Here is a 72,089-nt window from a genome sequence, read left to right as displayed (position 1 = left end):
CAAAGAAATTGCCTTTCATAAGTAATAATGTTTTCCAATTTTGCCTAGCCTAAGACTTGTAAAACTTTTGATAAAGTTTATTATAATATATTAAAATAATATAATATTAGGCATGCTAGTATAGCACATGATATATATATAAAACGTATCAGGTAACCAATATAATATTATGTTAAGCAAATATATTTACAGTGAAAAGCAAAGATACTATACTATTGTAGCTTATAAAAACAGGTAAATGCAGGACTTCCATTAGAGTTTGAAAAGCAGAGAATTAATTCTCACATAACTTAACCTATGTTGACCTGAAACCTCACACTGAACTGTTCATTTCCACTGGCCCCAAAGCAGGTAAAAGAAACGCCATTCCTGCCAAGCTATTCCCTCACTGGTAATGTTATTTAAACATTCTTTCTTTCTATGTTATCCTTTGTGGATGGGTGACTACCTTGCCACAAGGGATATTGTGACAGTAGTGAGTTGAATATCATATTGAGTCAAAGTACCAAAACATAAAAAAGCATTTTATAACTCTTTGTAAAAAATGGACCATCATTATTTTTTTTAAAAAAATCTATTACCCTTACCACTATCAACAAAACCAAGGAGGAAGGATGAAAATTCATTCAGTCTGCTCTTTCCTCCAAGTCCATTTGCTTTTAATAAATTTGCATGGTTCCCACACACATTTCTCATAAAAATATTCTCTTATTTTAGCAATTTCCAAGAGATTTTGGCCCCAACAATTTTCCAGTTTTCAAATATACTAACAGGAGTTTTTCATTTGACATGTACATGAATATGTGACTAGGCCTTTGGTGATTGGGAATGATTTATAAGAAGCATGCTTAATTAATATTCATCTGTAACATCCTAGGAGTCATAGAGTTGAATATGTGCAGCAAGATGGCATGCATCTCTGTCTCCCCCTTTAAGGTGCCTACACATGAGAATCTATGCCAGGATGCACGTCCGAGTGCAGCAATTGCCTCTCAACATCAGCTTTTAGGTAGAGTTTTCTTTCCTGGCTAGTTTCCAATGATCTCCTTGAAGAAATTACATCTTGTTTTCAATATCCAGGGCTTTTCCTCTTAGAATGAGACTACAGCTTAAGCAAAACTGCACTGATGAAGGTCATTTCAGTTCTGATTCTTAATCTCTAAAATCAAAGAGTGTGAGAGGCACCTGGGTGGTGCAGTTGGTTAAGCCGCCAACTCTTGATCTCAGCTCAGGTCATGATCTCACAGTTTGTGAGATAAAGCCCCACATACAGCTCTGTGCTGATGGTGGGGAACCTGCTTGGGATTCTGTCTCTCCTTCTCTCTGTGTCCCTCCCCCACTTGTGTGCTTTCTCTCTCTCTCTCTCTCTCTCTCTCTCTCTCTCTCTCTCTCTCTCCCCTTCTCTATGTCTTTCAAAAAGTAAAAATAAACATTAAAAAAATTAAAAAATAAAATAAAATCAGAGACCATAACATCTCATTATTAGCCAGTTGGCTCTCCCTCACTGGCCGCACATGCAGCTGTGTTTTAAGAACATTTTAAGAACAGTGCTCTCTGGAGATTGCCGGCTTACCTTTTCTCCACACTGCTTACCGAAAACATAATTTCTAACACTTACTATCTATCTTGTTTCATCATTAACCTTGGGAATATCTTTATAGCTACATAGGAAAAATTGTGGCATAAAGTTAGTTTTTGGTTAATCAAAAGAACAAGTTCTAGATTCTAGTGGTTATATACATAGTATGACATATTCTGCCTTATAGAATATTATTAAGTGAGTGGGGAAAGATGAGATATTTAGTAAGTGACAGTGAGACTATTGGGTAGTTATTTGAAAAATAAATTCATATATATATGTATGTATATATCAGTGAGATTGGGATGCAGTAAGTGACCAAAAACAACAAAGGTATAATTTGTGATCACATTATGTTCCCAGTATGTGCGGCCTGGGACTCTTCACTGCCTTCAGTCCATGAGCCAGGTTGACCAGGCAACCACCGTTAGAACATAGCTGGCTGCTGTGACGAGGAAGAGGTAAGAAGGGTCTTACTGGTGATTCAGTGTTCCAACCCCAAATTGAAAATCATCACTTCCATGAACAATTCATTGACTGGAACCAATTGCATGGCCCAGAACTAGCAGGGCCTCATCCACAATGGAATCAAAACATGCACTATCATCATGTGCCTTGAAGGCAGGAACTGGATATATTTGTTAAATCAGATATTTGGGCCACTATGCCTCCTTCAAGTAAAATGAACTCATTTCCTCCCCATTAAAGAGGAACAGAAAATATCACTTAATAATGGCATTCAGCTCAGAGTCCAGGCTCTCCAACCTGTGATGGGTGGGAGTTCTGACATCAGAGTTGAGGTGTAGGAATCTGCACTGGGTTGGAATGTGGCTTCTCTTTATCTGGAGACTTATGACCTAAAAAAAAAAAAATGTTTCCTAACTTCTATAGAAGAATTCTTCAATTGTGGACCAGCATGATCAAATATTTGAAATGTAAATTCTCAGACCCCACCCCAGACCTGCTAAATCAGAAATGCTAGAGGTGAGCCTAGTTGCTTATGCTTAATCCCCAGGTGATCCTGATAAAAGGTTGCTAAGCACTGTCCTATATGGTGCACAGCTATAAAACAGGAATAGAATAACCACAATAAAGGCGAAAGAATGAGAGACTTCAGTGGGCATTTGTCTATGGCAATTCTGAAGTCCTCTCTTGCTTTTTAATAAAACACATTTTGGTTCTTAAGATTCACAATTAAAACACACATATAATTTCAATTATTTGGACAATTTTAGAAGTCAAAATGTATATTTATGTCCCCCAAATGCAACTGAACATTTTAAACAAAATTATGTGGGTAAAAGTCTTGCATTACGTTCTGATTACAATTTGTAAAAGGGCAGAAACACATGCAGATGTTTTGAAAAGTGTGCTGAGGGTCTTCAGGGATGTGACCTTGTTAGCGAGTACAAAGTAATTATATGTTAACCACGTTTTAAATTGATCATTAGAAAATGATGTGTCTTTTGTTTTGAGACAGAGAGAGTGCGCACGCGCAAACACAAGTGGAGAAGGAGCAGAGAAAGAGGGAGAGGGAGACAATCCCAAGCAGGCTGTATGCTGTCAATGTGGACCCCTACATGGGGGGCTCGAACCAACGAACAGGGAGATCATGACCTGAGCCAAAAGCAAGAGTGGGACGCTTAACCGACTGAGCCACCCAGGCACCACCATCAGGAAATGATGTTTTAAGTAAGCATTTTATATCCTGACATGTAGTTTAGACTTTCACGTAGATGTTCTACTTTATTTTGTCTCTGTTTTTAGGACATTGGTTGAGGATTGAATGTTGGCATTTAATGTATTATATTTTTCCCCATTTATATAATGAAGTAGGTTTCCAATTTTTATTTTCATGTAGAATTTCTGATTTTCAAGAATGGATTCCTAAATAGTTAAGGGGAAGTATTTCTTTACTTTCTTCCCCTGTGCTGTTCTGTCTCTCTTTTGACCTCACTGGGAATATGTTGGTTTTAAAATGTGACTACCAGTTCTTAGACACACAATTCATTAAGAGTCGGGGTTTCTGTCTCCTTCCCTTTGATCTGGGTGGACTTGAGACTGCTTTGACCAAAAGACGACTTCTGATGCTGGCTGATAAAAAGCCATGTAGCTTATGCATTGTTTGCTAGAACATTCACTCTTGGAGTGCTAAGCCATTGTCATATAAGAAGTTCAAGCACCCTAGGCTATCATCATGTTGAGGAAGTTCTAGCAACCTGAAGAAGCTTCATGTAGTAGATGTTCCAGATGACAGTCTCAGCTGATCCTAGCCTTTGAAACATCCCAGCCACGGTGCTAGATATGTGAGTGATCAGCCTTTTGATGATTCTAGCCTCTATCCATTCATGTCATACCATCTGAGGCCCCACATCACAGAACAGAGTAAAGCCATCCTTGCTTGCTTTGTCCAAATTCCTTACACTCAGAATACATGAGCATAACAAAATGGATCTTGCTTTATGTCATAATTTGGAATAGTTTGTCATGCAGCATTGGCTATTTGGAACAGTATATCTTGGGTATATTAGCCACATGTTTTTATTCTTTTCCCCAAGCTGTCTTGTTCCTTTAAAAGGATTTATTGAGCATCATATTCTTATTTGGGTCTTGCTTTCAAATGGCATCACTTAGTTGTGTTAACAAGGAGTGTGAGAACTGTGTCCTAGATTTGATCCTTGCACAAAACCAAATTTGAAATGGCCTTTATCACTCATACATCTTTTAAATTTTATATTTTATTGACAGGGTTTGGGAACCACTAGCCTCTTCAAGCTTTTCAAATCCCAACATCTCTGAGCTCTTTCTTTGAAGAATCTTTTGCGTTTCTCCATTGGAGAACCCAGCCAAGACTTTGTGAGCTGATTTATTTTTCTTGTAATAATTCACCCAATGAAGTCAATAGCAGCCAACTCATGACGTATATTTTTCTTCCCAATTCCTTCCCTTAATGATACATGTTCATTAAGTACATAGTCTATCTCCAAGTTATTGCAAATGACATGAATAATAATGGTTTTGCCACTGCATGACATGCATTTTTACCTTTTTTTTCCCCTCAACAGTTATCCTATCGCATATCCCCTAACCAAATACTTAACATTTTTCCTTTTTTTGTTACTCCTTTTCTAATACTATGTTTTAAGTTTGTCAGAGTGTGTTGGATTCTACTGCAACAATAAAAATTCAAAATTTCAGGGTCTTAAAACAACAGAAGTTCATTCTTGCTCACACTACATAGCCATTTTGGTCTGGCTAGAGGTTATGTTCTATGATATTCACATTTGGAAACTCAGTCTGATGAAACAGCCACTATTTGGAATATTAGTAGTTATTGTGGCAGAGGAAAAGGTAGCCCCAGATGGTCTCAGTTGGCAATTAAATTCTCAGTTGACAAACTATACTTCCACCTGTGATTCCCTGGCCAGAACAGATCTTATGGCCCAACTGTACCACAAGCAATTCAGGACATGCAATCCCAAGATGGGCTTAGGAGACAAAGAGACCTATTTGCCAAAGAGTAGTAATGACAGCTTCAGTGCACAAAGATCAGTTCCAGATGGAAGAAAATACAGGAAAATGCTTTTATGACCCTTAGAGAGCTTTCTAAATAAGACAAAAGAGCCCACAACTAATGAAAAATTTGATTACATTATAAAATTTAAATTTTGTGCAATAAAAGATTCATAATTAAAGAAAAAAAAACACAGACTCCAGCTTTTTGAAAATACTGTGCATTAGGTTTACTAAAAAAAGTCTTTCACAAAACACCTACAGATGTGAAAAAAATATTGAAAGCATATTTTACAATGTGTTGCTGAAATGGCAAAAAGGTAACGTATATTCTCAAGACGCCAAATAAGTAAATGAATAAACATATCCAAAAAAACACAAAATAAAAAACTTAAAGCTAAGCAAAAGCCCAACAGACTGGTAAATGACACTGAACCTGAGGGTTGTCCAAAGGACATCTGTGAAACCCTGTCCACTGAGAGTCTGCGTGTGTGGGGTGAGGAGACAAAGCCATGGAGATTCCTGTATGAAGAAAGGAACTAAACAGGCCACCCCCTCAGTGAAGATAGTGGTGATGGGCATGAGTATGGGCGACATCCCTTCCTGCAAGGAGAGACCCAGAGGAAAATGATCTGTTTACACATCCTAGACCTGGGAAATTAGGAAAAACAAAACTGAAATTAATAATTCATGACTATCAGTTAGTAGTCAAGTGAGTTGTCACCCACATTCGTACTGAGTGATCTAAAACATGTCAATACAATTATCCTGCTGAAGATAATTTATAGCCATTTTAAATATAACACATATTTCTAAATGCATTAAAATGTTCATAAAATAGTAAGGAATAAACTGACTAAAAATTGGGTGAGAGCAAGAGCCCAGAGAAGAAAGCATAGAGACTTGTCCCCCAAGGGTATGTGTTGATCCCAGTATTGGATCTCTATTTTAAGGGCCTCATGGACACTGGGAAACAGAGGACAAGCCATACCGCTTTAAATGTGGATGGGGCAGGGGAGAAATGCAAGTAAACTCTCCACACCCCTCATCTCCATTTTCAGAACACCCGTAGGTGACTGCTTACAAAGTCAGCCCTACTGCACAGCATGAAAGAGGGAAGCTTTCCAGAAGTTTGTAATGATTGCATACCCTTTCATCTCAGCTTAAAGCCAGGACCTCAAAGGGCAACACATTTAGTGGGTGAACCAGAAAAAAAAAATCCACCTAGCTCAAGGCAACTTGCCTGTCTAGGACTTGGCTCTAACTAAACAAGGCGGGAAAAATAAAGACGGATAATAAGAGAAGGAGGAGAAGGAGGAAGAAGAGGAGGAAGAGAAAGAGGAGAGGGAGAATGGGAGGGAGAGGAAGGGGGGAGGGGAGGAGGAGGAGAAAGGAGACAATGACAAAGGAAACTAAGTAAAAGGTGACACAGAGAAAGAGAAGAGAGGAAAGGTGTGGAGAGAGAGTAAAGAAGAAAAAAGGAATGGAGAATATCTAACCACATGCTATCACACAGCTTTGAGGCTGACATTAGCATTTTTCCTGTGTGAAAAAAGTCAAGAGCTTAGTAACAATGTACTTCTATATGTATACTTACAAAGGATCTGTCTCCAAATTTTATAAAGAAATTCTGTCACTCGGTCACAATAACAAATCTAATATAAAAAATTGCCAAAGAGACAAGCAAGCATTTCACAAAGTGGGAAAATAAAAGGTCAATAAATGAGCTCATAAAATATTATCAAACTCATTAGTAAGCAGGAGAATGCAAAGTACCACCACCATGAAATAACTTTTACCCTTGTGAGAAGCACTCTCTCCAGCTGCCTTGATAGGTTGGCGTCTTGCTGGCATTGGTGCCTAAGACACTGTAAACACAGCCCCTCCTAGTGCCTAGAGAAAGGGGAGAGACTGAGATTCCACCAACCCTACACCTCATTGAAGATGAAAAGCCTCTAAAAGGGATAAAAACAGGAAATAAGATATTTTCCAAGCAATAGTGTAAATGACACCTTAAGGCAAATGAGAGTGAAGATCAAGGTAAGGATATGGAGTTCTCTACCAGTTCAGGCTCGAACTGTCCTTGAGATGAAGACAGAACAGTTCCCCATGGGTCGGAAAGTATCTAAGTGTTGTGGAGATGGCGAGGCATTATTCTGCTGAACATTTTATTGGAGCATTAGGAAGGGCTGGAAGTGAATTAAGATTTCATTGAGTCTAGTATAGTATAAGAAAAAAAATCTCTATTCTTTGGCCACTGTGAAGGAGAGTGCTCAAATCCAGCAGGTGCCATCAAGCTGCAATTTACAGTTCTGATCCCAGACTGGGGGCTGAGGAGGGAGGTGTCATGTGGGCAAGTGCAGCCTGTAGAAGCTTGAACAAGGCCTGAACTTGTTTGGTCACCTTCCACTCTCAGCATCTCACTGCACAGAGGCCTAGAGAGGAGTGCGTGTCTCCAAAAGAATGTGAAGTATTTAAACAATGCAATTATCACAAATTAAGAAAAGCTTTCTAAGCTCCAACTGCTTCTTTCCCCCAAGAGATTAATTAAGCAACATGAGGACTATATTTTAATTTATTCATGAAGATGGTTCTCCAAAATGAGCTGTTGGCCTGCCATTGTACAGGATGAGAGTAGATTTTTTTCAACCCTAAAAAAAAAAAATCTTCCTTTACTCTCCATCTTGCCAAAGTGGTGGTTATCAAACAATATTATTCCTAAGAATCACTTGGAAGGCTTGTTAAGGAACAATAGCTATAGAATTTCTGATTCAGCAGGACTGGAATGGGGCCTGAGAATTTGCATTTCTTTTTTTATGTTTGTGTATTTATTTATTGAGAGACAGGGAGAGAGAGAGTGCAAGCAGGGGAGGGGCAGAGAGAGAGAGAGGGAGAGAGAGAACGCCAAGTAGGCTCCATACTGTCAGCACAGAGCCAAATGTGGGACTCCATCCCACCAACCATGAGATCATGACCTGAGCCAAAACCGAGAGTCAGAAGCTGACTGAGCTGACTGACTGAGCCATGCAGGCACTCTGAGAATTTGCATTTCTAACAAGTTCCCAGGGGGAGGCTAACACTGTTGGTCCTGCTGGTTCAGGGCTACACTTTGAGAAGGACCGGGCCTTCTCTTCCTTAGTTTCACCAGAACTTGGTCTGCTTAAGGTTCACTCTAGAATATTAAGTTGCCTATTCGCCAAAATTACATTAGTTGCAAGGTGCTTACAGTTTTACTCTTTAATTTATTTATTGTTTAATTTACATCCAAGTTAGTTAGCATACGGTGCAACAATGATTTCAGGAGTATATTCCTTAATACCCCTTACCCATTTAGACCATCCTCCCTCCCACAACCCCTCCAGCAACCCTCTGTTTGTTTTCTACGTTTTTTTCAATATATGAAGTTTATTGTCAAATTGGTTTCCATACAACACCCAGTGCTCATCCCAAAAGGTGCCCTCCTCAATACCCATCACCACCCTCCCCTCCCTCCCACCCCCCATCAACCCTCAGTTTGTTCTCAGTTTTTAACAGTCTCTTATGCTTTGGCTCTCTCCCACTCTAACCTCTTTTTTTTTTTTCTTCCCCTCCCCCATGGGTTTCTGTTAAGTTTCTCAGGATCCACATAAGAGTGAAAACATATGGTATCTGTCTTTCTCTGTATGGCTTATTTCACTTAGCATCACACTCTCCAGTTCCATCCATGTTGCTACAAAAGGCCATATTTCATTCTTTCTCATTGCCACGTAGTACTCCATTGTGTACATAAACCACAATTTCTTTATCCATTCATCAGTTGATGGACATTTAGGCTCTTTCCATAATTTGGCTATTGTTGAGAGTGCTGCTATAAACATTGGGGTACAAGTGCCCCTATGCATCAGTACTCTTGTATCCCTTGGGTAAATTCCTAGCAGTGCTATTCCTAGGTCATAGGGTAGGTCTATTTTTAATTTTTTGAGGAACCTCCACACTGTTTTCCAGAGTGGCTGCACCAATTTGCATTCCCACCAACAGTGCAAGAGGGTTCCTGTTTCTCCACATCCTCTCCAGCATCTATAGTCTCCTGATTTGTTCATTTTGGCCACTCTGACTGGCGTGAGGTGATATCTGAGTGTGGTTTTGATTTGTATTTCCCTGATGAGGAGCGACATTGAGCATCTTTTCATGTGTCTGTTGGCCATCTGGATGTCTTCTTTAAAGAAGTATCTATTCATGTTTTCTGCCCATTTCTTCACTGGATTATTTGTTTTTCGGGTGTGGAGTTTGGTGAGCTCTTTATAGATTTTGGATACTAGCCCTTTGTCCAATATGTCATTTGCAAATATCTTTTCCCATTCCGTTGGTTGCCTTTTAGTTTTGTTGGTTGTTTCCTTTGCTGTGCAGAAACTTTTTATCTTCATAAGGTGTTCTCTATGTTTAAGAGTCTTTTATGTTTTGTTCCCCTCCCTGTTTTTATATTATTTTTGCTACCTTTCCCTTATGTTCATCTGTTTTGTATCTTAAATTCCTCATGTGAGTGAAGTCATATGATATTTGTCTTTCTCTGACTAATTTCGCTTAGCATAGTACCCTCTAGTTCGATCCGCATAGTTGTAAATGGCAAGATGCAATCTTTTTGATTGCTGAGTATACTCCATTGTGTGTGTATATGTATATATCTATCTATCTATCTATCTATCTATATATATATAGATATATATATCATATTATCCATTCATCCATCAATGGACATTTGGGCTCTTTCCATCCTTTGGTTATTGTTGATAGTGCTGCTATAAACATCGGGGAGCATGTGCCCTATCAAAACAGCACACTTGTATCCCTTTGATAAATACCTGGTGGTGTAATTGTTGGGTCATAGGGTAGGTCTATTTTTAATTTTTTGAGGAACCTCCATACTGTTTTCCAGAAGGCTGCACCAATTTGCATTCCCACAAGCAATGCAAAAGAGATCCTTTCTCCACATCCTCACCAACATCTGTTGTTGCCTGAGTTGTTCATTTTAGCCATCCTGGAAGCTGTGAGGTGGTATTTCATTGTTGTTTTGATTTTTATTTCCCTAATGATGAGTGATATTGAGCATTTTTTCATGTGTTGGTTGTCCATCTGGATGTCTTCTTTGGAGAAGTGTCTATTCATGTCTTTTGCCCATTTATTCACTAGATTATTTGTTTTTTGGTTGTTGAATTTGATAAGTTCTTTATAGATTTTGGATACTAACCCTTTATCTGATATGTCGTTTGCAAATATCTTCTCCCATTCCATCAGTTGCCTTTTAGATTTGCTGATTGTTTCCTTCGCTGTGCAGAAGTTTTTATTTTGATGAGGTCCAAATAGTTTATTTTTGCTTTTGTTTCCCTTGCCTCTGGAGACATGTTGAGTAAGAAGTTGCTGCAGCCAAGGTCAAAGGGGTATTTGCCTGCTTTCTCCTCGAGGATTTTGATGGCTTCCTGTCTTACATTTAGGTCTTTCATCCATTTTGAGTTTATTTTTGTGTATGGTGTAAGAAATTGGTCCAGATTCATTTTTCTGCATGTTTCTGTCCAGTTTTCCCAGCACCATTTGCTGAAGAGACTGTCTTTATTCCATTGGATATTCTTTCCTGCTTTGTCAAAGATTAGTTGGCTGTACATTTGTGGGTCCATTTCTAATTTCTCTATTCTGTTCCATTGATCTGAGTGTCTGTTTTTGTGCCAGTACCATACTGTCTTGATGATTACAGCTTTGTGAGATGTCTTGAAGTCTGGGAGTGTGATGCCTCCAGCTTTGGTTTTCTTTTTCAAGATTGCTTTGGCTATTCAGGGTCTTTTCTAGTTCCAAACACATTTTAGATTTGTTTGTTCTACTCTGTGAAGAATGCTGGTGTTATTTTTATAGGGATTGCATTGCATATGTAGATTGCTTTGGGTAGTATTGACATTTTAGCAATGTTTATTCTTCAAATCCAGGAGCATGGAATATTTTTCCATTTTTTTGTGTCTTCTTCTATTTCTTTCATAAGTTTTCTATAGATTTCATTGTATATATTTCTCACCTCTTTGGTTATATTTATTTCTAGGTATTTTAAGGTTTTTGGTGCAGTTATAAATGGGATCAGTTCTCTGATTTTTCTTTCTGTTGCTTCGTTATTGCTGTATAGGAATGCAACCAATGTCTGTGCATTGATTTTGTATCCTGCAACTTTGCTGAATTCATGGATCAGTTCTAGCAGTTTTTTTGTGGAATCTTTTGGGTTTTCTGAGCATCATGTCATCTGCAAAGACTGAAAATTTGACTTCCTCCTGGCTGATTTGGATGCCTTTTATTCCTTTGTGTTGTCTGATTGCTGAGGCTAAGACTTCCAATACTATGTTGAATAACAGTGGTGAGAGTTGACATCTCTGTCATGTTTCTGACCTTAGGGGGAAAGTTTTTTTTCCCATTGAGGATGATATTAACAGTGGGTCTTTCATATGTGGCTTTTACGATCTTGAGGTATGATCCTTCTATTCCTACTTTCTTGAGGGTTTTTATCAATAAAGGATGCTATATTTTGTCAAATGCTTTCTCTGCATCTTTTGAGAGGATCACGTGGTTCTTGTCCTTTCTTTTATTGATGTGATGTATCACATTAATTGTTTTGCGGACATTGAATTAGCCCTGCATCCCAGGTATAAATCCCACTTGGTTGTGGTGAATAATTCTTTTAATGTATTGTTGGATCCACTTGGCTAGTACCTTGTTGAGGATTTTTGCAACCATGTTCATCAGGGAAATTGGTCTATAGTTCTCCTTTTTAGTGGAGTCTTTGTCTGGTTTTGGAACCAAGGTAATGCTGGCTTCATAGAAAGAGTTTGGTAGTTTTCCTTCCATTTCTATTTTTTGGAACAACTTCAAGAAAATAGGTGTTAACTCTTCCTTAAATGTTTGGTAGAATTCCCCTGGAAAGCCATCCAGCCCTCGACTCTTGTTTTTTGGTAGATTTTTGATTACTAATTCTATTTCCTTACTGGTTATGGGTCTGTTCAAATTTTCTATTTCTTCCTGTTTCAGTTTTGGTAGTTTATATGTTTCTAGGAATTTGTCCATTTCTTCCAGATTGCCCATTTTATCGGTATATAATTGCTCATAATATTCTCGTATTATTGTTTGTATTTCTGCTGTGTTGGTTGTGATCTCTCCTCTTTCATTCTTGATTTTATTTATTTGGGTCCTCACCTTTTTCTTTTTGATCAACTTGGCTAAGGGTTTATCAATTTTGTTAATTCTTTCAAAGGACCAGCTCCTGGATTCATTGATGTGTTTTACTGTTTTTTTTGGTTTCGATAGCATTGATTTCTGCTCTAATCTTTATTATTTCCTATCTTCTGCTTGTATGGGGTTTTATTTGCTGTTCTTTTTCCCGCTCTTTGAGGTATAAGGTTAGGTTGTGTATCTGAGACCTTTCTTCCTTTTTTAGGAAGGCCTGGATTGCTATATACTTTCCTCTTATGACCGCCTTTGCTGCATCCCACAGATTTTGGGCTGTGGTGTTATCATTTTCATTGGCTTTCATGTACTTTGTAATTTCCTCTTTAATTTCTTGGTTAGCCTATTCATTCTTTAGTAGGATGTTCTTTAGTCTCCAAGTATTTGTTATCTTTCCAAATTTTTTCTTGTGGTTGATTTCGAGTTTCATAGCGTTGTGGTCTGAAAATATGCACAGTATGATCACGATCTTTTTGTACTTGTTGAGGGCTGATTTGTGTCCCAGTATGTGATCTATTCTGGAGAACGTTCCATGTGCACTGGATAAGAATGTGTATTCTGCTGATTTAGGATGAAATGTTATGAATATATCTGTTAAGTACCTCCAGTCCAGTGTGTCATTCAACACCGTTGTTTCCTTGTTGATTTTCTGTTTAGATGATCTGTCCATTGTTGTAAGTGGGGTGTTGAAATCCCCTACTATTATGGTATTATTATCAATGAGTTTCTTTATGCTTGTGGTTAATTAATTTATATATTTGGGTGCTTTCATGTTTAGAGCATAAATGTTTACAATTGTTAGGTCTTCTTGGTGGATAGACCCCTTAATTATGATATAATGCCCTTCTTCATCTCTTGTTACAGTCTTTATTTTAAAATCTAGATTGTCTGATATAAATATGGCTACTCTGGCTTTCTTTTGTGACTATTAACATGATAGATGATTCTCCATCCCATTATTTTCAATCTGAAGGTGACTTCAGGTCTAAAATGGGTCTCTTGTAAACAGCATATAGAGGCATCTTGTTTTCTTATCCATTCTGTTACCCTATGTCTTTTTATTGGAGTGTTCAGCCCATTGATATTTAGAGTGGGTACTGAAAGTTATGAATATATTGCCATTATGTCACCTGTAGAATTGGAGTTTCTGGTAGTGTTTTTTCGTCCTTTCTAGTCTTTGATGCTTTTGGATATTGGGGGTTTTGGGGGTTTTGGGGGTTTTTTTTGGTTTTTGTTTTTGTTTTTGTTTTTTTTTTTTTTTCATCTTTTCTCCCCTCAGAGAGTCCCTCTTAAAATTTCTTGCAGGACTGGTTTAGTGGTCACAAACTCCTTTAATTTTTGTTTGTCTGGGAAACTTTATCTCTCCTTCCATTTTAAATAACAGCTTTGCTGGATAAAGAATTCTGGGCAGCATATTTTTCTGATTCAGCCCATTGAATATATCCTGCGATTCCTTTCTGACCTGCCAAGTTTCTGTGGATAAGTATACTTCAAACCTGATTTATCTTCCCTTGTCGGTTAAGGACTTCTTTTCCCTTGCTGCATTCATGATTCTTTCCTTGCCTGAGTATTTTGTGATTTTGACTATGATATGCCTTATTAATGGTCAGTTTTAGTTGAATCTAATGGGAATCATTTGTGCTGCCTGGATTTTGATGTCTGTGTGTTTCCCCAGATTAGGAAAGTTTTCTACTATGATTTGGTCACATAAATTTTCTACCATTTTTTCTCTCTCTTCATCTTCTGGGACCCCTATGATTCTGATGTTGTTCCTTTTTAATGAGTCACTGAGTGCTCTAATTTTTATTTCATCTCTTTGCCTTAGTCTCCCTCTTCTTTTCTGCTTCATTATTCTCCATAAGTTTGTCCTCTATATTGCTGATTTGCTGCTGTGCCTTATCCATCCTTGCCACTGTGGCATGCATTTGAGATTGCAGCTCAGTTATAGCAATTTTTATTTCATCCTGACTAGCTTTTACTTCTTTCATCTGTGCAGAAAGGGATTTTAATATATTTTCAATCCCAGCTAGTATTCTTTTTATAGTGATTCTAAATTCCAGTTCAGACATCTGCTTATATCTGTGTTGATTACATCCCTGGCTGTCATTTCCTCCTGTTCTTTCTTTTGAGGTGAATTCTTTCATTTCATCATTTTGGAGGAATAAAAGGAATTAATAAGGTAAAAAAATTAAAAACAACACAAAGAAATCAAATAAAGGGTACCAGATCCTAGGTGTGTTTCGGTCTGGTTGTTGAAAGAACCTTGATAGATTAGAGAAAAAAGGGAAAGATAAGAAAGGAAATAAAAGATAAAAGAAAAAAGGGAAAAAAGGAAAATGTTTGAAAATTTGAAAAAATAGAATAAAATGAAATGATGAAAGTAAAATATAATTTTAAAATTTTACAATAAAGTAAAAAATGTAGTAGAACAAAATTAAGGAAAAATCTTTTTAATAAAAATGGAAGATAATAGATTTTTCACTTTCTGTATTCAAGAATAAGAAAAGAAAAAGAAAAAAAATTGAATAAAAGGACCAGTGAACAGAATGAAGTACGATTGAAATTACATCTGTTTTCCCATAGATGTCAAGCTATGAAGCACTTTATAGTCCATAAACTAAGCAGGTGGAGAGACTGTCAAGAGCATTGTAGGCCCAGTTGGGTGGGGTTTAGTGCAATGGTTCCATTCTCCACTAGATGGTGCTGCTTAGCTTACTGGGGTGGATTGCTGGGGCACTTGTAGGCAAGTATGCGCATGCTCCGGAGGGGTGAAAATGGCATTACCCAGCTACCAAGCAGTGTTTCAGGGTTTATGGAAAATCACAGCACACATCTGGTGCCAGCTATCACCCTTGACATCCTTGTTCCAACACCAGCGAATATGGTTGTTCCCTGGGGTGTGCTGGAACCTATGATTGTGAGGTGGCCACACAGCCTCTACCAAATGTCCTCCCAGCAGGGGAACTGCCTCTCCCCATATGGCCCAAGGACCACTTGGACCTCATTCTCTCCTGTGGATTCACCCTTCCCACCAGAGCACCACCAGGTATGAGCTAGGGACTTTCAGACTCTGCACTCCCCCTGTTTATAGAGTCTTAATGGAATTTAAACCCTCCACTTTCTCTTTTCTCCCTTTTTTTGTTCAGTCCTTGTAGCTGTTTCCACTTTTCCACTTTCTCTCCAGCTGCTTTGGGTTGGGGGTTGCTTTTCCCATACTCTCCCCCACCCCCCACCCTGTCTCTGTTCTCTTTCTGCAAGCAAAAACAGCTCCCTGCCCTCTGCGGCTTCTCTTTCCCCCAGTTCACCTCTCCCCACTGCATACCTGCCGAGTTCTATGGTTCAGGTTGTGCAGATTGTTGTGTTAATCCTCCAATCAGTTTCCTAGGTGTGCAAGATGGTTTAGTGTTGATCTGGCTGCATTTCAGGGATGAGAGATGCAAAAAAAAAAAAAAAAAAAAAAAAAGCAAGGTGCTTACAGTTTTAACAATTATTAAAATTGTAATGAAAATGTGTTTTAATCTGCAAATTTTGAATTAATTCTTAGCAGAATTAAGATTCCTTAGTCAACTTCCTCAGTAACTTCAGTAACTATAAAATTGAGTTATGTTTTGTAGGACTCTCTTATCATATTAACAGATGTTTACATTCCAATAGCAATTAAAAAATTTTTTAATGTTTATTTTTGAGAGAGAGAGACAGAGCATAAGAGGGGAGGGATAGAGAGAGAGAGGGAAACACAGAATCTGAAACAGGCTCCAGGCTCTGAGCTGTCAGCACAGAGCCCAACACAAGGTTCCAATTTGGGAACAGCAAGATCATGACCTAGGCCAAAGACAGATGCTTAACCAACTGAGCCACCCAGGCATCCCGTTCCAATAACAATTTTAATGTCATTTTACCTATTGCCACACTGATGCAAAAAGTACTTTGGGAATGAACCTATGTTCAATTCAATGCCCAACCCTGACAGCTTAAAGCTTTTAATTAAATTAAGGGGTAGGAAAGTGAGCCCACAGGGTGGTTTAGCAACCAACTCATACTGTGGGCAACTGAAGGCTGCAACAGAGAATACACACCAAGGAGGGATATTTATGGGTATTTATGTACCAGCTCCCTTGAGTCTTTGATTGAAGACTTGATGGAGGGCTGTCCCTTAGAGCATTGACTCCATAGCACTGTGGTATGACAAGTGGATAGAAAAGTAGGGTCCAAGTCTAAGAGAACATTCTTGTGCAGAGACAGGCAGTTGGAATGCAGCTGCTGAATGGCTGGTGAGCAGCTTAAAGTGGAGACTCCTGGACTGAAACCCAGGTCTGACTGATGTCAAAGCCATTTTTTCTAATTCAAATCTTCCCCCAAGTATTCCATGATTGAGTGAAATTTTAGATGGAGACCACAAGGTCTTTGGAATGGCACCTCTCTACATATTCCCCAGAGTGAGACAAGACTCTTTAAAATTAGCTGTAGGAATGCCTGGTGGCTCAGTTTATTGAGCATCCAGCTTTTGATTTCAGCTCGGTTGTAATCTCAAGTGTAATCTCAAGTGTGATCTCAACGTTCATGGGATGGAGCCCCCTGTTGGGCTCTGTGCTGACAGTGTGGAGCCTGTTTGGGATTCTCTCTCTCCCTCCCTCCCTCTCTCTCTCTCTCTCTGCCCCTCCCCCACTCACACGTGCATACTCTTTCTCTCTCAAAAGAAATAAATAAACATCAAAGAATCAGCTGTTAAATGTGGGCTTACTGTTCCTTGCTAAAGCCAAATTTTTGTAATCAGCTGAAATCGTATTACATAGAGACCCTATTTTTACAGATCCTCCATTCTATAAGCTCTTTGTCACATGATATGTTCATGGTCCAAATGTGGAAGAAAACTGAGCCAGCAGCCCATTCTAGGTTCCAAGCAAAGTGCAAACATACATATTGTGTGAAAGAAGCAGCCTTAGTTAGAACTGAGCCAAGAGGGGTCATGCAAGTACTTCTCTAGATCCTTCAGTTTTGATATAACAGCTAATCCCCTTCTGCTCCTCCCCAGGCCCTCCTCATGGCTTAGATGTGGCTGTTCTTTGGCAGACAGCTGTTACATGAAATTGCAAAATCTAAGCACATATTTGCTCACTTAATGTAAGCAACAGAGAAATAAATCTGAACTTTGGAAAAAGTCTATTAATAATTAACAGATAGTGAAATTATCAAGATATAGAATGCTATGCAGGAAAAAAAATCCCAAATCTTGGGTTTGGAATAAACTGTGAAAATGTTTACCCGGTTAGTTTGTATCAGTGATTATGAACAACATGCTAAATCAGTACTTCAGAAGTCTGTATATGACTATTACAGGTCTGGGGCAAATGATCAAGAAACATTGGCTGATAATGTTGCAGCATTTTCCAGGTAAGAAAATTTATTTATTTTTAAATCATGTTTTTTGTAATTACACGAAGACATTCTACCAAAATAAGACCTCAGGTTTTAATGTTGATGATGTGAAATTATCTGTCTAGATAGATGCTTAGTAGAGAGGGAACAATTCTTGGGCCTGTGAGAAATTTTGGGCTATCAAACTGTTTAAAAATATCCCAAGCCTGGGAATCTCAAACCATTGACTGAAAAAGCCAACCCTAATTGTCCTCACATGGAATTATGTGGATAATTAATTTGACTACGTATAGAAATAGTGATGCATTCTAAAGACTCTATTTTCTTTTTCTCTGAGTTGGACAGTGAGGGTCTATGAGCATGGTGTAGGAAGTGGTTAGCACTAGGTTCAAGATAGCCATCTTATCTGGTTAAACCAGATCGGATTTTGCCTCAAATGTTCCCATCCTGCTGGCTTTCCCTTATCATTCATTTTGATTATTGTTGTCTCAACTTTCACTTTAGATTTCAATTTGTCTATATAACATTAATCTTTCAACGTTGCTGTTTCATCCATCATCCAAAGTGCTTCACCTACCTCTGTTTCCAAATTAGTTTTCCCTTGCCTTTCATATTTCAAAGCACAAGATGGTAGGTGTCACGGTTTATGTTTTCTGTTTGTAATAAAAACAATAAACAAAATAACTTTAAAGGAGTGTTTTTCTCTCAGCAGTTACAAAACGGTTTATTTGCTGGAGTAGGGGAGGAGAACCCCCCATACACTATACTCTCTCAGGCTCATCCATCTTACATTATAGCCTTTAGTAAAGCTAGTGAATATTGTGGGTGTTCATTGATGGTGATAAATTAAAGAAAAAGGGTAGAAAATATCCAGAAGAAAGAATCTGCTTTCCTGCTTGGCTTCTTCTGTCTAGAGGAAAATCTCTCAAAAATCACTTTTCTATGTGTAAATTAGGAAAAATGAGATGATTCTAACCAAGGTGGTCCCTGGCAAACAGCACCGATGTACTCTCAGGAGTCTGAGAATGAGGTGAAGGATGGGGCCTCCCCCAAACTTCTCTAAGCCTTGACTTTGTCTCAGTCCTTCCCTGGAACCCACATGAGCTCCACCAATGCTGGAAGAGCCACAGAAAGGGAAAATTTGGCTAAGAGTGGAGGGGCTTAAAATTCTGTATGATCTTTTTCAATCATTTAACATTCTGGGTCTCTCCAAACTTTTCTGTTCCTGGAAGATGTCCCTTCCTGGGCCCAATAGCAGCTCCGTTCACCGGGTAATACGGCTTACCTCCTTGTAATTTCCTGAAAACAACACTTTAACCCAAAAAGGTTATTTTAACCAAGGAAATTTCAGGCCCTTGACAGGTGTATGGAGTTGGTGTCTCCTTGCATTTCTTATGTCATAATGCTCAGGTGACCATCTATTTCCTCAAACCCCCTTTAACACCCTTCCGCTCATGCTACTTAATTAATGGACTCATGCTTATTAGGAATCTCTATAGGCTAGGTTCTCTACTACATGCTGAGGATAGAGCAATGAGCCAGACAAAGCTCCTGTTCATAGGTGCTTACATTCCAATGGATGCACATTGACCTTTGACTTCCATAATGCTGGTGGGTTGAATTGATGCAAAATGTACCCCGAACAACTGGCCAAATAGAGGCCTTAAAGAGAGAGCAAAGGGGTGCAGCACATACAGGCACCTCTGCAACCCTAGAAATTCTGGAAACTTTGTCAGACATAGAAGGCATTGTTGACTTCCAAGTTGTGGACTGGAAGAGTGCCTCATGCTTGTGTGGGTTTCATGGTACTCCAGTAAGTATTCCCACCCTGTGCATGTACTCAGTAACTTCAGGACAGAGCATAGATAATGAGAAAGTGTTTGCAATGCAATCCTTTCCATGAACCTTGATCTTTCCTTTTTGTTCAGCTTGAAAAGGAAAAAAACATGGATTAATCAACTTTCTCTGGAGGTTGGCTGATGCTATTTTATGATCAACCATTTGAAGAGTTTTTATATTGCAACAAACGTTAGCGGCCATTGCTTATCTAACACCTCAATTCCTCTTTTCTTGTGTAACTTTCTGGGTGACCCTTCATTCCTCACCTTGTATCATTGAGCTGATCACATGGAACTAAGAATAGATTTTCTGCCAGAGTTGTGGTGGCTTTGGGTTGACGGGATGAAGGAAATCAATCTGAACTCTCTCATTCTGATTCAAATGAAGACTGCAAAACAACCAAACCTCAGATAACCTGTTGTGACACAGTGTCAGGGCATTTTAAAGACATTTATGAAATGTGTACACTTTCCCTCCCACAAGCACAACAAAAGGTCATTCACAGTGACAGCTGTTATCTCTCTGTGCTCAGCTCTGACAATCACATTTTGGAGTTTTGGGGATATGGCTCACTTATGTGACCTAGCAGTTGCTTGTAAACGTTTCTGGGTTAAGACTTACGACTCTAATGTTATCATGGCTAAAAACTGATAAAATAAAATAAAATACAAAAAGACACATGAAGTCAAATAGATGGAACCATACTGAAGAACAAAGTTACCTATTGTAAACATTTCGAGAACAGTAGGTGTTAGCTTGCAACATTTTGCATGATTGGAATCATCATGACCTGATTGGAGTTAACTTAAACACACACACACACACACACACACACACACACACACACACAGTATGTTGTTTCTCTTACACATTAACTCAGTGTATCCTTCTCAACCATGGTCTGCACTTTGTGGCTTCTGGTGAAATCATCACTAGTGGAAACTTAATTCTATAATTTGGGTGTCTAGAAGTCCTGATGAAGTTAGAAAATGAAGCTCCTTTCTTTTCTGTTGTGTCACTTACTGACACTGAAAATGGGGTGATTTTCTTTTAGATAACAGGTGATAAAGTGATGTCATTATTCCTTTATTGCAGTGCCTCACAGGTTGATAGTGATCCAATTAAATGTTTTAAAGATGTCACAATATTAAGAATTAAGGGTAAAAAATAAGATTACAGGGGCGCCAGGGTGGCTCAGTCGGATAAGCGTCGGACTCTCAATTTCGGGTTGGGTCATGATCTCAATGTTCGAGTTTGAGCCCCAAGTTGGGCTCTGTGCCGACTGTGAAGAGCCTGCTAGGGATCCTCTCTCTTTGCCCCTCCCCTGCTCTCCCTCTCTCTGTGTCTCTCTATAAAAAACTTAAAAAATGTTTTAAAAATAAGATTACAAAAATTGTGCTGTTTTGTATACGTATTTACATACATTTTATTTGCTTTAAATAGTTTAGAGTAAACAATTAATGTGAAGAAATTGGACTGCAGTATAATCATCTTACAGGACTTATGAAACATTAATTCACTGTGTTCAGTTGATGGGATTCAGTAACAGCACTTGGCTTTACAGCTGGGTGGTAAGTGTCTTCCTTCAAATACAGTATCCCATCTTGGGGAGTGTGTATATCACCAGATTTTTTTGTAAATTAAATGTGAGGCTTTTGTTGGATGTGAAGTGTGGGTCAAAAGTTCTGTGAAAAGATCCCCACCTTTACCCCCTACTTCCTTTACTCGGTCATCTTATTTTCCATCCTTCGAAAGAGGTTTATTATTTGATTGGTTCAATTGTTTTGTCCATCTTCATATCCTTTTTCCAAAGTGGAGGTCTCACAAGAGCACAGTCCAAGGTTATATTCAGCTACTATTTGATGTAAGACTGTGAAAAAAAAAATCACTTCTATTGGGGGTGGAGTCAGGTGGGACTCGGAAAGCTATTGGAACTACTTGACAAGGTTAGTTGTAATTGTTCTTTGGAAAATATCAAAAAATGGAAAACTTTTTAGAGAACATACACTTCCCACTCCATTGATCTTATATAATTTTGCCTGAAACTTGCATTTTGTGCATTGGTTGGTGAGTCTCCGTAATGTCACCGTCAGAACAGAAAATAATGTGTGTGGGAAAGCCAAGAACACAGTTATTAAAGGGACTGCGCCACCACGTGGACAAGCATAAATAAAGCTACTGTCTGGAGATAGAAGGGTTGAGCCTTGCCTTCTACATAGGAATTAACATTTAACAATGTCCTTTCTCACACACACACACACACACACACACACACACACACGATGCCCAGCAGCTCTGTGTGTGCTCTTCATAAAAGCTTTCATTGTTTCCTCAGCTCTAAGTAAATATTAATGCCTTCCAAGGCCAACAGCTGCTATTAAAATCGTTTTCTCTCATTCTCATAATACACTTAGAGATGATTGGTAATAAAAACTCTCTTCAAGGCTTCTGCCTTTCCCCCTTCAAAATGGAGATCAAAGAAGCATGCTGTGAGGGTCAGTCCAAAAGAAAAGACTTCCAGCAGCAAAGCATGTGGTGTGACAGAAAATAATGACAATTATGATGTTCAAAGGAATTGCAGAGAAATCACACAGTAAAACTTCTTTATTATGCTTTTCAAGGGCTGGATGTTTTTACTTTATTATGTGGGGAAGGGTTAGATTACAGACCCAAAGCAACATGAAGGCAGAATTTCTTCTTCCACTACAGGAAGTAGGCTCCAGTTAAGACCTTGGAGGTTCAATTTATTTTGGTTACTACATTTCTAAATCACACTTCAGTATATTAACTAAAAATCTTGTTCTCTCTGGAAGCAAAGTAAAATCTAGGTATAAAAGGTGAGGGCTGGTTAGGTATGTATGTATGTGTTACACACATTTTTGTTTCTTAGTGCTCATTAGAAAGACGGCTGTATTTTCTTCAGTTCTAATGAGTTACTAATGAGAAAAATAATCCTGAACAAATAGGACATATAAATTTCGCTGAGAGGAAAGAGAACTTGTTCTCCTGTAAATTTTACTAGTAAAGTTTGTGGTTCTTGGTTTATTGATAGTTTTCATTACAACACAAAAGAATTGCAGGAAAAGTCATTTAAGATCGTGTTCAGGAGTCAAAAATTCTTCAAGCCAAAAGTCCAGTTTCTGCCAAATACCCTTTTAGAAGAAAATGCACAATTAAACTAAAAAGAATTATCTTCCCTCATCACCATACTTCAGTGGATACTGACTTCCATTTAAGAATTTTGAGGAAACCACATTATAATTTTATTTTTTAAGTTTTTTTAATGTTTATTTAATTTGGAGAGAGAGAGAGAAAGAGAGACAGTGTGAGTGGAGGAGGGGCAGATAGAGAAGGAGACACAGAATCCAAAGCAGGCTCCAGGCTCTGAGCTGTCAGCACAGAGCCTGACCTGGGTCTCAAACTCACCAACCATGAGATCATGACCTGAGCCAGCATCAGATGCTTAACAGACTGAGGCACCCAGGCACTGCACCACATTAAAATTTAAAAGTAATTACCTGAAGTTACTGTCTGTAATTTGAAAAGAAAAACAAAAAACAAAAAGGACAAACTGTACATAATATATCTTTTTTTTAATTTTTAATTTTTTTTGAGAGAGAGCAAGTGCACAAGTTGGGGAGAGAGGCAGCAGGGGAGGGAGAGAGAGAGGGAGAGAGAGAGAGAGAGAGAGTGTGTGTGTGTGTGTGTGTGTGTGTGTGTGTGTGTGTGTGAATCCTAAGCAGGTTCCACTCTCAGTGAGGAGCCTGACTCAGGGCTCAATCCCACAACCTTGGGATCATGACCTGAGCCAAAATCAAAAGTGAGATCCTCAACCAACTGAGCCACTCGGGTACCCCTCTTCTTAAATTATAATCTAATCCATGTTTTTGTATACCATCTTCAAAATGACCTGGAGGAAGTGAAATGAAAGCTATGTTCACACAAAAACATTTACATAAATGTTTACAGCAGCTTTATTTAAAATTGCTTCAAACTGATATTTGCAAATGACATATCGGACAAAGGGCTAGTATCCAAAATCTATAAAGAGCTCACCAAACTCCACACCCGAAAAACAAATAATCCAGTGAAGAAATGGGCAGAAAACATGAATAGATACTTCTCTAAAGAAGACATCCAGATGGCCAACAGGCACATGAAAAGATGTTCAACGTTGCTCCTTATCAGGGACATACAAATCAAAACCACACTCAGATATCACCTCACGCCAGTCAGAGTGGCCAAAATGAACAAATCAGGAGACTATAGATGCTGGAGAGGATGTGGAGAAACGGGAACCCTCTTGCACTGTTGGTGGGAATGCAAATTGGTGCAGCCGCTCTGGAAAGCAGTGTGGAGGTTCCTCAGAAAATTAAAAATAGACCTACCCTATGACCCAGCAATAGCACTGCTAGGAATTTACCCAAGGGATGCAGGAGTACTGATGCATAGGGGCACTTGTACCCCAATGTTTATAGCAGCACTCTCAACAATAGCCAAATTATGGAAAGAGCCTAAATGTCCATCAACTGATGAATGGATAAAGAAATTGTGGTTTATATACACAATGGAATACTACGTGGCAATGAGAAAGAATGAAATATGGCCTTTTGTAGCAACATGGATGGAACTGGAGAGTGTGATGCTAAGTGAAATAAGCCATACAGAGAAAGACAGATACCATATGGTTTGACTCTTATGTGGATCCTGAGAAACTTAACAGAAACCCATGGGGGAGGGGAAGGAAAAAAAAAAAAAAGAGGTTAGAGTGGGAGAGAGCCAAAGCATTAGAGACTGTTAAAAACTGAGAACAAACTGAGGGTTGATGGGGGGTGGGAGGGAGGGGAGGGTGGGTGATGGGTATTGAGGAGGGCACCTTTTGGGATGAGCACTGGGTGTTGTATGGAAACCAATTTGGCAATAAATTTCATATATTGAAAAAAAAATAAAAAAAAATAAAATTGCTTCAAACTGGAAATGTTCCCAATATTTCTTAGCTGGGGAATGGGCAAACAGACTGTGGTACTTCTGTACAGAAGAATACTGTTCATCAACCAAAAGGAACAAATTATAGATGCACATGGCAACATGGATGAATCTCAAATGCACTGTGCTAAGTGAAAGAAGGCAGACTCAAGAGGCTACATACTTTATGATTCCATTTATATGTTCTTGCGAAGTAAAACTATATGGACAGAAAAAATATCGGTGGTTGTGAGGGGGTTGGTGGGAGACAGAGTTTCACTGTTAAGGGAAATGGGGAAATTTTTAAAGATGGTGAACTGTTCTTGATTGTCTTGGCACTTATACGACTGCATGCATTTGACAAACCTTCCCAAACTGGACACTCACGTGGGTGAATCCTACATATGTTAACTACACCTCACTAAGAAGGATAGCTTGTGAAATTCATTATTATCTTATTGCTAACATGCTATCTTAACAAGCATTGAAATTGCCCCTTTTCCTTCAATTTTGTTATTTGCTGGGTGGGAAAAATACAAGAATATTTTCTCTTTTTAAACTAAAATGTAATGTCAAAGCTTTGGTTATGATTTTAAAATTCTGAAACTCTTTTTTAAAAATTCTAGATGGAAGCTGTATCCGCGGATGCTCCGGAATGTTGCTGAAATAGACCTGTCGACTTCTGTTTTGGGACAGAGGGTCAGCATGCCAATATGCGTTGGGGCTACTGCCATGCAGTGCATGGCTCACGTGGACGGGGAGCTTGCAACTGTGCGAGGTAGGAAGAAAGTCCTCATTCAAAAGGACAGAAGAGCACTAACATTTAGTGACTCTTTTCTGTGTATGCATCAAGCAAGCACTTCCGTAGATATGTTTATACTCACAAAAACTAAGCTCATTGACTCTGCCATTAATATACCTGTTTTTGCACCTTCTGCTCCTCTATTTTCTAGCTGTATGACTCTGGGCAAGATACTTGTGCCTCAGTTTTATCAGCTGCAAAATAGGGATAAAAATAGTACCCACCTCCTCAAGTTACTGTCAGGATTAAATGAATTTGCACAAACAAAGCACTTAAAATAGTGCCTTGCACAGAGTGGTGGTTCAATAGCTTTTAGTTATATTATGTGTATTAATACCCGTATTTCAGAAAATGGAGGTCTGAGAAATTGACTTGGCTCACCCATGGTCATACAGCAACATAGTGGCAGAGATGGGATTCAACCTCATGGCTACCTTATTTCAAAGCCCTTCCTGCTTCCCCAAACCATGTGAATCTCACAGGGAAACAGCAAATGCAGTGACCTGGTTGGTTGCATTTTCTGCCATGGCTTTGGACCATGATTCTGTTTTACGAATGGGTTAGATTCCCAATAGAGCATTTCTAACTGCCTTAGGAGAGAGATGAGAAATTCAAATATGATGTAAAGAAATTCCTTCTTAGGGCTAATTTATTAACTTTCAGTCCCCTAGCAACCATGAACATTTGAAAAGGTATATACAGTGATAAATCTACCCACCCCCCCCCCCCAACTTCAAAACCTCCTATAAAACTCCTATCTGACTTCTTTTGATACTAAGCAGGTCAGGAAATTCAGGCCCAAGGAGCGGGAACTAAATACTATTTTAAAGCATTTCAGTTCTAAGTATTACCGATCTTATGGATTTACTTCCCTTCTTGAAATGTCTACCATAGAATTCTGCTAGGGACATCAGCATGACAGAGTGAGATTTTGCTGGACAGACTTAGGTTAGAGTCTAGAACTTTTTTTTTTTTTAATTCTAGGACCACACACAGAGAAGTGGCCTTAGGACCCAGCCATTTGTCTATGAGAAACCTGAAATATGGGCAGGGAGAAGGAGAAGGGAGGAGGAGAAGAAAACCAGTATCTGTCTATTTACAGTTGGAATAAGAAAGGCCTTTCCTTTCTTATGGCTTTCAAAGGCCATAGACAACAACCATTAAAACAAAAGCCAACAAATCAACACAAGAACCCAGAAACTTCTATGCTGTCAAAGTTCTACAAAAATTGATAAAACAAGTGGCAAACAAAACAAATTGAAATTATGAGGCTGCAAAGCGTTAATGACATTTCTGTGTGAAAAGCCCCTATACTTGAATAATGAAATAACATCTAACCCCAAATAGATGAAGAGATATAAGTGGAAAAGGACAAATAGGAGATTCATAAATGGACACATAAAAATGGCCAATAAACATATGAAAAGTATTCAATTTCCCCAATTATCAAATGCATATAAATTATAACTATATGTTTTATTTTCTGAATATCAAATTACCATTTTCAGGTTATACAGTGTGATGCGGTTGTTTTCAAATATTGATAAGAAGAGTGTAAGGTGGAATCATATTTCTAGAAAATTGTTTGACAATTGTTTATCAAAATTTTAAAGTATGAATTCCATGTGATGCTGTAAGTCCTCTTCTAGGCATTGCAAGGAAATAATTATGACTTTGAAGAATAACATCTCTGCATGGATTCTCCTGCCTTTGTTATTTTTAATAGGAGAAAAGTTAGAAAAAAGAAAAACCCAAATGTCCCCATATTTGGAGATTGGTTGTAAAACAAAATAGGGTGCATTAAAAATGAAATCAATTTTTTTAGTGATATGAGAGAAAGAGTGTGGTGGTATGGAAAAATGTTGTGGCATGTTTTTTAAAAAGCAGTTACAAACAATAGTCAGAAAGATAAATATATGATTTCACTCATATGTGGAATTTTAGAAACAAAACAGATGAACAAATATTAAAGAATCCATCCTCAGAGCAGCCCAAAGAATAGTACTATATTAAGCCCATTTTACACCTGGGAAACTGAGACATGCAGCAGATGAATAACTTGCCCAGAATCACACAACTCATAAATGGTAGAAACAGGATTCAGACCTAGACAGCTTGGCTGAAGAGTCGTGGCTCCTTACCTCCCTGTACTGCTTTTAATTTCCAGAAAATCCCATAAAATGTCATGAGAAGAAGCCCATTTATCTGTCAGTTACAATTCCCTAAAGATAACTGATTTATCATGTTATGCACATGCAAACAGCCCCCCCCCCCCCAGGGGAGTGAGATACATGATAAACATTGGGACAGGGTGGAACAGTAAGAACGAAGAGGATGTTGTGACACTGAGGACACAGAGGAACTGGCAATGACATGTTACACACAATGCCCTTGAGAATCTAAGACCCTGGATCAGGTTGCTGTGAGGGCAGTGATATCACAGTTTAGATCTAGATTTGTAGTAGAAATCTCCTGTAAGGATTTTGACATTCCTAAGGTTTTTTTCTATGGTCCAATTACCATCTATCGATTGATGATTTATTTAATATTTAAATTAACCCTGGGGGTGCCTAGGTAGCTCAGTCTGTTAAGTGTCCACCTATGGCTCAGGTCATGATCTCACGGTTGGTAAGTTTGAGCCCAGTGTAGGGTTCTGCGCTGACAGCTCAGAGCCTGGATCCTGTTTCAGATTCTGTGTCTTCCTCTCTCTCTCTGCTCCTCCCCTGCTTGTGCTCTCTCTTTCTCAGAAATATGCAAATAAACTTTTAAAAAGTGTAAAAAATTAAAAATAAAAATGTATCCTTAAATTAACCCTGAAAGACGATGGTGATCCCCCCATAACCAAGAGTACTCCTTGGTTGGTATGTTTGGGTTGTGAGATGGATAGGTTACTTGGAAGGAAAGAAAGTATATGTACCTGGAGCAGATGCTTTTGGTGTTCAGGTTATATCCCCTTGTTACTTATCATTTCTATAAGAACTTGCAACTTTTTTCCTGTATTTTCTCTGGCAACAGGAGCTGATAGATGGGTGGGTTGGGGGTTACCTTCCCATTAACACACCCTTCCTTGACTGCCTTCCCTTCCTTCTTTCACTTTCCTATTCTTCAACTCACCTTGTGATTATTCCCAAATAAAAGACTTGCACTCATATCTTTGCCTCATTGTTGGCTCCTGGAAGAATGCAAATCAAGGTGAGGACCATTCAAATCTCCAGGGAATGATCAGGCTTGAATAATTAGAATGGACATCCAGAAAGTTCTCAAAGCTGCCACAGTACCACAATCTTGCCTTCTCAATTGGCTCTCTAGACTTCACAGCACCTTGCTTAAAGGGTCTTTTGGGCTTTCTTTTCACCACTGTGGAGCACATCCCCAGTATAACTGGGCTTGAGAATGGAGCTCTATTTTCTTATACAGCTTTGTGGTTGTAGAGTGACCAATGGAGCTACTCTTTCTTTGTTTTCAAAATGGCAGTGAATATAAAGTTACCAAATAAAATGCAGGGAACCAGTTGCATTTGAATTTCAGATAAACAGCAAGTCATTTGTAACTGGGTCATCCTATATGTTTATTTGCTGTATCTGACAACCTTAGTTGAATAAGAGCTCTTACTTCTAGGGGTCCTTTGAAAATTACCTGAGAATAATGCTAGGAAAAGCTTCCCAAAATGGGGTGCACTTTTTATTTGCCCCTCAGAGTCCCAAAAATGTCTTCCAAATATTAAAAAACTTACTTTCAGAAAAGTATACTCCCGGGGTGCCTGGGTGGCTCAGTCAGTTAAGTGTCCAACTCCTCATTTGGGCTCAGGCCATGATCTCAGGATTTTTGAGTTTGAGCCCCACGTCGGACTCTGTGCTGACAGCGTGGAGCCTGGTTGGGATTCTGTCTCCCTCTCTCTCTGTGCCTCCCAAGCTTGCTCTCTCTCTCTCAAAATAAATAAAAATTAAAAAAAAAAAACTTAAATAAAAGTATACTCCATTTACACTTTAGTGGGAATGAAAGTTGCTCTTTTTACTTTGCTAAAGATATTTTTAATTTAAGCTTTATGCAGGGACCTCAAAAATGACTTTAAGGGTCAGATTGGTAACATAAATACCCAGAGAGGGATGAAGTTAGGAAAACAACAATGCAGGCTCGATGGTGGAGACTTCAGCAAACCTGAGATTGCAGGTTCCATAGAGGGGGGCAGCCACATTTTAGTGCTAGCTAACTACTGTCCCAAGGGATTGAGGATGTTGGGCTGCCAAATCTCCAAAAACTTTAAGAGAAGCCAAAACCCTTCATTTTTATGTGTAATCTCCTGGTTTTTAAATGTTGGCAAATAAATCAAAAATTCTCTAAAACACTGTTTGGGGCAGTAATGTGTGGGCCAAAGCAAATACTTTTGCGGGCTACAACTGTCCCCTGGGCTGTCAGTCTGGGACATCTGATTTATGTGGAATTCACCACTAACTAGTTTCACTTCTGTAGCAGGCCATTTTCACTCTCTAGGAGGATTACGTTTCGTCACTGATAAAGTCAGCTGCTCAAGCAAGATCAGTGGTTTGCTTATCATGTCCCAAAGAGGTTGGGATTATTCCCAAGAGTCTTGGGGAAGTGAGGTGTGTCACCAACCACAGAGCTACTTGTGTTGCATGTTGGGGTTCAAAAAGACAGTTAAAAAAAAGAGTTCTGCTGTGAAGGCAAGAATGCAGACAAAATCTCTACAATGAGAAAACTCAAAAACCCAAACCAGAAAATTCCTAACAGGAAGATGATTTTACCATTTTTTTTCAGATTAGAAATGAATGGTTCTGTCCTTCTTTAAGATTTCATGAACTAGAGAAACCATTCAAGGTAGAGAACTGTCCTTCTGAAATCCCACCCTTATCCTCTACCTTCTTCCTCCTGTGCCAGCTCTGGAGAGTGTGGACGGTGGAGTGAGCATTTATATGTGATTGCTTTTCATTTCTCATAGCTGCATTCTTGGGATAGAGGAAAGCAAGTAGACCTATATATTTCCGGCTCTTGCTGAAAACACAAATAGATGTTTAATAAATGCCACAGAAATTAACTGTTGTGAAAAATGATGATAGCCAACATTTATTTGGCAATTCATGTATGTCAGGCAATTTGCATTTATTAACTTATCTATGTCTTACCCATCCTAAAACATGAGTGTAAAACTCTAAAGATCTTCTTTTTTAAATGTTTATTTATTTATTTTGAGAGAAAGAAAAAGAGTGTGAGCAGGGGAGGGGCAGAGAGACAGGGCAGAACCCAAGTAGGCTCCACACCGTCAGCACAGAGACCGATTTGGGACTCAAACTCACCGACCACAAGATCATGACCAGAGCTGAAATCAAGAGTCAGACGCTTAACTGACTGAGCCATCCAGGAGTCCCAAAACTCTAAGGATCTTTTTCCAATTCCTGTGGTTGTGGACACTGAGGCTTGCAGAGGTTAAATACCTTGTTCAGGGATATTAATCACTTTCTCAATGCTGTGTATAAGATCCTGATCAGTGACTGATATTTCCAAGTATCATTAACTACAGCAAGAAGCCTAAGGCAAACTCTATGTTATAGTCTCAGAATATTAACTGCAATTATGTTTTGCAAATATGTTAATTATGCAAATATTAACTGCATTCTATGTTTTTATAGTTTTATCCCTTTGATTTTGAGAGGATGGACTAAGCCACCGAATATGAAACTTATTAGGAAATATGAGCCTTGAGCAAAACTCAGGAGCATAAATAAAGGGGCTTGAATTTTAAGCAAAAATTAAAACTCCTAAAAATCTTTTAAGATGGAAGGAAACTAACCAAGAAACACTGAGTGGAGAGCAGTTTGTCATGCATTGTGTTATGAATAAGGGATTTATTGCAGTAGATGATTTAGTTAACATTTTAATAATTGACAATTGTTATAATATTTAAGGAGCCATATAAACACCTCTACTCATAAACAGCGCATCCATCTGAAACCCTATTAGATTGGTTTTTGATTTACGTTTTATTCCTCTTATGAGCTTCAGGGATGATTACAGAATCATTTCTACAAATACTTAAAGTAGTGAAGGAAATATCAATGATAAATATAAATGCTAGTGTAATATAAAACAGGTAGTCTCATTAGGTGAAATTTCCATCTTGCAAGAGAAGTAAAACATCTCTGACTTCTCACAGAGCAAATTAACAAAATGCTTACTATGCCACAGAGGCTTTTAGGACATTATCATAGAAATATCTCTGGTTTTATGCACAGTGGCTGTAATGAAATTTTATTTCAGCCTCCATGGAACTACATTAGCTCCTTTGCTTCATTTAAACATGAGAAATAAGAGGAAGGAGGAGATTGAGTTACTAATTCATCCCTTTGCTTCTGACTGTTATATGTCCACGCGCCACATGAGGGAGTGCCAGGACCTCAAATAGAGAGAAATTGAAACCACCTAAGGCGTTCTAGGAATGCTCAGTATATTACAAATTCTTAGTAAAGTGTCAAAAAAAAAAAAAAAAAGAAAAAAAGATTTTAAAAGAAATTCCTGCCCCTGGATGCAATTAGAGGCTACCACACAGGATTTGATAGGCCATAAAACCATTAAATCTAAACACTTTCTTTTTGAGCCTAAAAGGCTAGAACATTCCAAAGTGAAGTTTTGGGACTTGGCTATGACTTGACCACCTATTAAGACGCAGGTGGAAGAGATGGCAGAGTAGCACAAAGAGCCATACAGACCCCAAAAAACTGAATTAGGGCATAGGTGAGAGCTTTAGCTGTTGGATTTTCTGGATTTTCCGAGATTAAGTGATCGATTTTGACATTGAGTGAAAGACCATTCAGCAAGAAAAATTGTCATTTCCTTTGCTCCAGACCCAAATGATATATTTTTGAAAGCTTTATTGATTTATATATTTATGTGTTGTACTAGGTGACCGAGCAGATATACATTTCAGCATACCTATGAGGAAAGTATCCCATTATTCTTAATTTTACCTAAATACAGGAAAGCGTGAGATATCTTTATGGAGCTTTTTTTTTTTTCCCCCTGAAGTGAGTGAGTGCCTTTTATGCACCAGATACTGGACTTCACAGCCCCATCATTAATCCTCACAATAGACCTGTGATGTAATTATCATTTATCATTCCCCTCATTTGACAGTGGAGGAGAAGGACGCCCTTGACCAAAGTCTAGGGCTGGCCCATGATCAAGATGGGGCTTGAACAGCAATCTGCCCTCTAGAGTCTGATCCAGTTATTTGTCTTAATCCATTAACAAAACTAAGGAGGAATAAGAAGAAAGGACAGTTCACTAAAACTTTGTCCAAATTATATCATTAAACATTTGGAAGAGAATACCTCTTTGCTTCATTGTAGTAAAAATCAACCAATTCTCACCTTTATTTTCAACCTATTTCAGCTCAATTTTATGTTTTGGACATTCTTTTCCCACAATCAAAATTCAGTGGACATGCCTATTCCGCACACACAACTCACACACAACACATAAGCATAGACACACACACATATATACACATATACATATATATACATTCACACATATTAAAAGATTATGGACCTTTTTTATATATATACATAGGTATACAAAAATATATAAAATGTATATATGTGCATAGATATATCAACACTTTATATCTAAAAATTTTCCAAGAAGTGGTAGATTCGGGGTTGAAACCACTTTGCAGTAGGACAAACTTCAATCAAAAACAGCTAGTAAAAAATTAGCCTCCCACTACATTAAAGACCAACATCAAGTGGTATGATTTTTAGTATCTCGCACCAGAATTTAAGCTATTGGGCAGCTTTCTTGAGAACATGAGATTGCTTCTTCTCAAATTATAAGTGTGCCTGATGACATTAAAGCATGATAATCCAGAAGTCAGAGGCTCACGTGTGTGTTTCAACACCGAGGTTGTTATACTGAGGGAGGTTAATTGAGGTCAAGTGCAGGCTTGATCTGCCTTGAAACCATCATAAAAGGCATCTCACTATGGTGTGGTCTCCATGTGATCTGTCAGTTATATGCCAGGACCTGACAACTTAATAAAATGACAGAATAATAACCTGGGGATCATTACAGTAAAGTTAATGTTTTAGTCTAATGCAGAGTTCTACCCCAGAGACACAGTGGAAGCAAGAAAGGGAGGGCACAGATGTCATTGGGACTAGTTATTTCTTGGAAATCTTTCAATGCAGACAAAAAGAGCTCTCAAAGTTAGTGACAGTGTGATCACTCAAGGTTAAACTGCTCCGGATTTAGACAATGGACCATCTTGAAAGCCCTGGAAAGGTGAAATCTGGTTTTCTGGCCTTTCTTGGCAGTGTTGAAATTGCTTAAGTTCCCTAAATCATAAATTAAGATTTGTTTGACCACTTCTAAGTATTTCACAGATAATTATAGTGGAAGTTTCAAAACATTATTTTTCTAAGTAATCTCAAATTGTAATTTTAGACGTGCAGACAATAAATAATTTTTACTCCATCTTTAACAACTCTGTAAATGGCAGTTCCTGTGTGAAGAAAGGTGGGCACACCCAGTGGATGTTAGGGTGCACATTTATGCAAACACCTTAGTGTGTCAGACCCTGAGTTTTGAACCACACAACTGCTTGGTACTTTGTCATTGCATATTTTCCCCATTGCACAATGACTTCCTGTGCAGAGGACAGAATGCATTTTCTCAACATTTTCAGCACAGCTGTCTTGGTGACTAAGTTTTGCAGGAGCTTTTTAATCAAATGCACCTAAAAATAACTTTAGTCACTTTAATCATGTTATCCTTTTTTCCTTTAAAAACACAATTTTGGAAACATAACTCACCTTTCCCATAAAAGAGAGCTATTTTCAAAGAAATAATTTGGACCCAAAGTAGCACATTGCTTAACCATTCTGCTCTAATCTGGAAATATGATTGACCCACATGAATTAATGTTTCAAATAATAGACGTTTACTGCCACTGGTAACTACTAGTTTACAATTTCCTCTGTGGTGGTGGTGGTGGTAGCTGTGGATGAACATCATCCTCAAATGTATTATAATTCCCCTCCCTGTCAAGCCTAGCATGATAAGCTTTAGTTTTACTTGGTGATGCAGCATCTTATCTATATGTGTAAGATTGTTGGACAAGACATTAAACATTTGGAAGCTATTTTATAATTGGTGAACTATCTCATCTTTCAGTAACTTCCCTCTCTCTTATCTTCTGCAATTTTATTTTTATTTTGTTGTTAATATTTGTTTCTAACCCCAAATCTAGGAAGCTGGGCAAGTCCTAGATAAGCAAGGTTCTAAGATACGTCTGATGATGGGGCACCTGGTGCCTCAGCTGGTTGAGTATCCACTCTTGATTCTGGCTCAGGTCATGATCCCAGGGTCATGGGATGGAGCCCCTAGTTGGACTTCATGCTGAGCATGGAGCCTGCTTAAGATTCTCTCTCTCTCTCTCTCTCTCTCTCTCTCTCTCTCTCTCCCTCTCCCTCCCTCCCCCTGCACCTCTCCTCTGCTTGAGTGCTCTCCCTCACATGCTCTCTCTCTCTCTCTCTCTCTCGGTATATGTGTATATATCTATATATATATATATATATATAGATATATACACACATACGTATATGTATATATATCTATATATATATCTATATATACATATACGTATGTATATATATATAGATATATATATACGTGTATATATGTATATGTATACATATATATGTGTGTATATATATACATATATATGTGTTTATATATGTGTATATATGAGTCTCTTGGCACATTATGTATATATATGTATATATTATGTATATATATGAGTCTCTTGGCACATTTAACCATTACCATATATATATATATATATATATATATATATATATATATATATATGGTATACCACCATGGTGTATATACATACATACATATATGGTGTGTATATATATATATATATATGGTATATATGGTATATGGTATTTGATATATATGGTGTATATATGGTGTGTGTGTGTGTGTGTGTTATATATATATATATATATATATATATATATATATATATGGTAATGGTTAAATGTGCCAAGAGGCTGTTAGTATAATGCAATTTATTCCTTGACTTTAAAACTAGTAAGGGATGGGGCACCTGGGTGGCTCAGTCGGTTAAGCGGCTGACTTCGGCTCAGGTCATGATCTCACGGTCCGTGAGTTCGAGCCCCGCGTCGGGCTCTGTGCTGACAGCTCAGAGCCTGGAGCCTGTTTCAGATTCTGTGTCTCCCTCTCTCTGACCCTCCCCCGTTCATGCTCTGTCTCTCTCTCTCTCAAAAATAAATAAACGTTAAAAAAAAATTAAAAAAAAAAAACTAGTAAGGGATGAATGTATAAGAAATAAGAAAATGTGGCAGATTTACCTGTGCCCTCCTCAAAGGGACAACAATGTAGAAGACAGACAGATTCATTGGCAAGATGTTTCTGGCAACTGGCAAGCTGGGAGCCAGACACTACCCACCCTACCACCACTGGTCAGTTTGCTGTAAGTCCTAGCTTTACTTATGCCATCAGTTATATCCAACTAACTTGAATGAGTCCTTGAGAAAGAAAACATCCACCTCATTGTTCTAAAAGTATAGTCCACAAAACAAAAGCATTAGCATCACTCAGGAGCTTGTTAAAAATGTTAGATTTCACATCCCACACCAGAACTACTAAGCCAGAATCTGAATTTTATCAACATCATCACATGATTTCTATGTATATCTGAACTTGAGAAGCACCGGACAGAGCCTAGAATGAAAGTCTTTGGTGGCTCCCAGCCAATGATGTAGTTTAAATCCTCAAAGATGAAACAGTGTTGGATGTAGCATGAATATCATTCCCACCTGAAGACCCTATAAGATCTTCTGAAAGCCTGTTGATATCAGGGTGACTCGAAACCAAGGAGAGGAATGTGTACAAAGTGGTTTTTGATTAAAGAATTTGGACAGGTAGGCTTAGTGTCCCCTAAAATTTAAGTCCACAGTAGGCTTCCTGTCTTCTCTCCTCTACATCCAGATTTCCTAGATAAGAAATGAACATTTTTATTAAGGCTTGCTTGATGGAAAGCAAAACACTGCCAAGATGTACAAGCTCAATTGCATTTCTTAGCCATACAGGGGATTCTGCCAGTTCATGCCACTTTGCAAAGCTACTTACTTGTTCTAGCCTAATTAAATCACTGTACATTGGAGCTTAGGGTTTGTATCAACTCCAGAAGTGGTTGCATTGATATCTAAGATGAGTTGATGTAAATAAACCTCAGTGGTTGATTATAGGTTCCATAGTGTAGGAAATTGAGTTAGATCTACTGAATGGCAGTTTGGGGAGGCAGAACTACATTTGACTAAGGTCAAATCTTATACCAGATTATTGAAGACCCTTGTAGCATTTCCCCAGACTAGGGCATGTGATTTCACTCTAATAAGAAATTTGTTGTGGGTGGGTTCTAGGATAACTTTTATTCTGTTAACCAGAACGCACAAATGTTTTTCACTGTCCCATAGCCAGTGTGGGAGGGACGGGATTGTGGGTGACAGTAAACAATGATATTAAATGCATTTATTTCCATATTATTATACTTATGGTTTTATTGCAAATAATGCAAAGAAAAAAATATAGTGAGAATTTCTTCCAGGTATTGCTGTTGTTGTCTTACTAAGGAAATGCTGACAGCCTCTCAGATCTACTCTGCAGACTCTCCTCAGAAATCTGTAGACAGATAAGGGATAGAGGTGGGGAGTGGGGAAAGGCATGTTTTTGTTGCACCTCTCATATTATTTTCTGTTGTCTTGTCCCTGGCTTTTCAAAGGAATGTACACCCTGGGAATGTAGGAAGTATCTGCTTTGATATTCTTTTCTTATATCAGCCCTATCATGGAGTTCCTTGGCCTGGAAAAGATTCCTCTCTCCTTTGAGAGCTTTCTTGTTTAAGGGAGTGAGCATTTGACACTCTCTTTGCAAAGAGGAATGGGTGTCTTGATCATCAAAACCAATGCTGGGAAAAGCTGGGTATAGAGAAGATGATGAGTAATGATAAGAAATCCAGGTCCTTGTCAAAATTCTGAGTTTATAAGGCTATCTAGGACTTCTTTTCCCATGTAGTGTTAGGCATTCTCTCACTTAACCCTTTAAAATCGCATGGCTTCAGAGTTTACACAGAAAGTGTTCACAAACCTTGCCTCAGTGTTGACTGTCTAGCAGTGTTATGAAGCAGACAAGATAGCAGCTGTGGTTACAGATATTTTGCAGATGAAGGGTGCCTCATGGATGGTCAGCCTGGGACAGTAGCCCAGGCTTTCTGACTCTCAACCCATTATAGCTTGTTGTTTTTTCAAGAAATACATATTATTACCTAGGTCATTTCCAGGGCTTTATCTTCAATGCTTTATAATTTTTTAAATGTTTATTTTGAGAGAGAGAGAAAGAGAGAGACAGAGCATGAGTGGGGAAGAGGCAGAGAGAGAGAGAGACAGAGATAGAGAGACAAAGAGACAGAGAGACAGAGGAGACCCAAAACTTGAAGTGGGCTCCAGGTTCCATGCTGTCAGCACAGAGCCTGACATGGGGCTCGAACCCACAAACTGGGGGATCATGACCTGATCCATAGTTGGACACTTAACCGACTGAGCTACTCAAGTGTCCCTATCTTTGATGCTTTAATGTCTACAACCTTACTAATGTCTCTTTTAGTGATATGTGTGTGTGTATCTCATATGCATTTTTTAAAAAATTTTTTTAACGTTTATTTATTTTTGAGACAGAGAGAGACAGAGCATGAACGGGGGAGGGTTAGAAAGAGGGAGACACAGAATCTGAAACAGGCACCAGGCTCTGAGCTGTCAGCACAGAGCCCGACGCGGGGCTCGAACTCACAGACCACGAGATCATGACCTGAGCCGAAGTTGGCCGCTTGACAGACTGAGCCACCCAGGTGCCCCTCATATGCATTTTTTATAACAATGGCATAATGTACTACTGCTGTCTCTAAATAAAGAAGAGGAAAAAATTAAAATACGAATACATCTAGGCATTAAAGCTTTAGGTTTTTATTCTTGAAAATATATCTTAGGGATGATAAAAGAGGGAGTGGGTGAAAGTAAGGAAACAGAGTCGTGGGATGTCATATGGGATCAGTGTTTACTTGATTGTGTATCCTCCTGGATATTGTATCTCTAGGATATGCTGGCTATAATGAAAGCCAAGATTTTTAGACTTGGATCAACATTAGGGACTTTCATCTTGGGCAAGGGCCAGGCCTTGTCTTTACCACCTCAGATGTGATCTCCATTTTGCTAGGAGTTATGAAAATGCAACATACGCTGGAGTCTTCTGTTGCTACACCACAAGCTGGACACACAGCTCCACGCAAGTGAACCACTGTCCCTTGTAAAATGAAATCTAACAGTTGCTGCTTTTGAGAGCAGGTCAGAGTTTCATTGCAGAAAATTAATATGGAGTGAAAACGGGCTTCAAAAACATTTATGCACTGGACTAGGATAACTCTAATTAGAATTTTATAACAAAGTCTGACTATGCCAAGTGATTTATAAAATTAAAAAGCTTGTAGTTTTTGTCCTCAAAGAGCAATGTGGGCTAGAAGGGTATTTTCTTTATCAGGCAAAAATGACATTTGAAACATTTAGCAACCAGTACAACGAAAGACTTTAACCAATTAGAAGAGATGCTCAGATGCTGGTTTCTAGTGCTCTAACAGCATTCTGGATGCCCAGCAGCCCTGCCAGGCATTAACATTTGAATTTGTGGGTTGTAGGGGTGGGGGTCCAGGGATTCCTTGAGGAGAGAAGAGAATGATGCCACAATGAAGGGACTCAAGAAGGAGGGTCATTTCCTTCAGAGCCATGGTTATTTGCCAGTTAGAATGGAAGTGTTTCAATATTTTAACAGGAAAAGTTGTGATTGTCTCTCTGAATGGTCCTTGCAAAATCCCAGGGTGCTCTATCTCATTCAACATAAAACTGTGTTGAAAACCATAGATGTAATTCATCCATAATTGTCTTTTTTTTTATCACAGCATATGATCACAGGTGAATGGGGATCACAGTGGGCAGTAATATATGTTCCAAGGATCATGAAGCCTTCTAAGTTTTGCTCCTGTTCTCTCCTGGGAGTAATATATAGCCTCAACTCGTAGTATGTCAGCACAGTCTCTGAAATTCTCTCTGCATCCAGCATTTTCTCCTGAAGTAAATTCGTTAAATCACCAAATATTTATTAAATGCCTACAGCTTGAAACATTGGTAACTTAGAAGTTTAAAGGTCCCTGATTCTCAAAATTTCAGCCCCATATGATTTAATCATTGAAAAATAAACATTGAGCACCAATAGCTTCAGGAACCATTAGTATCAAAGCAGTAGACTCAGGAAATAGATTACATGAACTAACCTTGCTTTTCTCTGGACATACCCATCCAAGGGGACTAGACAAAAGGTTTATGAAGGTCAACACCTCTTGCACGTTTGATGGCTTAACAATTTTAATGGTCTTTGTGGAGTGTCTGTAGATATTTCTTATGAATTCAAGATCTTTTTGAGGATTCTTGATCTTTATTGACAGAGGAGCCGCTCACCGACATGATGCCTTTGTATACACTACAAAAAGGTGTCCTATCATTTGATGGTCCTCTTAGCTGAACCCCTTTGTATAGCCACACTCTGTACTGCAGTATGTGGTAGGCCCTACACCCTGGTTTCCATTTCCATGCCTTCCCAGAGCTGTTGGCATGGTAGCATCCTTCAGGGATATGGCAAACCTACTCCCTTGGGGATGATGGCTCTGAAGGATTGGGAGAACGCATTTATCTATGCTTGATACCAGAGAGTCTTTTGGGCATCTAAGAATTCTATCTAGAAAGATCATTGCCCTGCAGAAGTAGTCAGACATGCTGGGTCCTCATCCCACTCAGCTCTCCATTTCTGTGCGACCTTAGAGCACATCCTCTTCAGGGCATATTTTCTCTATGATAAATTGATGGTTAGGGGATTCTGACCCAGTCAGCGTTCCCTGGTGTTCCTTCCAAACAGCAGTAGATGACCTGGAGCTATTTTCCATATTTATAAATCTTAATGAAAATCATACAATGGTCTAGATGTGCATATGTGTTATTACTTAATAAGATGTGGGTTGTGACAATATTTTGCAACTCATGAGCCTCTTGAGAGCAATTCTCAAGGCACACTTGGAGGGAACAAATTAGCTGCCCACAGACAAGATAATCTCCAGTTTAGGTCTTCTTTATCTGAACTGTCACCTGAACCACAAGAATGCAGCACCTACCATAGGAAAAGTAACATTTGTCCAGAACAAAATCCATTTTATTACCGTGTGAATTTAGAATTTTACTACCAAATGATAATGCTACTACTTAAATTTCAAAGTGTGGTACAGGGGACTGGCAGCATCAGCACCTTTGGGAACTGGTTGGAAAGGCAAATTCTCAGGCCCCATCTCAGACCTACTGAACTAGAAATTCTGGGGGAATGTTTGCACACTATGTTTTCACAAACACTGAAGGGAGATTTGAAAATGCATGGAAGCATTTTAGCTTCTCAAAGTCGTATCTTAAACAGCACATCACTTGATCTCAACATCACCCAAGGAGTGTCACTTGGACAACTACTTTTACTGCCATTTGATATATGTCAGGCACACAGATAAGTTGAATGACCCAGGGCCATATGATTAGTTTACATATGGTTAGAGACATATTGTCTCTTGCCATGTTTGGTATTTGGCGTACAAACATTGTATCAGTTTCTCCTCCACTAAAGATGACCCCAATTCTACTGCCCTTTACCCTTTTTTCGTTGAAAAGCTTATCCCCCATGTTCTTCCCAGTTCTCTAAGACTATTGGTTTGGTGAATCTATCTAATTTATTACTTATTTTTCACTTTCACTGTGCTCATTTCTTGATATCTTGCTCAAAAGGTTGTGAGGGAGCTGCTATGTACTTGGGATGTCTAGCATACATATTTTATAATATTAAAAAGTACAACATAAACGGGAGAATGCACCCTTAACAAAATGTTTGAAGATAAAAGTTAAAAAGTTAAAAACAAAGAAAAAAATTAAACTCTCCAACCTCTCATTAACAATTAGTTTGTTTAGGTTTATAAACCAATAATCACACTGGTACAAATGTGGAATTATATGTGTCATTTTGTAGACGTTCAAAAATATATCTTGAAATTCTTTCTGTATCCACAAATAATATTATTCTTTAATAACTGTAATAGAAACAGAATATGTACATAGAAAGAGAGGCAAAGGTAGGGGGATTTATTTGTGGACCCTGGCAAGTCTAAAACCTAAAGGGTAAGCTGTCAGGTTGGAGACCTAGAGAAGAGTTCATGTTGCAGTTTGGGTCTGAAGGCAGTCTGCTAACAGAATCCTCAGGGAAAGCCTTCAATTGATTGGATGATCCCTATTCACCTTATGGAGAGTAATCTACCTTACTTAAAATCTACCTGTTTGAACGTTAGTCTCCTTAAAACATACCTTCACAGCAACAACCAGATGTATTTGAGCAAATCCTGGAAACCATCACTTAGCCAAGTTGACACACAAAATTAAACACCACAAACATATTGCCTTTAATGGGTGTGTACCTTTCATTTTATATATGTACTGCAGTGTATCCAATCCCCTAAGGTTGGAGATTCAGGTTGTTCCAAATTTTTTCATCCCTACCCATAGTACATCTTTGGCTATTTGACTCATTTTTCTCTTCAAGATCAATTCGGAGTGTAGAAAGGAAAGCATATTTCTAATTATTTAAAGAATTGACTTCTTATTGCCAAATTGCTCTTATAGATGTTTCCACCCCCTTGAGCCACAGCCTGAAGGCTTTGGAGTGAGGAAGAATGCTGGGCTTGCCTTTATCTTCTTTCTTCCTCAGCCTGCAGGTCACTGGGAACCGGGATGATGCTGAGTTCCTGGTCCACTTCCTCAATTGAAGAAGTGGCAGAGGCCAGTCCCGAGGCACTCCGCTGGCTGCAACTGTACATCTACAAGGACCGTGAGGTCACCAAGCAGCTAGTGCAGCGGGCAGAACAAAGGGGCTACAAGGCCATATTTCTGACAGTGGACACTCCTTACCTCGGGAACCGCTTTGACGATGTGCGTAATAGGTTCAAGCTGCCACCTCAACTCAGGTAACCATGGGTCTTTCATCACCTCGGCTCCTGAACTGATCTTCTAATTCTCTTCATTTTTGTCATGTACCAGCTCCAAAGGTTTTTTCCCACGTCTATTAAGATAAAAAGAAAGCTTTTTCCAGTGTCTATTAAGACTAAGTAGCTAAAAGAATGGAGACAAAAGAAACCACATGTTTGATTCCCTATCTCCTACTCTATTCAGCAATGTTCCTCTTTCATTGTGGTTTATCAATGGGTCAAGATTCATTCATTCATTCACTCACTCACTCATCTAGGCAAAACCAATTTATCTAGTAATCTAAAATTAAACTGTGGTGGTTTTATCAGGTCATTTAGCCTGTCAGCAAGGAATTGTCCTTTTCCCTGTAATATTTTAGGACTGGACTTATATTGTGTCAAAGCTAGGAACTCCTGGAGTTTATTGAGAAAGAACCCTCGTCTCTTTAACCTGGAGGCCTTTTTTCCCCTTTGTTTTTTCCTTACCCTAGTTCCCGCCAAAATCTGCTCTTAGGTTTTTCATATCAATATGTGACTGATAGCTTTTAGGGATAAAGCTATCTGAAAAGGAATCAAAATATTCATTTTAATGGAGGACATTTTGATGATGGGATTTCAAGGCATCCATCCATCAGAGTATGTGAAAAGATAAAGGATCCTTCCTAGGATCCTAGACCTCATTTTACAATGGGCCATTGCTTACTCTGTATATGAAGTGAACACTTCTAAAAGATCCAAATCCAAAAGATTCTAAATCAAATCAGCATTCCATATAAGGACAAGAAGATTGTTAAAAGGTAGGAATTCCATATATGGTATAGAGTAACATGTATCTCAACCACCACGTAAGTCCATGTATAGTCTTATCTGAGTGTCACAGAACTATTATATAGCTCTGCTGTGTCTATATCTATTTGAGTATAAACTACCATGCATAAAATTTTGCCATCATTGAACGATATGTAAATTAACTGTGTGGTGCTATCTCTGTGATACTTCTAGGCAGATTTAGGATATTGTTTGTGTATGTGGTACCTTCAATAACCCAATGACAGAAAGAGAAAGTACTCTCCTTGACAGAGCTGTCAATAAACCTGTTCCGTGTATCCCAGACACTGGGTTACCCAAACACTCTGTCTTTCTAAGAGAACAGAAACAAAAACAAAAGTCCTGACATATTCCCACTTCTTGCCAAATCCATCAGAAGTAGACGGCTTCAAATTTCCCTAATATGAAATCTGTATTCACCTTACTTCTCTATTTTGATTACCTTATTTATTAGACTTTCTAAAATAATTAGTTTCCCGCTATTCAGGCTTCTGACAGGAAACATTCTACGTTATTTTCCCTTTGGCCATTTGAAAGAGAATTTGGTATTCCTTTTTCTCCTCCCCTCACAACGACTACTACTGACAACAATAATAAATAATACATTAGGGTGTTATACACCCTACTGTATACACTTGTTAATTAATTCTGGCTGATATCACTTGCTTCTTTGGTGCCAGGGCCACTCTGTCAGGAGCAGGAGGGTTGATTTGCTTTCTCCCCCTTGTCCTTTGCTCCTGGGCTCCTGCCCAGATGACTAGAAGGACCAAGAGACAAAGGCCCTTTTCAGCTGTCCATGTGCTCAGGAGTGGCCACGACTCCCGGCTTGTCACATCTCCCATCTGAAGATGATCAAATAATGAGCAACACATCCAGGTTACAGGGAACACAGGAAACACCCCACAGCCTGGTGCCCCGGACCCCTGGAGTGCACACTGGCCTTGTTTGTTCTCCTGGGCTTCGGGGCAGGCCAGCGCTCTCTGGTCCGCTCCTCAGCAGCTCACATTCAGCAGTCGAAGGCAGAGTGCACTAATGGGAGGCCCAGGCTTCCGCCTGAGGCCACATACAACCAAAAAGCTCATCTGTTACAGCCTGATATGAAATCAGGTTTTTTTCCGCAACTGACCTGACTCATAGAAGGTGAAGCCGGGCTTTTCAGAAGTGAGGTTTGGCAGGCGGGGGAGGCAGGAAATCCAGAGAAGAATGAGTCTGTAAAGCAGTGGCTCCTTCCAGCCCTAGCTACTTCCTCTGCTGGGGAGGAGAGGGGGAAGGGTAAACAGGGTGGGGGAGGATCCCGACTCTTGGCATGTGAGACCAGCCAGAGTTCAGGAGTTTGGTAGTTTCTGCTTGGTCTATATGCAAAACACATGTATGTGTGTATTATGAATGGCATGGAGCTTCCTGAAACTGAGGGAGAATAAGGGGAAGTCTCATCTGCTCTTGGAAGAAACAAAGAATGGGGCCAGTTCACTAGATTGATTGCTCAGGCTTTGAGGCAGGGGCCTTCTCCTCTCTCTACCCCCTGGAGATGGTTCATTTACCCTGAGTAAAGATTTGGCTCTTTAGTGCAGCACCAAGGCAGTTGAAAGAAAAAAAAAGAAATTTCCAGCCATTGACTAAGATCAAGGTAAATCATGACACCTATTCTTTTGGTGATTTGATTATAGCCAGATAGCCCTAAAAGGACTTATTAATCACACCAGCCAGAACATATCACAGGGAAGAAGATCAGATTGCCATTATCTTCCCAGGTCTGTCATGATAAAAGTGGCCTGCAGGGCTTCCCAGGAGCAGGACCCCGTTATCTCTTTTCCCTTATCACCTGGCACCCTCACCTCCATTCACTCTTCCCAGCTGTATGGGCTTGCCTACTGTTCTTTCAACATGCCAGGCTTGCTGGTTGGTGCCTTACAGCCTCAGAAATGACTCCTCTCTCCACCTTATATGTCTTTCCTCAAATCCATGCACAACTAACTTCCTCACTTCTTTTATACTTTGACATCAAGGATGGATCTACATGTCTTTCTAGTGGAAAACCCAAATAAAAACAAACAGTAGAAATCAGAATGGAGATACAGTATGTTTGGGAATCCTGGGTGGGGTTGAGGGGAGAGAAAGATTTGCAAAGGAGAACTTGATACAGGGCCAACAGCCTCTAAATTCTTTGGTTAGGAAAATATTCAAAATGTAACTGTGTTAAACAAAATAATAACCTCCCAAAGACATTCATGTCCTAATCCCTGGAACCTGTGAATATGTTAAGTTACATGGCAAAATGGCTTTTGCGCTTGTGATTAAGTTAAGGACCTTGAGATGGGAAGATTATCCTAGATTATTCCAGTAGGCTTAATGTAATTAAAAGTGTCCTTAGGGAAGCAGGAGTGTCAAAAGTCAGAGGAGATATGATGATAGAAGCAGAAATTGGAAGGGTATCATCAGAAGTCAGGGCATGTAGGTGTCTACAAGCTGGAAAAGGAAAGGAAAAGATTTTTCTCTAGGACCTCTGGAAGGAAAACAGCCTTATCAACACCTTGAGTTTAGTCCAGTGAGATACATTTTGGACTTCTGACCTCCATAAATGTAGTATAATAAGTCTGTGTTATTTTAAAATCCTCATCTGTGTCATTTTAAAGGTTTGCAGTCATTTGCTATAGCGGCAACAGGAAACAAATACAATAACAATGCTCTGCTGATTTCCTCTACCAGGTACCTTCTCAGCAAGGCCAAGTCGGATTATGATATCTAAACTTTCAGTTAAACCTCTACCAGCTCACATCCCTCTTATTCTGCTTTACTTTTTTTTTTTAAATTTTACATAGCACTTATGTTCTAACATACTCCGTAAATTACTTATCGATTATGTTTGTTGTTTGTTTTCTGTCGCCCCTTGCTAGAATGTCAACCCTACGTGGCCAGGTATTTTTGATTGTCTTACTTACTGGTATCTCCTAAACATCTAAAACATATAGCAGGTGCTCAGTAAGTAATGTTGAATCCATCAATGAAAATGTACTAGATTACATGAGATTTACCCAATGAAACATGACTACTAAGACATTGAACAAGAATTAGAGCTCAAACTTAAAATCCATGCCCTGAACATTTCATCTAAGTGCCCAGAACAATGAGGAAGAAATTAGCCGGGTTATGTTCTTGATATAAATGTTTTCCTAACCAGCATTAAAAGTTAGTGGCCCATGTACAAATTTCTATATGTATTATGAATCTCTCTCCCTTTCATATTGTGTAGATATCATGGGCTCTACTCGTTATTGTTTTATATTTTGTTTCCCACCATGGAGACACAAAGCTTTGTCTTTCATGTCACACCATCAGTACTTACAGTAAATAATATTCTCAGGCATTCAAGGCACAATGAGTTTCTTACAAAGCCAGTTCTTTCCTTTGCTTTTGGGTCATTAAACAGGGTGGGATTTGGAGAATTAAGTCCCAAGTAATTGTGTTATTACTTTGACGTTGCTCCTCTCCTTCCTTGAGAAATGGAACACTTTGGTTATCAGCAGCCACTTTAAGTGTTTCTTGTGTATATGTCATAATTCAAATAAAAATAGTATTCATGGAGGTTTCCTTCAGAAGCACTGGTAAAACACTCCATCGTGGGTCTCTGTCAAGATATCTGAAAACTTTTTCTTGGCTTCTGGCTTTGAACAACGTTTTAGAGTAACAACAAGGCTTCATTGTGCACTGAATTTTCTGTAAGGCAACATTCATTCAAGTGTTGATCTGCATTTCACCATCCAAGAATAACAACAGTTATTTATATAATTTTATCCATGTTTCTGTTTTTTCCTATCCATTTCACCCTTCCACCCGCCTCTGCTGAAACACTGTAGCTTGTTTGGGATGGGGGTGGGGTGCTATGCAGAGTATATATACATACAGATGTTTTTCTTCTTTTCCCCCCTGGTCTTGCTGTGGAACAGACAGACCTAACCTTTTTCTTATTAACAATATTATTTAAAAGTTCGGAATTTAATATCACTTAATACCATTTCTAGGTAATATTCTGGAATAGGTCTTCATAATAAGGGTATGTTTATAGACCAAAAGCTTAGCTTAATTCAAATGAAGATGAGCACAGAATACCAAAGGCTGTGATAAAATGTACAACCCTAAATGGTTTGATAAAAAGAAATGCCTAGCTAGGTATTTCAGCTAAAATCCAAACCAAATCTCAACAAATAGATGGGTACCAGTAAGACTCTCATGAAGTTGGAATTTTCTATGATCCTTAATGGTCAACTGAGTCAATGGTCTATAGGACAAGCTGTTCAATCCTTATTGAGAAAATGTTGCCAATGGCTTGAATAGAGTTAGGTGGGATATGAATGTTCATGTCCTTATGAGAATGTATGCCACTCAAGCCACACAAGGAGCTATTTTAGCTGAAAGTATACTAAAAACATTAAGCCTAGTTTGTATTAAAAGAAGTCTTATGATTCTTTTGAAAAAATTAAAAATAGTGTGCCTATGTACTTTTAGGTTTATATAAAAATTGTTAGAGTCGTTGCTTCAAAATCCTTTATATGTTCAATGGCAGAACTAGTAGAAAGAAAGAAAGTGTTATGACTAAGCCAGAGAATAATATACAGCTGTATTTTATCCAAATTGGAGATTGACTAGCAAGGTAATTTATAATGTGCAGAAAAGCAAGGTGAATCCAGGTCACTGTCATCATTCAAAGATACCCTTTCGGAGAGATGAAGTTTACAATTGGATTTGGGTCTGTAGGCAGCTAAGTCACAGGGGGTGATGCCATTGTATATCCAGATGGTCATCTACCCAGTTAGTGATCAAAGGTACAGGCAGAAAAAACTTTGTCCCTGGTTTAGGGAACTGCCAAACTGTAGTGAGGATATCAGGATATTAAGCCAAGAGAAAAGACTTCAGGTATAGAATGAGCCAGTAGCAGAGTCTTACAAGTATGTCAGAGAAATCCTGGTCTAAATTGGTTCAATAAAATTAGACACAGGGAGAAGCAGCAACTCAGTGAGGTTGTGTGTCAATTTGGGTTCCCCTAGGGGGAGACTGTGAGCCAGTGATTTAAATGCAAATAGTTTCTTTGGAAGATGAAGTGAATACTGAGTGGGGAAGTGGTGTCAGGGAAAGGAGGCAATGAACAAAGGGCCTGTTACCAAGACAACTCCAACTGCAGGCAAGTGAAGCTCAATCCTGATTGGAAATTCTGGGATATGTAGAACCTATCTCAGGTTTAGCCTGCTTAGGGGTGAAGGAGCTGGGGTATTTATATGCCAACATTCCTGACACTTCAGATCTCCTGTGTGTGTGGTTACTAGGGCTTCAGGAGCAGAAGAAAGTCACATGTATTAGATTCTCCAGAGAAGCAGAATCAGTAGGACGGACACACACACACACACACACACACACACACATTATGAGGGATCCACTCACATTATTATGGAGTCTGAAAAGTCCCACAATCTGCTGTCTATGAGCTGGAGGCTCATAGACTGGTATACTTCCAGTCCAAACCAGAAGACCTGAGAACCAGGGGAGCCAAAGGTGTAAGTCCCAATGTGAATCTAAAGGCCCAAGAATCAGGGGATGATAGTGTAAGTTCTGGTCCAAATCTGAAGGCTTGACAACCAGATGTTTCAACGTCCAAGGGTAGGAGATGATGGATGTTCCAGCTCAAGCACAGAGAACACATTTGTCCTTCTTCCACTTTTTTGTTGTATTCAGGACCTGAACAGATTGGATGATGCCCACCCACATCGATGAGATGAGAGTTATCATCTTTGCTCAGTCTACTGATTTAAGTACTAATTTCACCCAGAAACATCCACACAGACACACCCAGAAATAACATTTTACCAGCTATCTAGGTATCCTTTAGCCCAATCAAATTGGCACATAAATTAGTGGTCGTACCACAGGCAAAGAAATGAAGATCTTGGTAATTGGAAAGCTCATGCCCTGCCAGGATTGTCTGAAAGATTGGTAAGTTTGAGTCGGTAGGCAGACAGCCTCAGAGGAAACAACTAAATGGAGGAGGAAAAGGCAAGAGCTGAGAACCCACATGCTGGGAAACACTTCCCACCACTCCCTGTGTCCACCATCACCACCAACAACATAATAGGAGGGCAGGAGAAAGAGTCTATAATGTTTGTCACACTTAGTCTGGAATCTTACCTCAAAACATGGGAAATATGCATGCAAGCAACCTATAGATGGTTGAAGAACATCTAATTGATTTGAAAGGCTGACATTTCATTTTTCATTGAATGAGTCTTTGTAAAATTATCTCTAACTCTGGGAAATTCTCATTTTATGTATCTTTATTTCAGAATGAAAAATTTTGAAACCAATGATTTAGCCTTTTCTCCAAAGGAAAATTTTGGAGACAACAGTGGACTTGCTACATACGTAACTAAAGCAATAGACCCATCCATCAGCTGGGAGGATATTAAATGGCTGAGGGGGCTGACATCACTGCCAATCGTTGCAAAAGGCATTTTGAGAGGTTTGTGTTTTTCTCATACTGTTCTCATGATTCTTTGTAGATATGATCATGATATTTTTAAGAGAAAATAACCAGGAAAAATTAATGTGGAAATCTAAGGAGACATTCCATCTCTCAATTCTCCATATTGTTGTTTGTGAGTAAATATTTCCTCATTCTTAGGTAATACACTGAAGACCTTGTCTCTCATGAAGTAAGAAGTTAACCTTTTTTAAAGTGTTGGGTTTCCGTTGCCTTATCTTGGAGCCATCACTAAATCATGGAGCTTGACAAGGTCTAGGCAAAATGTCTTGAGTTCATTGTTTTGGCTAAAAGCTACAACAAGCTGCTTCTAGACCAAGAAGAAACCCAAAGATGATATTATGACAGCCAGACCTGTTTTAAGAGCCTTTTCTATTTTTCTCCTGTTCCTTGCAAGTACCAATGACTAGGACTGATTTTTGAGTGTGGTGAATCCCACATGAAGAATGGTTGACTACAACATTAAAATCCTCAAATATCAAGCCATGATTATTAAGAAAACTGACTGCTTCTCCAGTATCCACATGTATTCAAATCCCACAGGGAAGTACCAATGACTTGGATAATTTGGAGTATAAGTATAAATGTATTCTCCCACAGAAATGTTTTCCTGCCTTTGAAAACATTTTTTTTAGTTAATTATATAGAAAACTGCCAAGACCTTATTATTTAAATGTGAATGTTTAAGTAAGTGGCTCTGAGATGAGATATTCTATTAACTTATCTCAGGGTCAACAACAACTTCTTTTTTTTTTTTTTCAACAACTTCTAATCAAAACATTTTCATCATATTTACTTGAATATGTGAGTCACATGGCCCCTATTTATAAAGCTGTAGACTTGCCCTTGGCTTTATCTATATAATCTTAAGTGTGCAGAAATAAAGTTAATAAAAGTAAAAGAATGGGTCCAGCAAAGCTTTAAAATAGTGGAAATACATTTGAATCCAGACCTATCTTCATTTGTGCTTTTCAAAAATATTGTTACATTCTTTCCTGTTGATCATTGTACTAGTTCAAAATTTCTGTGGATTCCACTTCAAAGAATAGTTCCTAGTGTTATAGACATCTTTAAACAACAGTTTCACTTACTTAACTGGCATACATGTTGTCATCCATGATAGTTGTTAGCACTACTTCCTATACTTACATTCAACTGTAGATACTATAGAATATTAACCCAAAGGTTCTGCCCCATTCATTCATGCATCTATTCAGTTACTCACTCACGAAGGCATTCATTTTGTAAATATGCATCATGGTTATTGTGTGCTGAAGTTAAAAATGATAGTAATTTGAGGTCTTTGGCCAAGAGGAGAGCCCATTCTTGTAGGAGACAGACATAAAAACAAGAATTTGGGGGCAATAAGATGTTACAAGTGCTGAGATAGAAATCTATGTGGTATTAGGGTGGGGTTTCAAATAGGGCATGGACACTTATAAAAGCAGGTTAGGGAGTTTCATTTTAGAATGACAGATAATGTTTGAGTTTTGCCACAATATCAAAAGACTCAGACTGAAATAATAGCAAAATAAAGCAGTTCTGAGTAACAATTTATAAAACATATTTGAGAACCACTGAGATTCTTAATCAGGGAAGCAACCTCATCAGATTAGTATCTTAGAAAAATCCAGCATTGTATCATGGACCTGATGGATGGAGGTGGCAAAATTGTGGTGAGGGAGACACTTAAGAAACTTGTTGCCTGGGCAAGAGATGATTGTGGCTGACCTCAGGAAACTGAGAAGGTGGAATTGAATTAGAAAATTAATGTAGTTCCAAGTATTTAATTCATTCTCATCACAAGTGTGGCCCAGGGCAAAGGGCTTAAAACACAAAGAAGAATGAAGTCTTAGTATAGTCCCATATTTGTCTAATAGAGAACATATATAAGAATGAGGTTATTTACATTTTAAACAAGCTTTTCAATTTAGGATTCCCAATATATATCATTTTCTCCAACTCTGTCCTCTAGGATATGATGTATGTCTATTTAATTAGACTTTACTATCATGTGTTATGTTGAAAAATACTCTGGCTTCTAGAACTTCCTTCTGTGGTCATCTTACCTAGGACCACCACCCTCACCGTCACTTCTCTTTTATTCTCATCCATGTGAATCATATCATTTGTTTCCACATATTTCATAATGTTTTACACATAGTAGATAGCCCAAATGTTTATTGACTAAAATCCTCAGTGAAAACTATGAGTCTATATAATTAGAGAGACCTCAAAAAGCAAGAGAGAGATGGAGCATTTGGCATTTCAAAGGAAATAGCTTATTTACAAATGTACAGTTTACATTGTCTAGTTTCTCTGTGACTATTTGTTTCATTTATTTAACAAACAAGAATTGTCTCCATGACAACAACTGCATCAAGTAGTGCAAAAGCTCAATCTTGATGGGGGCGGGTGAGGGGGGCAGTTCTGGGAAATCCAATTCTGTTTCACGGATCTTCTTCCAGAAGTCACATGGATAGACTAAGCATCACCCATCCTCTTTCGTTTTCTTTTGATGAAAAAGGTATAGATGATGTTTGCGGGAGCATGAATTCACATATGGTGGAAAGATCTCAGTGAAAATTCCCCCCTTACCACCATTTTAAGAATTGCATCTTAATGAACGCAAATTAAAGTGCAAGATGTAATCTCTTGCTGTGGTTAAACTCTGCCCTTGGAAAACTTCAATACAAACTCTAAACATGTATTTGAGACAGGATTTGGTCTTCACCAAAACTCATGCTAATAAACAAATGGCTTTATGAGCAAAGGCATAATGCTTTTCAGAGTTGTTTTAAAATAAAAAAAAAAATTAAACTTTTCTGTGATATTTCCATAGTGGCTTTTTTGTTTCTCAAAACTGTAACTAGCTCTTTTCCTATACACGTTTTTTTTTGCAACACTCTCAAAGCTATTCAGAGTTTCTAGATTGTGCTCAAAACTGCTGCCATGCAACTAGGATTTAGTTACTAAATTCCTATGAGATAGCAGAGTCCTGAGTCAAAAACTCCATGAGCTTGAGGGTAAATCTTGAGTACTTAATTAAATATAAAAATAATATATCAAGAAGATAGCAAACAGTGCTATTCCCCATTGACTATTGCATTTGTCAATCAATTAATGTATTAACTGGCAAATTAACATATGTGGAATGCCATAGCAGTAAACGTTAAGGATTAATGGAAATACCAAAAATTCATGAACTTTTTGCAAAGCCAGAACATTTTCACCCTCCTATTAAGGCAACATTGTTTTTCTCTCTGGATTAAAATAAAATGTGAAACTTTGGACAAGGCTTCATAAGCAGTTAATGAAAGGGGTTCATATCTGGTCATAAATTATTCTTACTTTGCTTCTCCAGATACTCAGGATCTTATCTTCTGAGTAAACCATTCTATCATTTCCCCCTACATTCCCAGCACTGCCTAGAAGAACCTGGAAAACCACTTGAAATGATAGGAGATAACAAACTGTTACTTAAGCAGTGCTTACTTCAAATGAAAGGCTCTTTATAATCATAATCCTGACCAGGATGAAAATTTATTGTTATAAACAAAACTCAAACAGACTTGCCAAAGGCATCCAGCAAACGAATTTTCCTCCACTTACTCATCTGAGTTTATACTTCCTGCACCATCAGATGAAATTAATAGTAACAGTTAATATTTGAGTCCTCAACATGTGTCAGGCACTTTCTAAACACTCATTCAACTACTTTAATTCACAAGCCAATCTTATGTGAATTACTATCCCTATTTTATGACTTAGGAACCCTGATGCACAGAGAGGTTAAGAAGCTTGCCACTTATGTAGCAGGCAAGTAGCAGATCCAAATTCAAATTCAGGTGGTCTAACTACTAACCCTAAGCAGTTAATCATTTTTTTTTTCATATTGTATAGGATCGGTTTACTGATAATATTCAGTTTCTGAGAACATAGGTTGTAACTACATGTATTTTGATTTTTTTTTTTTTTTTACTTTTGATGTTTGGTATCATGCACACAATTAGATAACCAAAGCAAACCTCCCCAATCCCACATACACTTTACATTGTATTAAGGCCATATTTTTAAAGAACCATTTACCCGAACAGAGTTTAAATGATAATATATTGGGTTTCTGGTTCCAAATAATGGACTGAGCAGATATGTACCCTCTCATCAAACCCATTAAGCCACTGAAAATAAAGTAGAGACATACAAAACTGCATAAGTCTTATGACAGCAGAGGAATAAAAGATAAGGGACACACACAACAGAGAAACTTCAAGAGATTTATGAGAGACACAAAATGTAAGGGAACGTGTTTATAGGAGGAAATGCAAAGAAAACTCCCCCTCATGATAGGCCCAGAGGAAGCCCTGGAGGAGACAGGAGATTCTGTAATGATTGTCTGAGAGGCACCCAGGGTCTAGTCTGCAAGTGTGACAGAGATGGAAGATGAGAAGCGGAGAAGAAAGCCAGGAGATTCATGAGAGTTCTGCTTGTGAAGCTCTTACAGAAGCCAGCCATCCTGTCCTCCCTCATCGCTTGTGCAACAATGGGCCACTTCACATGGTAGCTCCATCCTTTCTAAAGAAATGAATGAATGGCTGGGACAACCTATGGGTGGAAAACATTGACAATATGACATGATGCTGTTCTCGGCTCTGACACTTAAGGAGCTCACAGTCCAGTAGCCCCTAGTTAACAGTAAAGTTCCACTGTGTGCTCACATGACGTGTTCATTGTTATGAGTGGAGATTGGGTGGGCAAGTAAGTTCTCTGATCTTTTCTTATAAGGGCACCAATACCCTCATGAAAGCCCCACTCTCATGAACTCATCTAACTTTAATCACTTTCCAAAAGCACCATCTCTAGATACTATCACATTGGAGGTTAAGGTTTCAACATACAGACTTTGGAGGGATTCAAACATTCAGTCCATGAACCATGAGTTTAACATTTTCATGTACATATAGTTTTAGAAGAGAAATAATACTAGCATCATTTATTTAAATGGATATACTTAAAAACTAGCACTCAATAAAACACAGGTTCGAAAATGATGGTTTAGCATACAGTTTAAAAAAGGTCAGAATTACAGATTCTCTTATGAATCTTTTTTCATTATTCTTGGTCAGGTCTGCCCTTGATCTCCATTGCTGGATTTATGAATGTATACAATGTTTGGTATCCATTTGGTTACATTTCCTAAATATGCTTTTCACTACAATCTTAGGCCAACTATTTCTGAGTGTTAAATTTGAGTATTAGTGTCATTTGCCTGATTCTGTTAGCAAATGTGTTTTTATTGGGAGCATGCTGAAAACAATAGTTTGAAATATAAAATATAAAAAGTGTGCTGGGAATTGATTTGAGAGAATGTTAATCTATTTTAAAACTGTATTTTCAGAAGTTGATATATTTTGAAGCATGATTAGAGACAGCATATAATTTTAATTTTTGTACATTTTCATATACTTCAATGGGTGAAATACATTTAATTATAGAACAATACAACTTAAGATAATTATTGAAGACATAACTTTGTATTAAACAATGTTTTTGGAATAGATTTGTCCCTTTTCTGTTACACTTAAGGTGCTTTCCACTGATGTATTCTTTTATGCTATGCAAATTGCAAAGGGGTAATTCTGCTAAACACTAAATGGTATTATCTCATTAATAATAATAAAAATGCTTAGTAGGAGTACTTCCTTGTGAGACTAAATAAATTTTAACTGCATATCAATTTGATATCTACTGAAAATTTTATGCCATCATTAAATTGTTGTCAATGCTAACACTTTGGTCAAGGAAACTATCACTACTATTCTAGACCTAACCCTTGGTGTATTCCTATGCTAAAGATTCTGAGCAAGGTATGAGGTCAGCCTCCCTTTGACTGGGACCTTTCAATTTCTAAACCCATGTCTTCTGTTAAATTGCCTTTTCATATACAATGGCTGTCTTTCTCTTTCTAGGTGATGATGCCAGGGAGGCAGTTAAACATGGTTTGGATGGGATCTTGGTGTCGAATCATGGGGCTCGACAACTTGATGGGGTGCCAGCCACCGTGAGTTTCAGCAAATGCTGAGATTTCCCTTTGGAGGTTTCATTTCTATCACAGTTTGGGGTATCTCTGTATTTACCTCTACCCTGTGTATTGTGTGTGTGTGAATACTCAAGGTAAAATATGTGTGAATATATGAGATCTTTGATTTTAAATGTAGTGGCATATAACTACCTAAATTTGATCATTAATTAGTCCAGTACAGTTATTTGTAAACTTTTAAAAGTCATCATTAAAAAATAAGTCATTTGTGGGCAGGGATTATCCTTGTATTCATAGGTACACTGAGAGGTATAACGTAAATTAGAGTATAAGAGAAATGGTTATGTCCTGAGAGTTAAGAGGAGCTAACAGACTCATTGTAATTATAAAAGACTTGGGTGGAGTTTGACATCATTGGTATAAGTGGTCAGGAGGAAGGAAAGACTGAAATTTCCTGTGACTGTGGGAGTTGAACAGCTACAGAGAGAGGTTGGGTGGGTGGGGAAAGGAATAGAAATTCTACAGCCCAGGTGAGAGGTCAGCTGCAAATGGGCTACTTTGCTTGAGCTGTGCATGACCTTGGCTGCATATTAGAATCACCTGGGGAACTTCAAAGACTCCTGATGCACAAGCTGCATAATACATCAATTTATCAGAATATCTGGGGACAGGGGGCATAGGCACCAGTATTTTTTAAAGCTACCCATGAGATTCCAGTATGCATCTATGATTTTTTTAATACACTGTACAAACTGTGCCAGGCAAATCAGAATCCAGAATGTAGACATAAAGTAAACCAGGGACCCTGGGGTGGTTCAGTTGTTAAGCATCTGACTTCGGCTCAGGTCATGATCTCACGGATTCCTGAGTTTGAACCCCACTTCAGATGAACACGAACCCTGTTTGGGTGAACACGAGCCCCGCTTTGGGTGAGCCCCACTTCTCTCTCTCCATCTCTCTCTGTCCCTCATGGGATTCTCTCTCCCTCTTTCTCTGCCCCTTACTCACTTGTGCCCTCTTTCTCAAATAAATAAATAAATAAATAAATAAAGTAAACCAAATTGGCTTGAAAGCTGTGGGACTGAGTTAAAACTGTGAAGGAGAGCAGTTAGTCCCAAGAGGGCCAAAAGCATTTGACCCCTGTTATCAGAATCACTCAGTCATGGTTATTATATGGATGGCTTTAATTAGGATGACCAGTGAATTTACTCAAACAACTGGAAGTACAGTAGGAGAAATAATTTAGTTAAGTAGTAATGGATTACTCTTCACTGAACTATCAGGGAGATTTAGATAAGTCCATAGACTAGTTGTGTGGGTCTTGGGACAGACTAAATGATGACAGGGGAATACTGGATGTCGTCCATGTTTGTACTCCATTTTTCCTAAAGCATCAATGGTAGGAATGAACTCATATTTGCACACTGTAGGATCACAGAGTCAAGAATCAAATCACAAAACTGGAAGTTTTCAGTCCTTTCTAATTCAGCTTTACTTATAGAGACCAGTCTTCTTAAATGTTGCCTGCAGGGAAAGGGAGGTGGAGAATGAAGACCCCCTCTGGGCAGGGAGGAGAACCTGGTCACAGCTCAAGGCTCTTTTGCAGATTTATGCCTCTCTTGTGTATGAAGACATAGACTTAGTGTGCAGGCCAAATTAAGTTTGTTTTCTAAAAATAAAATCTAAATCTACTGAAATCAAATCTAACTAGATTTTAAGGGGAAAATATCTAAATGGTGTGGTTTATTTCCCTCTGGCTGAGGGGATATGGAAACTTATCTAAAAGGGCTTTTTGAGCTGTGGTCTCTGAGACTTTTAAAAAAAACAATGACACTCCCCTTCACATGCTGTGTGCAAGAGAGGAGATGCTTGCTTGACTTTTGCCTCATACTTTAGAGCAAATTTAAGGCCCATGGTGGTGAGAGAAATGTGAGATTAGATTCAGCTTACACTGAAGATGTTTTTCCCTCAGTGTGTAGGTTTTGAGATGAAGAGCAAATAGTTACAAATTAAGTTTAGGCCAATGTCCTTACACTCAAGGTAATAATGTGGCCAATATCACTCTTGAAGAGGGGCACCTGGCTGGCTCAGTTGATAGACAATGTGACTCTTGATCTTGCGGTCATTAATTCAAGCCATACATTGGCTGTAGAGCTCACTCAAAAAAAAAAGAAAAAGAAAAAAGAAAAGAAAGAAAAAAAAAAAGATTGCTCTTCCTTTTGAAGTAATTAGAGATCAAAATGACAGCATCAAATCAATTTTCAAAACCCATTGTACTGGAATATCTCAAACTGGGGTCCAAGAACAGATTCTCTGGAGTCTTTGAATTCTAGAAGCATTTTTTTCAATTTTTCATTTTTGTTTTGATGCTAACTGGACCTAAACTACCTTAAGCTTAAAAATATTCTTGGGTCGCCTATGTGGCTCAGTTGGTTAAGAGTCCAACACTTGATTTCAGCTGAGGTCTTGATCTCACAGCTGGGAGATCAATCCCTGAGTTGGGCTCCGCATACATATATATATATATATATATATATATATATATATATATATATATATATATATGACACTCTTTTTTTGTGAAAATGTTCGTCTACAAAAAATTTTCATAAAATAATATTTGGGTTGTTAAGTCAAGTGTTTCCAAAATTGAGTCCTTGAGCACATTCTATGAGATCCGAGATATATATATATATTTTTTAAAGGGATCCATGTAATTCTACCTTTGAGATATGCTGATGTATCAGTTAGCCTTTGCCGTGTAACAAACCACTTGGAAAGTTACTGGCCAAAATTCAATAGCTGTTCCTTCATGTCACAATTTTGTGAGTTGGAAATTTGGGCTGAGATTGGCTAGGAGGTCTTTCTGGTCTCGGCTGGGCTCACTCATATGCACGTGGTCAGCTGCTGGGTTGACTAGGACAGGCTGGGGTGGGGTGGCCTCAGTAGGGACAGCTCTGCATTGTCTCACATTAGGTAGGTTGGTTCTCACAAGATGACAGGTTTCCTAGAGGGTAATTGCAGACATGTAAGGCCTCTTCAGACTGAAGCTTAGAATAGGCACATTGTAGCTTCTCTCCATTCTATTCTCTCTACATTCCATCGATAAAAGTAGGTCACAAGGGTAGTTCAGACGCAAGGGATGGGAAAATAGACTCTCCTATCCCCATGCCCACCGCCCCCCTCCTCATGATGGGAGGAGTAGAAATGTCACATTGCAAGGAAATGAAGTTAGGGAGGAAAATAATTGCAGGCATTCTTGCGATAGTAAATAGTTAAGCCTATAGGAACCAGTGATTTCCTAAACACGCTTAGTAGAAACCCCACCCAGGGCGTCCTGGTATGATGCATGATGAGTGGAGTGGGGTATAGGGTCAGAGGAATATTTCCAGACAGTAATGTGAACTCTGGCTCTTTTGCTTTTAACTAAATCAGCTCTGATTTTATATGCTTTGTCTGTGTTCAATTGCTTTGGTTTGAGACCTTTAAAGGGTTCCATGCCCCAAACGTCAGCCATCAGAAGTATATTGATGGATGCTGTGGGAAGATAGAAAGGTGAGCGCTCCCTGTGAGTAGAAGTTTTGTGGGACAGGGAACATCCTGGAAAAGTGTGACGTCGGCAAGAATGGGAAAAAGTTTCATTGCGAGTCACAACCCTGTGGGATTCTTTTTGGCTCCCTTAGACCGTCTGCATACTGGTTTGAATAAAGCATGTCCTCAATAAAGTGTTTCGTAAGCCAGTGAATGGATGGATGAGTTAGCAAGTATATTGGGATTTTACCACATTTTCCCTTAGATTAACCCCACCAGAGGTGAGCCCACAATTAGTTGTCTAAAGAACCACTAAGGAAAGAAAAGCCAAAATGAATGGTCTCTGAGATGTGTAATAAGCTGAAAAAAGGAAACATAACAGTCATAAAATAGTGGATTTGTCTACTGTATTTATTTATTTAATCTCCTCTGATCAGAATTATTCTCTGAAATATATACCCAGCAGAACTGTAGCTACTGAAAGAAAAAAGGGGGAAGACAGAAAAACTCAGCAGTGGATAGAACATCCTTGTCCACAGACACACAAAACACCAATCTGGGTTCCGTTATACAGCCCAGAATTCACATTTTAAGTATCCTTATTAGTTTCCTTTTAGGCCAGGTTGGGCATTGGAAATAACGTAAACAGACTTGATTTGCGTGACTTTGAAAATGTGTATTGAACCCAAGCTAGCTAATATTTTTCTTTGGTTTTGGTTTCAAATGGGGAAATACGCTTAATTATAGCTTGCATCATCTCTTGGAAATTGTAGCATTTATATGTTGATGTAACTTGCCTGACTGTAAAAGGAGGACTATGTATAGGTAAAGGGGCACATGTAAATGGATCCAAAGCATGTTTGGCAAGGCAGAAAAGCCAAAAGGAAAAGGGGAAAATCACATTACCTGCCAAACACTTAGGGGCTGCATGCCAAAAGTTGCCTTCACTTCCTCCAAATGTGTAGCCGGGTTTGGTCTTCAGCCCTTTACATAAAACTCTATTTAAGTTTAGCCTCTAAAATTTCAGGGGAAAAGTGGGAAAGCCTTTGAGTGATTTCAGTACAATTATGTCTAGGAAAACTGCACTCGAACATATGGTAGCTTCTTCAGCATGCATTTTAGATGTGGATTGGACTTAATTTTATACTTAAATATTTTGGAATGAATGTGGGTTATTTCTACAGATTTTGGCCTACAGGTCACCTTGTGAATTGTTTGCATTCTCAAGTGCAAAGATTTACATAAAAATAGACAACTGTATCAGCTATTAGCTACTAACTGTATTGGCTATTAGCCAACTGCATTAGCTATTACCACATAATACTATGAGACAACAGATTCCAGACTCAGCGACTTAAATCTGCAGTCATTTATTCCCATGAAACTTTGTGTCAACTGGAAGGGGGCGGGGGCAGGCTGTTGATCTGGACTTGGTACTGGTTAGGTGGCTGTGCTCCAAATTTCATGTCCAGCTGGGCTTAGCTGGGCTAGCTTTGCTTCCTGAATTCTGAATATCTATTCTGGGGCCCCAGGAAAGGGAAAGCATTGCCCAGGAGGTTCTCCTCTCATGGCAAGTGGCACATGTGCCAGAGAAAGTTGAAATGTATGAGGTCGTTTAAGGTCTATGTCCAGGAATGGCACTCTGCCACCTCTGCTCACATGTTATTGGCCAAAGTAAGTTGCAAGGCCAAGGCCAATGTCAAGGAGCAGGCAAGTGCACTCTGTTTCCTTTAGAAGGAAACACTGCAAAGTTACCTTGGAAATGGAGTGGTTTCAGAGTGATGTGAAGGATCAGGAACAATATTGCCATCTACCAGATCAACCTCTATGAGTCTCTTGTGTTCTTTGGTGCTGATATAAGTCCGTCATCAATTGCCAATCCAGATGAGGACCTTCAAGGTGCATGTGGTCTTGGTCCTTTTAAAGCAAAGAAGGGCACTGGGTGGCTCAGTTGGTTAAGTGTCCGACTTCGGCTCAGGTCATGATCTCATGGTTCATGAGTTCGAGCCCCGTGTTGGGCTCTGTGCTGACAGCTCGGAGCCTGGAGCCTGCTTGGGATTCTGTCTCCCTCTCTCTGTGCCCCTCCCCCACTTGCATTCTATCTCTCTTTCTCTCTCAAAAGTAAATTAGCATTAAAAAATAATAATAAAATAAATTAATAAACAAACAAACAAACAAAAAATAAAGCAAGAAAAATATTTTCATGGAGAGTTCCCTAATAGATGGGTAGATGCAAAATATATTGGATGAGGAAATCAGAGACTAGGTTTTTCATTAGTAGCCCTGCTTGCATTTTTATGTACCACTGCTTCCATGGACAATTAAGTATTAATTTTAACAATTGCTTTTCAACAGGTAAATAATATACAGAATAATTTACATGAGCTAGTATTTCATTTGTTTTTATACATTTTATAAAGCATAGCTATAAAAGGTCATTACATGTATTAAAATTATGCTTATATTTTATTAAATCATGGTCTTTAAATTTGAAAAAAATTTGAAAAAAGTTCAATTTTGAAATAAAAATAAGCCACTCAACTGAAAATTTAGTTGGTTTTTACTTACTAACATTTGCACCCTACTCTTTCAGGAGGGAAAAATTTTAGTGTTGATTCCAAACCTGCTTAGCTTCCTTAACGCTAAATCCTGTCAGATGGTCAATGGCTGTGGAGATTGAGTTGGGTAACAATTTGACATGCATACCGTCACATTATTGACCACTTCTCCCTACAGATTGATGCCTTGCCAGAAATCGTGGAGGCTGTGGAAGGGAAGGTGGAAGTCTTCCTGGATGGGGGTGTTCGGAAAGGCACCGATGTCCTGAAAGCTCTAGCCCTGGGAGCCAAGGCTGTGTTTGTGGGGAGGCCAATCATTTGGGGCTTGGCGTCCCAGGTAATTGGAGGATGAAGAAATAAATATATAAAACAGAACTACAGTGACATAAATGCATGAATTAAGTCAGACTGACTTACCTGAAAGATCTGTATCTTTTTACTTGCTTAGGGAGAGAAAGGTGTTCAAGACATCCTTGAGATCCTAAAGGAAGAATTCCGATTGGCAATGGCTCTGAGTGGTAAGACTGGCCATTCTCCTTTTCAACTTTCTTTTCTTCTTATGGGCTTTAGGCCAGGCTCCTTGGTGGAGAGAAGTAAACTTGAGGGGGAAGAAGATGGACTCATTTGGGCTGTAATTAAATTTGAAGTTGGTTCCATGTTTACATCTCTAGTGCAGAATCCTCTGAACAGAGGAAGTGCTCAGTGTACACAGCCAGCAACAGTCGCTAAGCCTCTACCTTTGACAGTCTCACCAGGGATATGTTGGCGAGTGTGAGTACCTGAAGGGTGAAGCCTACACTATACTCTTCCTTATCTCATAACACGTGAACAAAAAATCTAACTGGCTAGTCAACACCTTCACTGGGATGTCTAAGTGGCATCTCAAACTCTACCCGTCCCAAATGAAACTACAAACTTTTCCTATTGAAACTACTCAACCTGCAGACTCTCCGATCTCAGTTTATGTTAATACCATTGTTTCAAAAACCTTGAGTTATTTTTGACTCCTCATTTCCCTCACACCCTCACATCCACAGGACCTCTATCTGCAAAATGTTGTCAGAACCTAACCTCACTTGCTATTACAAGAGTTTCTCTGTGTTTCTTTCTAATCAGTCCCTCTGTCCCCTTGATATTGCAGGTCTGTCTGTCTGTCTGTCCTTGCCTACCTCACCCTCCCACCCTGATCACAGCAGTCAGAATGATCTCTTTACACGTTAATTCAGATCATGCCACTGTTCTGATAAGGACCCTCCAATGGCTCTTGGTTTATTTACTCAGTGTAAATGCCAAAGTCCTTACAATGGTCTACAAGACCTTTATGTAGCTTGACCTCTGTCACCCCTCTGACCTCATCTCCTGCTGTCACCTTTGCTTATTCTGCCCAGGCCACATTTACCTCCTGCTGTTCCCTATGTCAGACATGTTTCAGCCTTAAGGCCTTTGCAGTGACCATTCCATCTTTCCAGATGCTGTTCCCGGGTGTCTACATGGCTAACTGCCTCACGTCCTTCAAGTCATAACTTAGATCACCTTTTCTCAACATCCTGACCACCCTATGTAAAATGGCAGTCCATCCTCCACCCACCTGCTCAGCTTCCAGTTTTCTTTCCCTGTTACTATTTCATTCTTCTCCCACAGCACCTATCACCTTCTATAAACCATCTATCGTTTCATTTACTTTTTAAATTATTTGCATCATGTATTATCTTTAGCTCTGTAGAATACAAGAAGAATGAGACAGGGATCTTTGTTGTATTCAATTCAGCATCCCCAGTGTTTAGAGCAGCTCCTGGCACTTAAATAATATTTGCTGAAGAAATAAGTAAAAAAAATTAAAAAAAAATCACCTTATTACTAGTGGCTGTTTTGAATCTGACTCAGAATGGACCTTGAAATGCAAAGAATGACATTGAGTCCAATGATCAACTTCCAAAGGTAATGAGAGTTTCCTTTTCTGTGATCCATGTCACCCAGATTGTCCTCATGGATAGAATTCCTGAGATCAATGGTCTACTCCTACTGTGCTGAGCCTGTGTGGACACAGCCTCAGTGAGCAGCATGCCATTCTGTGAATCCTCACTCTGCATTTTAATTTGCTGCAGACATATCCTAAAAGAGAGCTTTCAGCCGCTGACTCTCTATTAAATGTGGCAGAAAGAATATACTCTTTGTGTTAATAAAAATATGTGCCAGTCATTTTGTGTTAAGGACTGTTTAGGTAATAAAAATGGTCTCGTGCCACATAAGATTTGGCAAGCCTACCTTGAATCATAAACCTTACATTTGTCAAGTTTTACATTCCTTGGGAAAACGATTACCTGCCTGATTATTATTGCATTCATGTCATATTAAATGTATGCATTATTTTCTCAGGGTGCCAGAACGTGAAAGTCATCGACAAGACATTGGTGAGGAAAAATCCTTTGGCCGTTTCCAAGATCTGACAGTGCACAATATTTTCCCATCTGTATTATTTTTTTTTTCCGGCATGTATTACTTGACAAAGAGACACTGTGCAGAGGGTGACCACAGTCTGCAATCCCCACTTCAATACAAAGGGTGTCGTTCTTCTCCAACAAAATAGCAACCCCTTTGAGCTCATTGCTTTTGACTTTTCAATGGGTGTCCTAGGAACCTTTTAGAAAGAAATGGACTTGCATCCTGGAAATATATTAACTGTTAAAAAGAAAACATTGAAAATGTGCTTAGACAACGTCATCCCCTGGCAGGCTAAAGTGCTGAAAAACAAAAGATATCCTTTGGTAAAATTGGAGGTAGCTACCACTGAGGTAAAAAGATAATGATCTCACTGTTTATTAATTTGCATTGTGTTTAGATATCCTTAAGCCAGGTTCTTAAGTTGTAAGCTCAGGTTCAAAAGGTTGGACCATGCCAGGAGAAACAGAAGATTTAGATTCCCAACACGGAGGAGGTAGCCCTTGATAGAATTGGGTCGAGCTGGTGGGAATATGTGACTTTCTGGATACTTTTTAACACCCTGACTTATGCTACTTCTTTGAACGTAGATTTCTGTTCACATCTTTAGTGCCTGCAGGTATCTGAATATTTTATGACATATATAACTATATCTATCTATATCTATATCTATATCTATATCTATATCTATATCTATATCTATATATCTTCTTAATCAGAAAAAAATAAAGCATTTTTGAAAAGAGTGTATCTGGTCTATTCATAACAAGATGAAATTCAACCATTTAATCTCTGAACCCTAGTAACTGCCCTGTTCCCCCACTAATTCTCTTATACCTTCTAGCTCTTCTTTATTCTTTTGCTTCTTTTCCACTTAGAGTCATAAGCAGGGCCAGTTGCATAATTTATGAGGATTATGCCAGATGAAAATGTGATGCCCTTGCTCAAAAAGCAGGAAAATGTCCTTTCTTTCCTTCCACAGTTTTTCTCTTAACCTGTCGTGGTATCCTTTATTTGCTATTTAATGTCCTGTTTCCTTGGGTACGAGGTTACTTACAGAGCAAGTGTAGACCCTCACAGGTGCCTGAACACTGCTCTGTGATATGTTCTGACTCTCCGATGCCTGTTCCCAGGACTCAGCCAGAGGTGGACAGTGGCACTGTCACTGACAGGTGGGTGAGCCAGCTGCCAAGGACTCATTTAGGGGAGGTGGGCAGATGGCAGGAGATGGGACATTGTGTGATTCTAGGCTCCAAGCTCTTAACACGTTTCATTGTCCCAATGACTTTTACTTATAAGACACAAACTCAAAGGTAAAATTATTAAGAATTTGAATCCAACAACCACAGAGCATTAAACCCCAGTGTGAGGCCCCCTTCTGAGTGTGGAGGTACTGTGTAGCTGTACTGGCCTTGCGCTCTAGAAGCCCTGGTCATGTGACTTTTAAATTTGTTCCTGAAACCTGGCATTGGCAGATTAGTGGTAAACTTGGTAGCCAAAATAACTTTGAAATTTAATTTTTTGCCATCTCCCTGGTTGTTCAACCCCTGTGAAATAGTAAATGAAACAATGGATAGAATCACTAACTAAAAATACGATTTTTATGTTACGTTTTATCACTTTGTTTTATTATTCTCGAATCTCTCTCTCTCTCCCTCCCTCTTTTCTCCCTTTAAATGCTGGGCCATTCCCAAATACTATGGAATGTCATAGTTGGAAAGATGGAATGTCATAGCTCTTTCTTTCTAAAATTATTGACTTAGTCTGATAAAAAATCGTTTAATCTGATAGAAAGGAATAGTTACCCCTCAATATTTTCTCCAAATGCAGAGAAGGAATATCATTGTCATATCATGTAACTGTTTAATGCCTGTACGATTAATGTTACTTAATAGGCATATAAGAAGCACCTCTTTGATTCCCACAACTGATTTTGAAATGCCTCTGCTGTCGGCAAAGAATGTCTACTTTGACTACATCATAGTATGTGGCCGAGAGGTGAAAATAAAAAGTTGATAACTTTCCCAGCAAATGGAGATCCACACATGGCATTCTAAGAAAATTTTATGCAACTTATGTGAGACTGGGGATTCGTGGTCTTAATTTTTGAATTTCTGGACACTTTTATGACCTCCTCAGCCATGCTACCTACTTGAATGTAGACTTTCAATTTTCCTACAGAGGTATAATATCACTGAAGCCTTTATGGTATATATTATTTCCATTACCAGAAAGATACAAAGTCATTTTTACTTTCCTTTGAGAGTGTCTCCAGTCCAGGTGTAATAATACTAACACTAAAGCTATCTGATGGCTGAGACAGAAATGGAGCATGTTGGTTGCATGTCTCCTGCTGAGAATTTGTTTCATGAACTTGATAGAAGTTCTCTGAAGAAGCCACATGACATTTCTGTTCTGAGTTTTCTGAAATATGTTGGGTAGGGGTCAAAGGGAACGGATAGTTGAATATAGACCAACCCTGCTTTCCTTGAATGTCACTAATTTAATGTGTATAGTGCTCTAGAGTAGTATTTCTCAAACTGTAGAGTGTATCACAGTCACCCAGAGGACTGATTAAAACAGAGTGCTAGGGGGGTGCCTGGGTGGCTTGGTCGGTTAAGCGTCCGACTTCAGCTCAGGTCATGATCTCATGGTCCGTGAGTTTGAGCCCCGCATCAGGCTCTGTGCTGGCAGCTCAGAGCCTGGAGCCTGTTTCAGATTCTGTGTCTCCCTCTCTCTCTGCTCCTCTCCTGTTCATGCTCTGTCTCTCTCTGTCTCAAAAATAAATAAACGTTAAAAAAAAAAAAAACAGAGTGCTAGGCCTCATGCCTATATATTCTGATGCAGCAGGTCTGGGGAGGGGCTAGAAATCTGCATTTCTAACATGCTTCCAGGTGAGGCTGATACGGCTCTTCTGGGCAGCACACCTTGAGAACCGCCCATCTAGTTGAGAAGGAAGCATCAAATCAGATTTGCCAGGCACATCATGTAATGAGCCAGTTGTTGGTTGTGGACCACGCCCCACCTATAAAGGGCAACTTCTCCTTAGCCAATCGATTATTTTTGTTGAATCTTATTCCTTATTGAGGTAGAAAGTGCTTCCAGTGAGGTGTGTAGAGGGTTGAAACCTAAGTGCATAGGTGAATGTATTTTACATATACACCCTTACCACCACCACTACCACCCAGATCAAGATACTGAATGTTTCCATCATCCCCAAAAGTACCTGCTCTGCTAGAAGTAGACTTATGCTAACTTCCAACACCACAAATTAGTGTGGGCTGTTCTTAAACTTTGCATAAGTGAAACCTTACAGTGTATGCTTTTTGTTTTGGTTTCTTTTGCACCATGTATGTGAAATCCATTCGTGTTGTTGAGTATATCAGCTGTTAGTTCTATTTATTGCCCTGTAGTACATCCAGTGTAGAAACTACCACAATTTGTCTCTCCATTCTCCTAGAGCTACTTGGTTGGGTTATTTGCAGTTTTTCTGCTGAAAGCCGATTCCAGCTGAATATAAGCACAGTATTATTTTCTGGTTTTTCAAGAAAGGAGCTAGACATCGATGTTGTTACATAAACATTTTAAATGTTGGTGAATATTTAACATTTTGAACATTGAGCAGGTCATGTTAAACATGGTTGCGGCCCATGTCTGGCCCACGAGTCACAGGTTCTCAACGCCTGTAACATCTTGTCCTCACAAATGTTTCCCTCATGGCTAAAATGCCTCTTATGCCCCTGTACAGAGTCATGCCTGAGACATGTAACGCTGATGGGTGCCTGCCAGCAGAATTTCTCAGAATCTCTTTTGTTTAAGCTTACATAGATTCTGCTCCCTGGAAGATTGTGGGTGTGAAATAAACTTCCTTTGCTCCACCAGGCTTGGGGAGCCCAGGTTCACGGTCCTATAGGAATGAATTGAATGGTATTGATGCTTCTTAGCGTGCAGTTTGCAAAGTGCATTCTGTGTCATTGCTGTGTTATTCATTCATTTATTTATCTTGCCAAAACATTAGCATTTGTGAAACAGCTTTAGAGGGTTGTGGTGGATTAGTACAGCATGAAAGGAAGTTGTGGCTTGTTCTCGAACAGGGAGAAAAGACTTTTCATTGTAAAATTCATAATCTATTTACTGTCTGATGGACTGTATTACATGTCAGTTGCATAGCAACAAAACAAAGTTTGTCTGTTTAGGAAAATCTGAAGGTTTCTTGTAACATAAAGATAGAGGATGCTTTCTGAACTTACATTTGCTTCAACACGCACTCTGTCACATGCCAATAATAGAACAACATCATGATGAGAGTTTATTTTAGGTAATATAAATGTTAACCCAAATGATGGAAGGCTATTATTATATGTTTATGTGATGGGAAATCTTATCTATTTTAAAAGATGCAATTTCCTGTCTTTATCCAAATCTAACTTGAGCAATAGCTGTCTTCTTTTTTCCCTAATGTGGTTGCCCATAGTTGGTTGGGGGGAATAAGAAATGTTTATTTTTATCCAGTTTATCTTTGTTTCTCTACTGATTTTTTTTTCTGAATATCATTTTAGATAATGAGCATAGGTTCAGCTGAAGATTTTCCAGGATCTTCTACAAATCAAGAATTGTGTTTCCCTGAATAATGTCAAAACAAGGGCTGAATTCAAGCAAACAGTGAATTTGATTTTGTTTGTTCATTTGATTCAGCATCACTGGGGCAGAGATTCTGACTTGGTTTCTCAGCTGTTATTCTCTGGTTAGATCATCCATCTTGAAAGCTGATTTGTTTTCCATTACAGTCAAACTCCTCAGTCTGTTTCTAAGAGTGGGATCTTCTCATTGATCGAGTTGTTTATGGTAATATGCTTCTGGTTATATGCTAGAGCCTCATTACTAACCTCACGAAATGGTCAGGGCCAACCTGCCCAAAAGCACTGGATTAGGATCCTGAAGATCTGAGTGACCTAGCAGAATGAAAGCTGTGAAATGAAGACATAGCATGGTGAACTATGTGAGAACAGATCATGGATTATTGGCATTGCAAGTCTTATTAATAATAATTATTAACAGGAGACATAAGGTAACAAATTCTGATATGTATTTTGTTTTTATATTATTTATTTTGGAAAATTAACATTTTTTTGGTGAAAAATCTTTAAGGATTTCAAACAATTCAACAGAGTAGAAGAATCATATATTTTACCATGTAGAGGTAATTGTTACTTATGTTAGGTGAGTACTATTTCAGATATTGCTGTACCCATATAATAAATAGCAGTTGGATAGATAGAAACAGCTTCTATAGAATGGGACAACACAATACATTTTACATTTAAGTAAAATATTCAATCTAGTTGTACCTGAATTTAGTAGAAGAGAAAGTGAAATTGAAAGGAATTCTTAAAATTAAGGTAAATGCTTCTTTCAAAAAATAAATGCAGCATAAAAGTGCCTGTTCATCATATTTTTTAAATTATGAAAAACTTAATAGGTTGGAGTAATTTTTTGTTCTGGCACACACATGTTTCATTTGTAGACAGTATCAGTCAACTTGTTGCTATAAAAAATGAAGAAATTATCCTCTTATACCTACTATCCTCTTTTTCTCTCCCTTGCCTCTCAATTTTCTTAATATATTATTAGTCTTATACCATCAAAATAGAAAACATCTTCCTGTGTAACAATAATTTCCAAAATTGTTGAATTGAGTACAGGTGCAGCTGGAAAAAAAATAACATATTTATCAATAGGTTACCAGTTTCACAGCTGGTAGTGCCCAGGAAGAAAAGGCATTGAATGAACGGCAGGGTGCGTTCATGCTGCAGGGTGACTCAACGACTCATGCTGCAGGGTGAATGAAACTCCTTTGGCATGAACCCTGTGGAGAGGGTATTCAGGAGCCTGGAAAACAACCTTTAACTTTCTTTTAATGTATCAATTTTCATTGAAATGGGTTTGATACTTACTACAATATTCAGAGCTTCCACATTCCCTGGTTCTTGACTTTGATTCATGTGTTCTTGGTTTCTTGCATTTTTTTTGGAAATTGTATTTTCAAAAATAGCTATATACCTTGAGTTTGTGTGTGCTTAAAACTCTGCTGCATGCTTTTACATTTGAATGACAGATGAATATATTTTGGGATCACACTTGCTTTTTGTAGACATTTTGGATTGCCACCTGGCATTGAATCTGATGTGGAGAAATGGACATGGGCTGGCTTTCTTCCCCTTGCTGTTTACTGTGTCCTCCTCCCAAAACAAAACAAAACAGAACAGAACAGAGCCTGGTGTCTGAAAAACTATTTCCTTATCTATGAATTTTAATAGTTTCAGGTGAGGTAATGTGAAATATCACATGACTCAGTTTAAAAAGAGAACTATGCCAGGACACCTGAGTGCCTCAGTCAGTTGAGCATCTGACTCTTCATTTTGGCTCAGGTGATGATCTCAGGGTTGTGGAATCAAGCCTTGCATCAGGCTCCACACTGCTTAGTGTGGAGCCAGCTTAGGATTCTCTCTCTTCCTCTCCCTCTGCTCCTCTCCCATTCTCTCTCTCTCTCTCTCTCTCTCTGTCTGTCTTTAAAACAAAACAAAATAAAATAGAACTATGCCTAGAATGCTGTTTTATTTTTAATTTAAATGTGAAAAAGCCAACTCAACCAATATCAACTATTAACATATTTTTACAGCACAGCCCTCTATTTTTATGTTAGCTTGACCAATAATGGTATAACAATAGTAATATCAGTGGTTATTATAAATTTTTGGATATTTGTTCCATTAAAACAAAGTTATTTAAAGATTCTTATTATCCAGTCCAGGGCTACTCCATGAATGTTCAATGAGGATGAAAAAGTTTTATATATGTGTTGTCTAACATAATAGCCATTAGCTACATATGGCTGGCTATTGGGCACTTGAAATATACCCAATATTAAATGCTTCAACTTTCTTTAATTTTGATTAATTTAAATTTAAGTATTCACATGTGGCCTATTGGTTCCATACTGGATTGAATACATCTAGACATTCAGAACAACCTGAAGCATCAAAGAAACTTTATCTAATAGACTCAGGACCAAACTTGATACCTTGTTACCCTGGGCAAGTGATATAAGGACTTTTCAATGCAGCTTTCCCAATTAAATAATAAACTGTTAAAGTAGCTCTTACCTATATGGCAGGGGCATCAATTGTAATAATAAATGTAATATTGTTTTTAAATTATTTTAAAGGAAAATACTCTTTTGATCTGAAGCAGCTTTGTGTTTTGTTTTTCTTATTAATCTTTCAGTTGTGGTTTATGGGAAGATCCTAAGAATTTTGCTTTAAAGTCTTGAATTTATGGCTCAACCCAGCCACTAGCGAGCATATCTTGAGAAAATAATCTTGAATGTTAATTTTCATACTGTAGGCGGAATAGTAATATTACTAGTCAATAAGATGTAATAATGAATAGTGACTCCCTTTTAAACTGTAAGGAATGATATATATATGTGTAAGCTATTATAAAAATAACAGTAATAAGAATATATGCCTTGTAGTGTAATGACTGATGTCTTGGAAATCTGAAAGGAATGAGCAAAGTTTGTTAGACATAGTGAAGTATGTCCTGTAGAGTAGACAAAATCCAGTATCCTAAATAGCCAACTGGCATTAATAAGGAGTCTTTCTCTAAGCAA

The 72,089-nt window shown here is 38.6% G+C and overlaps 1 protein-coding gene across 1 annotated transcript; it reads left to right on the top strand.

Annotated features, from left to right (window-relative positions):
- Positions 1–17,576: 17,576 nt before the first annotated feature.
- Positions 17,577–65,047, top strand: HAO1 (hydroxyacid oxidase 1). The gene is made up of 8 exons (XM_042930163.1): positions 17,577–17,713; positions 25,129–25,280; positions 42,240–42,495; positions 49,653–49,828; positions 55,819–55,910; positions 62,157–62,315; positions 62,427–62,496; positions 64,355–65,047. Exons 1-8 carry the CDS (start codon positions 17,577–17,579, stop codon positions 64,423–64,425), a joined length of 1,113 nt encoding a protein of 370 aa, XP_042786097.1. The 3' UTR covers positions 64,426–65,047.
- Positions 65,048–72,089: the final 7,042 nt, after the last annotated feature.

Source organism: Panthera leo, chromosome A3, assembly GCF_018350215.1.
Source record: "Panthera leo isolate Ple1 chromosome A3, P.leo_Ple1_pat1.1, whole genome shotgun sequence".
Taxonomy (NCBI): domain Eukaryota; kingdom Metazoa; phylum Chordata; class Mammalia; order Carnivora; family Felidae; genus Panthera; species Panthera leo.
This window is presented reverse-complemented; position numbering and strand designations above follow the sequence as displayed.

Bases quoted from the DNA above. Each gene is read 5' to 3' on its own strand.
- HAO1 (XM_042930163.1), top strand. From the start codon at position 17,577: ATGTTTACCCGGTTAGTTTGTATCAGTGATTATGAACAACATGCTAAA. The intron at 25,281-42,239 runs GTAGGAAGAAAG...TTTCTTCCTCAG, and splicing joins GGAGCTTGCAACTGTGCGAG to CCTGCAGGTCACTGGGAACC. The intron at 55,911-62,156 runs GTGAGTTTCAGC...TTCTCCCTACAG, and splicing joins TTGATGGGGTGCCAGCCACC to ATTGATGCCTTGCCAGAAAT.